Here is a 66,111-nt window from a genome sequence, read left to right on the forward strand (position 1 = left end):
ATTTTTTTTTTTTTTTTTTTTTGAGACAGAGTTCGTTCTTGTTGCCCCGGCTGGAGTGCAATGGCGCGGTCTGTGCTCACCGCAACCTCCACCTCCTGGGTTCTAGCGATTCTTCTGCCTCAGCCTCCTCAATAGCTGAGATTACAGGTGCTTGTCACCACGCCCGGCTAATTTTTATATTTTTAGTAGAGACGGGTTTCACCATGTTGGTCAGGCTGGTCTCGAACTCCCGCCCTCAGGTGATCTGCCTGCCTCGGCCTCCCAAACTGCTGGGATTACAGGCATGAGCCACTGGGCCTGGCCCCAAATATATAGTTCTTATTATGTCACAGTGCTTGTATTTGTTGAGTTATTTTTTTCTGTTTTCCCCATGAAAATGTAAGCTCCACCTTGGCTTACATTGTGCCAGGCTACTATTTGTAGGCAACTAATTGAGCACCTACTACATAGCAGGAGCTCAATTAGTATTTCTTGAATGAATTAAATCATGAGGGAATGAATGAGCCAAATAAGCAATGGAGGAGGAGACAGATGTTCCAAACAGAGAGGACTGCCTATGTAGCGGAGCTGTGGCCACCAGGGGTTTGAGAGCTGAAGGAAGGCCTATAGGGCCAGTGTACATAGTACATAGCAGGAGAGGTAGTGATAGATGAGGAAGAGAATTAAGCATGGCTAGATCCTAACGGACCTTGAAGGCTGTGTTTGTTTTAAGGGCAATGAGAAGGCATGAAAGGGTTTTTTTTTTTGAGACGGAGTCTCGCTCTGTCACCCATGCTGGAGTGCAGTGGCGTGATCTCGGCTCACTGCAAGCTCCACCTCCCGGGTTCACGCCATTCTCCTGCCTCAGCCTCCCGAGTAGCTGGGACTACAGGCGCCCGCCACCACACCCGGCTAATTTCTTTTTTGTATTTTTGGTAGAGACGGGGTTTCACCATGTTAGCCAGGATGGTCTCGATCTCCTGACCTCGTGATATGCCCGCCTCGGCCTCCCAAAGTGCTGGGATTACAGGCGTGAGCCACCACGCTCAGCCATTGGGTGTAAAATTAACAGGGACTACTTTCTATCACTATGTCGGAGGTGGATGACTATGCTAACTAGACTTGAAAAGCCACAGATTACGGATCTCTTCATTGGCACACAACTGAGCCACCTGAGTAAATCACTCTCCCTTCATCCCTTGTTGACATTCAGCAAATCCTGATGGTGCTTCTGCCGTGCACCAGGCCTCTACCAAGGGCTGCAGCAAATATAAACATGACTGTGGTTCAGGCTGCCCCCCAAAAAGGAGCCTCCTAATAGAAAGAGTGCCCCCTTCATCTTCCTGTGTCCCCTGCCCTGCCAGTGTTTGCCTCCCGTCTTCAGTCCTGTTTTCAGTCACCTGCTTCATATCGTGTCCATCTTTTTTATTTTTTATTTTTTTAGAGATGGAGTTTCGCTCTCGTTACCCAGGTTGAAGTGCAGTGATGGGATCTCGGCTCACTGCAGCCTCCACCACCCGGGTTCAAGCGATTCTCCTGCCTCAGCCTCCCAAGTAACTGGGATTACAGGCACCGCCACCATACCTGGCTAATTTTTTTTGTGTGTATATATATATATTTTTTTTTAATTAAAAAGTAAACTTTAATGTTGAAAATGCAAACTTGGAGAGGGCAGAAAGACATACAAGGCTGTCACTTCACACTTGGAAGGTTGCACAGCGGCTGGGCAGAGGCGCATTTTTTGTATTTTTAGTAAAGATGGGATTTCATCATGTTGGCCAGGCTGGTCTCGAACTCCTGACCTCAGGTGATCCACCCGCTTTGGCCTCCCAAACTGCTGGGAATACAGGCGTGAGCCACTGCACTCAGCCCTAGTGTCCTTTGTGCCCACCCCAAGGCCCAGGCAAAATTGGATGCTGTATGCTTCTCTGAATGAACATGAAGTTTTCCCCTTGAGGCTTATGCTAGTGGGCAGCCAGTTCCCCAACCTGGGGATTCTCTCAAGGCTTACAGAGCTTACTGTATCAGTCATTTCAACCATCCACGCCAAATAGGGAAGAATAACTCTTGTCTTTCTAACTCACGAGACTATTATGAGGAGAAAAATATTAGAGGCTTGACTGGGCACGGTGGCTCACGCCTGTAATCCCAGCACTTTGGGAGGCCGAGGCAGGCTGATCACCTGAGGTCAAGAGTTTCAGACCAGCCTAGCTGACATGGTAAAACCCCATCTCTGCTAAAAATACAAAAATTAGCTGGGTGTGATGGCCGGCGCCTGTAATCCCAGCTACTTGGGAGGCTGAAGCAAGAGAATCGCTTGAACCCAGGAGGCGGAGGTTGCAGTGAGCCGCGATTGTGCCACTGCGCTCCAGCCTGGGTGACAGAGCGAGAAACTGTCTCGGAAAAAAAAAAAAAAAAAAAAACCTGGGTGTGGTGGTGCACACCTGTAGTCCCAGCTTCTTGGGAGACTAAGGCAGGAGGATTGCAGGAGCTCAGGAGGTCAAGGCTGCAGTGAGCTCTGATTGTGCCGCTGCATGCACTCCAGCCTGGGCCACAGAATGAGACCCTGTCTCTAAAAAATAATAAAAATTAAAGGGGCTTTGCAAACGCGGAAGGTGTCTGGATGATTATCCCCTGCATGTGCAGTGCTTTGTTTACAATTAATTTGCTTTTTCCGTGTTTATTCAACAAATATTTGTTGAGCCCTCACTCTCTGCCAAGCCCTGTGCTAGATGCTGGATAAGCAAGGTAAGTCTTTGTCCTCAAGGAACTTACACTCCAGTGTGACTCAAGGGAAAAAGAATTTGAAAGTTGCTACTTACCCAGTCCCCTCATTGCACAGAAACTGAAGCCAGAGGTGTCCACACCTTTCTCCTTCCCATGCTCTGATAGCTCCTCACTGCTAAGCTCCCCATTGCCCGTGACCCCATGTGGCAGGTTTCCCGCCTGGGGTGCACTCCCAAAATGGTTTATGTAAATAATATTGAAAATTGGACCTTCTCTGCCAATAATGGGGCCGTTGCTTTTTGAAAAACTTCCCGTTGATAGTGTCTCCTATGACTACCCCTGTCTGGCTGTGTGGTTTACAGATCCAGTTGCCTCTGCTCTTGCATTGTGAGAGTCAGCAGAGGCCCAAGAAACCCCGATACTAGTTTGCTGCTGTTGGTGGGTTTTTTGAGACAAGGTCTCTGTCGCTCAAGCTGGAGTTCAGTGGCGCGATAACTCACTGCAGCCTCGAACTCCCGGACTCAAGCGATCCTCCTGCCTCTGGTGGGTTTTTTGAGACAAGGTCTCTGTCGCTCAAGCTGGAGTGCAGTGACGCGATAACTCACTGCAGCCTCGAACTCCCGGACTCAAGCGATCCTCCTGCCTCTGGTGGGTTTTTTGAGACAAGGTCTCTGTCGCTCAAGCTGGAGTGCAGTGACGCGATAACTCACTGCAGCCTCGAACTCCCGGACTCAAGCGATCCTCCTGCCTCAGCCGCCCCAGTAGCTGGCAGTACAGGTGCACGCCACCACGCCGGTTAATTTTTTAAAAACTTTTGCAGAGATAGGGTCTCGCTATGTTGCTCAGGCTGGTCTTGAACTCCTGGCCTCCAGCGATCTTCCCGCCGCGGCCTCCCAAGTTGTTGGGCTTACAGGCGTGAGCTACGCGCCGGGCTCCCCGTTCTAGTTAAGATTTTGTTGCAGGCGATGAAAAGTCACGTGGCCTCCAAGGTCCTAGATTTCTGAGGGGCGTCAGCTTGGCACCCTAATGTACTGTGATCTCTGGTCAGCTACCCACCCTCTTTTTGCTGTTTTCATCCTGGGGGCTAACCGCCAAGACATGGCCTCCAGTTTCCCTAGGGAAGCCTCCGCAGAGGAAGGCACCGGCTGAGGAACCTGGGAAGACCAACCTGGGGAAGGTCTCCCTGCGCGCAGTCTGCGGGATGGAGGGACCGGCCGAGCCTGCGCACTAGCGCCCCGCCGGCGCTGCTGAACTGAGAGGAAGGGGCGGGGCGTCGCCAGGTCGTGCCAGCATCCGCCGGACGCCGGAAGTGGTTCTCCGCCCCTGCCACTGGGCTATGGAGACTGTGGCACAGTAGACTGTAGTGTGAGGCTCGCAGGGGCAGTGGCCATGGAGGCCGTGCTGAACGAGCTGGTGTCTGTGGAGGACCTGCTGGTGAGGCCTGGCCCGGACAGAGGGAAAGGGAAGGTCGGAGGGCGGGTCCTGAGGAGAGTCAGGTAGGGGCCGAACCCTCCTCCCGGGATCGGCTTAGCCGAGGGAAGGCGAACTACGGCTCCCGGCAGCCTCCACAGCGCCTGGCTCCTGCCCGGAGGGCCTGCTATGCCGCAGAGGCTCCTGGGTGTTGTAGTGTCCTGAGCCCCCACACCTCAGACTACGGGCCTGGAGCCCGACCGTGGTTAGACTGACGGGCTCTGGGATCATGCAGGAGCTGTGAGCTGAGGGCGCTCCTCCAGCGGTGGAGGAATACAGTGACCATCATAAGGTGTCACCTATTACTGCGTCCGGCACGGTGCTAAGGCATCGCATGCCATATCTCAGTCTTTGTAGCTCTAGGAGGTAGGCACTACTTCTATTCCTGGACAATAAAAGGTCCAGGCCCGGCAGGGTGGGGCAGGATGGGGCCAGCAGCCTCAAATGAGGACCGCGTGGGCTGTTGTTGAGCAGTTCTGACAGCGTGTTTACTGTTCGGCCGCCGGGGTCAGCTGCTCCGGGAGCGGTGCCTGGAACTGCCACCAGGTGGCATCTCCGCTCGGTACCGCCGCGGGGAGGGGAGACCGGGGCCTCTGTCCCAAGAGCTGGCCCGCAGGCCCGGAGGAGCCGAAAGCCTGGGTCCCGGGCATGGAGATAGCAGAAGCTGGGGTGCCAGATACCGAGACCTGCGAGGGAAAGGGGGCAGAGCCAGGGAGATGGCATGTCCAGATAGAGAATGGTTGACGCCCTACATTTCTAAATGATTCCTTTCCTCCCCTGTGGCAGAAGTTTGAAAAGAAATTTCAGTCTGAGAAGGCAGCAGGCTCGGTGTCCAAGAGCACGCAGTTTGAGTACGCCTGGTGCCTGGTGCGGAGCAAGTACAATGATGACATCCGTAAAGGCATCGTGCTGCTCGAGGGTGAGGCGCTGTACTCTCCCTTTCCCGCTGCCATCTGGGCTGCTCTGCGATGTGGGCCCCGTAGTCCAGGCACCTCTGAGTTGTCTCCGGTAGATTTACTGCACCAAGGGCTATACTTAGCTTGACGTCTCCCAGTGAACTTTTGGCTGCTTACCGCCCACCATTGTTTTGCCAGACAGAGTGTAGCATGTCAGTTCCCCCAGGACTGTCTTGATCTGGGAAAGTGACTTGAGGTCACGCAACTAATCAGTTAATGGCTGAATTGGGACTAGAAGCTCCCGTTTTGTGAGACCTAGGCCCATGCCCTTCCCCCCAACACCACCACCGTGTTGCTTAGCAGCTATTGAGAACCTTTTGTGGCATGGAAGAGGTACAGAGGACTGTCCTACAAAATTGTGAGCAGATAGTGCTTTTTTTGTTTTTGTTTGAGACGGAGTCTTGCTCTGTCCCCCAGGCTGGAGTACAGTGGCGCTGTCGCAGCTCACTGCAACCGCCACCTCCCGGTTCAAGCAATTCTCCTGCATCAACATCCTGAGTAGCTGGGATTACAGGCGCCCACTACCACGCCCAGCTAATTTTTGTATTTTTTGTAGAGACAGGGTTTCACCATGTTGGTCAGGCTGGTCTCTAACTCCTGACCTCAGGTGATCTGCCCACCTCGGCCTCCCAAAGTGTTGGGATTACAGGTGTGAGCCACCGCGCCCAGCCAGATAGTGCTTTTTGGATGGGAACCCTATTTCCTATTGGTTTTAGGTGGGTCATCATTTGTCAGAGGCCACAATACTTAACCACTTAATTTCTCTGTAGCTCCTGTGTGTTATAAGCACACAGTCAGTGTACAGCCATCCCTCTGTAGCCATGGGGGATTGGTTCTAGGAACCCCAACCCCACAGATACCAATAGCCACCCAAGTCCCGTATATAAAATCGCATGGTATTTACATGTAACCTGTGCACCTTCTCCCATATACTTTAAATCATCTGTAGATTACTTATAATACCAAATACAATGTAAATGCTGTGTAAATAGTATACTGTATTGTTTAGGGAATAATGGCAAGAAAAAAAGGTCTGTTCATGTTCAATACAGATGCAACTGTCTTTTTTTTTTTTCTGAGTATTTTTGATCCATGGTTCATTGAATCTATGAATACAGAATGCTGACTGTGTTAGCAAAGGATGCCTATTGAAAATCTATAAAAATGGCCGGGCACAGTGGCTCACACCTGTAATCCCAGCACCTTGGGAGGCCAGGGCAGGCGGATCACGAGGTCAGGAGTTCGAGACCAGCCTGATCAACATGGTGAAACCCTGTCTCTACTAAAAATACAAAAATTAGCTGGGCGTGGTGGTGCACACCTTTAATCCCAGCTACGCAGTAGGCTGAGGCAGGAGAATCACTTGAACTCGGGAGACAGAGGTTGCGGTGAGCCAAGATCACGCCATTGCACTCCAGCCTGGGCAACACAGTGAGACTCCGTCTCAAAAAAAAAAAAAGATCTATAAAAATAAGACTCTTTCTTAAAAGATACAAATAATTTTACCCTATGTTTGTCTACTTCGGCAATTCAGATTTTCAGGTTTATTCTACAGCAGGGTGTAGGTGTAGAAGAAACAGCCTCTCTAAGTGTTGCCAGTCTAGTTGAGAAAACAGTACAGACAGGAAGATTTATAAACACCTGCAGAATTATTTAGCAACAAATTCTAGTGCATACAGTACAGTTATCCTCTGGGAAGTCTGTGAATTAAGCAAGTCAGGTGGGGCCAGGCACTGTGGCTCATGCCTGTAATCTCAGCACTTTGGGAGGCCAAGGCCAGAGGATGGCTTGAAGTCAGGAATTTGAGACCACCTGGCCTGTCTGTATAACAAAGATGTTTAAATTAGCCAGGCATGGTGGTGTGTGCTTATAGTCCCAGCTACTTGGGAGGCTGAGGCAGGAGGATCACTGACCCCAGGAGTTTGAGGCTGCAGTGAGCCATGGACATGCTACTGTGCTCCAGACTGGAGTGACAGAGCGAGACCCTGTCTCCGTTTTTTGTTTTTTTTTTCCCGAGACTGAGTGTGCAATGGTGCAATCTTGGCTCACCGCAACCTCTGCCTACCGCATTCAAGCAATTCTGCTGCCCCAGCCTCCCGAATAGCTGGGATTACAGGCATGTGCCAACACGCCCGGCTAATTTTGTATTTTTAGTAGAGACGGGGTTTCTCCATGTTGGTCAGGCTGGTCTCAAACTCCCGACCTCAGGTGATCCGCCCGGCTCAGCTTCCCAAAGTGCTGGGATTATAGTCATGAGCTACCGCTCACGGCCGACCCTGTCTCTTAAAAAAAAAAAAAAAAAAAAAAGGAAGGAAGACAAAGTCAGGTGGGGTCTTCAGGGAAGGCTGATTGAAGGTGAGTTTTGAGCTGATTTTTTTAAAGGGGGAGGGAGTCCTAACATTTTTTTTTTAAACAATAATTGTACAGCAGGCAGTTTAGTTAAAACCACAACGGCAGCACTTTGGGAGGCCGAGGCAGGCAGATCACTTGAGGTCAGGAGTTTGAGACCAGCCTGGCCAACATGGTGAAACTCCATCTCTACTGAAAATACAAAAATTAGCCAGGCATGGTGGCGGGCGCCTGTAATTCCAGCTGCTTGGGAAACTGAGGCAGGAGAATCGCTTGAACCCAGGAGGCGAAGGTTGCAGTGAGCTGAGATCACACCATTGCACTGCAGCCTGGGCGACGAGTGAAACTCCGTCTGAAAGAAAAAAACCACAGCAGATGCCAAAACTGAGTCACGCTGCCTTTGGCTTCTCCAGGGCCCCGATTTCCTCATTTCAGTTGGATGGACCAGTTGACTGTAATACTGATAAAAGGCATGTTCTGTCACTGGGGTGTTGGCACAGCTGGGGTTCACCCTGTCCCAGGGCTCTGGCTAGGGTGCTGGGAGTGACTGGAGCTGAAAGGGAGGCTTAGGACTGTGACCCTCCCAGGATCACAGAGGCATTCAGAGAGTGGAAGGGGCCTCTGGGACACCGTATTAGGAAGTATTAGGAAAGAAGAATTTCTCACCCTCTTCTCTGCCCCTTCCCAGAGCTGCTGCCCAAAGGGAGCAAGGAGGAACAGCGGGATTACGTCTTCTACCTGGCCGTGGGGAACTACCGGCTCAAGGTGAGGTGGGGACCCCGTTCCCTTCACCCTCCTCTGGGGCTGCAGGACCTTCTTACTGTGTCCTCCAGGGTGAAGCCCTGGACAGCGGGAAGGCTGAAGGGGTGCAGAGGTGCAGAGCGGTGTCAGATGAGGACTCTGAGGGAAGATCAGAGTGGCGAGGGGGTGGGGAGGAAGGTGACGTCAAGAGACTGGGTGCAGGCCCAAGCCTTGCGCTGTTATCTCCCGCAGAGTTGGGGTTGTTTGTGGACTCTACTCCGTGGGGTGGGGCTGGAGGGAGGGAGGGGGTGGAGGTCGAGGGAGGAGCCCCCAGGGCTGAAGAAGGGAAGGCCCTTCACGTGGGCAGGGGGAGTGGTGGATACTGAGGTGTAGCCGGCCCAGTGGCTCACACCTGTAATCCCGGCTACTCAGGAGGCTGAGGCGGGAGGACTGCTTGAGCCTGGGAGTTTGAGGTTGCAGTGGGCTGTGATTGCGACGCTGCCATCCAGCGTGGGCAACAGAGCAAGACCCCGTCTCTTATTAAAAAACAAACAAACAAACAAAAAACACTGTGGTGTGTATGATGCGTGTGCGTTTCCCCGAGCGCAGGAATACGAGAAGGCCTTAAAGTACGTCCGTGGGTTGCTGCAGACAGAGCCCCAGAACAACCAGGCCAAGGAACTGGAGCGGCTCATTGACAAGGCCATGAAGAAAGGTGACAGCCTCGGCCCCTTGTTCAGCCCCGCTCTTCCCCACGCCTGGGCACTTTGGTCTCTCTGTAAATGAACCCCTCCAGGCAGCCCCTCAGCCCCACCCCTTCCAGTTCTTAGAGCCCCTTGCCCTGCGACTCCAGGTAGGGGTGTGCCTCTGTTGAGGGGCAGGGCTGGCGGAAGGGGACGGTCAGGGTTCCCGCAGGGGCCGGGCTCCTGACACTGTCCCTTTCCTTCCCCAGATGGACTCGTGGGCATGGCCATCGTGGGAGGCATGGCCCTGGGTGTGGCGGGACTGGCCGGACTCATCGGACTTGCTGTGTCCAAGTCCAAATCCTGAAGGGGGCGTGGGAGCCCATGGAGAACGCTCCAGGAGGGCCTGTCCATCCTCGCTGTCCCTTCCCTGTTCTCCCCCTGCACCCCTGTCTCTGTCCTCTGTGGCCTTCAGCTAACTTCTGCTCCCCTGAGACTCGTCCTTCAGCCCCAAATCATGTGCTTTGGGATGAGTGTAAATAAAACGGGGCTGTGGCTTGGGAACCCCCGTGTCTGCGTTGAGGGGAGGGGTGGGTTCCGAACGCTGGGCACGGGGCGGAGACGTCACTCCTGGTCCTCTCCTGCCCCTGCCCTCCAGGTTGGCACGGGGTTCTTTGTCCACCCCGCAGCCCAGAGCCCACACCCTTCCTTCCTCCCTTTCCTGAAGCCACGTCCTTGAGAGTGCCGGGCAGCTCGGAGACATGGGGCTTTTCCATGGTCCCAGAGTCCTGGGAGAAGGCAGTGACCTGAGCATGGGCGGGCAGAACTTCGGGGCCAGGCCGGGCTTCAGGCCTGCATTCTCCTCTGACCCACTCAGCTACTTCTGTGGAGTTTTCCACAGCAGGCCCCCTTAGCTTCCTCCTCCCCACCCTCCCCTCCCTTTGTCTTCCTGTGGCCTCCCCTTCCTCCTACCTCCTCCTCTGGGGAGGGGGAGCCCAGTAGGGGAAGGAATCCTGCATCTGGCACGGAGTAGGCGGGGGTCCCGGGAGAGGTCAGAGCCCAGGGTGCCCCAGCTCTCGCCTGTGGGCTGGAAGATCAGGACTCAGCCCCACCTGGCCAGCTTCGCCCCCTCGTGCCATGGGCCTGTTTTGCTTCACCGCATACCTCTCGTTCCACAGCCCAGGCCAGCACAGGAATAGGGAGGAGACACCTGAGGGGAGGCCGGAGAAGCCCAGCAGGGCTGTGGGGCCAGGGAGGTGCGCAGCCAGCGCTGATGGCCCCCAGGGACAGAGCCCTAGGGAACCGGAGCAGGAGATGAGAGTGTCCACCCTGGGACAGGTGCTCTGCACTGGCTCGGATGGGGACCAGAGGCTGCTAATCCATCATCATTAACGAATAGAGTGGGTGACAGTCCCTGATAACTGGGAACAGGTTGCAGAGCTTAGCCACAGGATCACGCTCCAGGCTGTTGGCAGCAGGACCAGGCTCGATGCTGAGTCAAAGATCAACTTAGGAGGAAATTTGAGTTTTGGGTGAGAGCGACTCCCTGGTGGCCTCAGCCCTGTGACACTCACATCCAGGACAGTTCCCGGTGCCAAGCGCTGGTTATGTGCGGGGGACTTGACTCCCTGGTCCCAACGAGGTCTCAGTGTATTGCCCAGGCTGGTCTTGAACTCCTGAGTTCAAGCAATCGTCTCAGCCCAGCCTCCCAAAGTGCTAGGATTACAGGCGAGAGCCACTGCGCCCGGCCCCTGGTCCCAGTTCTCACCACAGCCCCTGCAGTAAGCAGTCAGGTGTGTCACCGACAGAGCAGAAGCTCAGGGGACTAAAACTCCCTGCCTGAGTTCCCTGGTGAATGGATGGTGGGGCCGAGTTCCAGTCCAGGCTGGATGGAGCCCAGAGCTGTGGGTCTCCCACCCTCCCATCCCCTCATTCCAGCTTGATCTTCCTTAAGAGACTCATATGCCCCAACCCCTCGGTCTGAGTATCTTAGATTGTTCTCGTGGTTCCTCCATCCTTCACCACTGAAGGCTGCTGTTCATTCTCTCTCTGTCTCTGTCCCTTATTGCTCTCACGTCTGTCTCTGTCATCTTTTCACTTCTTGTCCCTCTTACTCCGTTCTTTGGCCCCCAATGAAAGCTGAGTCAGAGACAGACGCTTCCCCTCAGTTCCCAGTGCCTCCCTTGGGGGCCCCTCCTTGGCTGTATCCGCCAGTGGCTCCAGGGTAAGTCTGCCCCCCCACCCTCGTGGGGCGGGGAGCCCAGGGCAGCCCAGAGGCTGGGGGGAGGGGGTGGACTTTTGGCCCGTTTCGGTTATTCCCTCCATCTCGTCAACAGCTGCCGCGCGCAGGCTTAGCTCATTCCTCTGACCTGCCAGGAAGCAGAGAGACCCACAGAGCAGGAGGGAGGCAGAAACCTGGAGGCAGAAAGTGGAGACGGACCTGAGCCCGAGGAAGAGGCAGGCAGAGACTGAGGCTGATTCCACCCCAGCCTGCCCGGACAACCCTCCTTAGCCGCAGCCCCTTCCAGTTCCCTAGGGGTTCTGCCCCTCCCCCTCTCTGGGGCACCAGCCCCCCAGGGTCCTGCATCCCACCATGTCGATGGCTGTGGAAACCTTTGGCTTCTTCATGGCAGCCGTGGGGCTGCTGATGCTGGGGGTGACTCTGCCAAACAGCTACTGGCGAGTGTCCACCGTGCACGGGAACGTCATCACCACCAACACCATCTTCGAGAACCTCTGGTTTAGCTGTGCCACCGACTCCCTGGGCGTCTACAACTGCTGGGAGTTCCCGTCCATGCTGGCCCTCTCTGGTATGGGGTGGGGAGCGCTCCAGGGAGAGAGGGCGGCGGGGAAGCTGCAGAGACCCCAGGGGAGGGCGGGTACTTCCGTGAGGATGCAGGGAGCCCTGAATTAAGCTCTGCGGGTCTGAGTTCCTGCAGCCAGGAGTGCTGGGGGCGGCCCCTGCCTAGAACTGGAGTGAAGACCTTGCCACACGTGGCCCCCTGCGCTAGTGTGGCACTTTTAGCTGTTACAGGTGCAGGCACCAGAATCAGACCCCCTTTCCCAGCCCTGTGCTGTGGGCAAATGATGAAACCAGCTTCATCTCCCACCTGTAGGGTTAGGGCGAGAGTCCCAGTTCACAGGTGACTGAGAAAGTGCAGAATGTTAGCGTGATGTTAACACACATAGGCACTCAGTACGGTTGAGCATGTTTTGGGGGTGGGATTGCTGGGGTGGGCAGGGGGAGGAGGCCCCATCTTGGATTCTTAGAGGTTGATCAACTTCCAGGCTCCACAGACTCCCCAGCCTCACTGTCGGGGGGCACTGGTCTCCTTGTCCGGCTGATGTCTATAAAGGGCCCCTGTGAAGGGAGGCGTCTTGCAAGTTGCAGGTTGAGCGTCCGCTGTAAGGAGGCGGTGTGTGTGCAGGTGTGTGGGGCTTCCAGGACAGTGTCTTTCTGGGGTCTTAGAGGGCTGGAGCCAACAGCTCTTTGGGCCCAGGGCAGTTCTTTCTGTGGCTGCGGCACCTTCCCGCTCCCTGCTCCCCGCTAAGATGAGGCCGCCCCATTGTTTCTCCGGGGCAGTCTCCCTTCCGTCTGCCCTATGCCAGAGACTGAGCGCTGGCGACCGTGAACTGTGTGTGGTGCCGCTGCACGCCTTCCTGGGTCCTTCAGGGCCAGTCCACTCACCAGGCACTGTGTGGCAGGGAAGGAGCCGAGGGCGACACTGGGTGTGAAGTGGGGCTTGAGAGCTCACCCCCGGGGATGTTGGAGCTGCTCTGAGCAGTTAGGGGGCCTGGGTGGGTCTCCTGTGCACCCACTACTCCCAGCCCCTCCTGAGGCAGCGGCAGAGGCTTCCTGTTTTCATCCATCTCTCTAGGACTGACTGTATGCAGGGCCGGCGGCCCCCCCCCCCAAAAAAAAAACACTATAAAAGCTGAGTACAACTTGGGCCAGAACCCCAGAGTTCTGAGTGTCCAGAAGGGACACTGGAGGCAGCCCCTACACCCATTTCCCAGACACATCATGCTGTGAGGAGGGGGCTCTGCTGTGAGCCTGCACACCTGAGAGGGGCATCCCTGGCAACTGCATGAAAGATGGTGCCAGAGTCCCCAGGGCACAGGGGTAGAGGGTGACCAGGTTCCGGGCCTTGGGCTAGGTGCTTCTGCCTACATTTTCCCACAGTGGGGAAGTAGGGGGAAACTTTTACAGAAGCAAGGTGCAGCACCCCACCCTGAGTCACACAGGCAGGAGAGGGGAGCCGGCATTCAGACTCCACGGCTGGGGTGGTCCTGGGAGAGGGACCTGACTGCGTCTCCCAACCGTGCACCCCAGCCCCTGGCCACGCAGCCCATGTGCCCCTGGGCTCTTCCATAATCTCTCCATTGACTGCCAGAGCCACCTGGGGACTCAGACTCGTGTCAGCCCCAGAGGGAGTGGCTGGGAGGAAGAAAGTGCTCCCAGAGAACTTTGCCCCTCCTGCCTACCCCCCGACTCTGCACCCTGCATCTCCTGGCAGGGACCCAGCCTTTCCCCTTCAGCACCAACGGTTATGCCCCACCCGGGAAAGGGGTGCAAGGTCCTTGGAATGCTTGGCAACTATCAAAGACAGAGAAGGGAGGAGAAGGGGGAAGCAAGAGGGAGCCCGCAGCCTCCAGCTCTGAGAAAAGGGAAACTGAGGCACTGAAAGACTGAGCTAGACTGACCTGGATCGGTCCTGGGCCCAGGATTCCACCTAGGTCAGAAACTCCACCGGGTGTGGTGGTCCACGCCTGTAATCTGAGCTACTCAGGAGGCTGAGGCAGGAGGATCGCCTGCATCCAGGAGTTCAATCAAGGCTACAGTGGTGAGCTGTAGTGGCGCCACTGTCCTCTGGCCTGGGCGACAAAGCAAGACCCTGTCTCTAAAACTGCCCTAGGCCCTCTGCTGTACAGCACCGCTGCCCCCTACCTGTTACTCCAGGAAGAAACCAAGGTCAAAATGTCCAGCACTGGGCTAGGACAGTGAAGGACTTGGAGTGGAATCAGACGTGGGGAAGGCGACAGCGATGCTTAGCTGTGGTTTCTGTATACCCAGCAACGTGAGAGCAACCTGATAGGGCAGTTGTTCTCAGCCGGGCGACTTTGCACAATGATTGTCACAGCTTGTGGGGAGGGGGTTGCTACTGGCACCCCATGGGTAGAGGTCAGGGAGGCTTCTGAACATCCCACAGTACACAGGACGGCCCCCAGAATAGAGTTGCCCAGCTCAAGTGTCAAGAGTGCCCAGGAGAAAGCCTATAATCCAGGCACAAGCAAAGCGTGCCAGGTGCATGGGAGGAGTGGGGAGCAGGGTGGGAGGGGCCCAGATGCCTAAGGAGGAAAGGGTGACTACAACTGGGTAGGCTGGAGGAGCCCAGGGGAAGGAGAGGATGTGGGGACTGTTAGGTACAAGAGAGCAAGAAGATGAGGGGGGCCTGGCACAGTGGCTCATGCCTGTAATCCCAGCACTTCAGGAGGCCGAGGCAAGCAGATCACTTGGGGTCAGGAGTTCGAGACCAGCCTGGACAACATGGTGAAACCCTGTCTCTACTAAAAACAGAAAAATTAGCCGGGCGTGGTGGTGCGTGTCTGTAATCCCAGCTACTGGGAGGCTGAGGCAGGAGAATCACTTGAACCCGGGATGGTGAGGGGCTGTCGGGCTGGCTCCGTCGCAGAGGGGAGATGGGGGGAAAGGCTGACAACTGTGCCCGCCCCCAGGGTATATTCAGGCCTGCCGGGCACTCATGATCACCGCCATCCTCCTGGGCTTCCTCGGCCTCTTGCTAGGCATAGCGGGCCTGCGCTGCACCAACATTGGGGGCCTGGAGCTCTCCAGGAAAGCCAAGCTGGCGGCCACCGCAGGGGCCCTCCACATTCTGGCCGGTAACTGGGGGAAGGTGATGGGGCGGGGGTCTGCATGGCGGTGGGGGCCGGGGGTCCCCCTCAACCGCAGACTTCAGGCTGCTTTGTCCTTATCTAATCTCCTCTCCAATTGCCACTCCTCATGCTCGCCTCCCCTACCCTGCTGCACGGACACCTGCTCACCCCTGTCTCATCTGTACTCCCCAGATCTGGCTGCAAATCAGCCCATCAGCAGTGTTTCTTGAGCTCCCAGTAGGGGCCGGCCATGGCCAGGTGTGGGAGGGACTTCGAAGATAAGAGTGAGCGGCTGCCTCCGGGAGCTTACATCCTGGCTGGGGAGCAGAGTTAGGGTGCACACTATGGCGCACACACATAGTGCATGACCACAGTGCCATACCACGGGGCATGGTGGCTCATGCCTGTAATCCCAGCACTTTGAAAGGCCAAGGCGAAGTGGGGTGCAGTGGCTCACGCCTGTAATCCCAGCACTTTGGGAGGCTGAGGTGGGTGGATTACCTGAGGTCAGGAGTTCAAAACCAGCCTGGCCAACATGGTGAAACTCTGTCTCTACTAAAAATACCAAAAAAAAAAAAAAAAAAAAAATTAGCCAGGCGTGGTGGCAGGCACCTGTAGTCCCACTGACTTGGAGGCTGAGGCAGGAGAATCACCTGAACCTGGGAGGCAGAGGTTGTAGTAAGCCAAGATTGTGCCACTGCATTCCAACCTGGGTGAAAGAGTGAGACTGTCAAAAAAAAAAATGGCCAAGGCAGGAGAACTGCCTTGAGCCCAGGAGTTCCAGACTAGCCTGGGCAGCATAGTGAGAACCCGTCTCAGCAAAAAACAAAAACAATGCCATCTGGCCATTGCTTTTCAATTTGCAGAACATTTCTGTACCCATTGCCTCACAATAAGCCTTTGAGGTAGGGTGGGTATTGCTTGTTTTCCAGAGGTAAAACAGGCCCAGAAAGGTCAGGTGGCTTGCAAGAGGACAAGCCCCCAGTGAGTAGGGTGGTGCTAGCCCGGGGGTCTGCCTGGCTTCAGGAAAGGACGACCCTGGACTCCCATGGCCCAGCTGGGTTTTCAAGGTTTCAAGGGTGGGCGGGATTTGGATGGTGCTCCATCTGGGTGAGGAGATGATGGGACGAAGGCCCTAGAGGTGAGCATGAACTAGGTAGATCTGGGACCAAAGAGAGAAGAGGCAGGAAGAGGTCGAGGTAGTGTGAGATGAGCTGGGTGGGCTGGACTTGGGGCCTAAGGGCCACCCTGAGAAGTTGACCCCAGGAAGGAGGAAAGCTTATAAACTGGGGTGGGGAGAAAGGAATTGAGTGAAATTGCTGCTCTGGGACTTGGTGCCCCCGTCCTACTCTGGGCAGCCCCTGCCTGCCTCTCCCTTAAGCCCCCTCCCCCACTATCCTTCCCCCTGGACTGGACTGGACTCGTCCTCCGGTCCCCAGGTATCTGCGGGATGGTGGCCATCTCCTGGTACGCCTTCAACATCACCCGGGACTTCTTCGACCCCTTGTACCCCGGAACCAAGTGAGTGAGGAAACCCGCCACCCCCCACCCTCGGGGCAGCGGGTGGGACTCAGCCCTGCCCCCCGGCTGGCGTCTCACTTGTCCCCCGCCCCCGCGCCGCCCTTGTGCGCAGGTACGAGCTGGGCCCCGCCCTCTACCTGGGCTGGAGCGCCTCTCTGATCTCCATCCTGGGTGGCCTCTGCCTCTGCTCCACCTGCTGCTGCGGCTCTGACGAGGACCCAGCCGCCAGGTGAGCAGGGCGAGGCGCAGGCTGGGGCCGGGCGGGATTGGAGAGAGGAGGGCCGCGCCCCCGCTCTGACCCCGGGCCCTCCCCGCAGCGCCCGGCGGCCCTACCAGGCTCCAGTGTCCGTGATGCCCGTCGCCACCTCGGACCAAGAAGGCGACAGCAGCTTTGGCAAATACGGCAGAAACGCCTACGTGTAGCAGCTCTGGCCCGTGGGCCCCGCTGTCTTCCCACTGCCCCAAAGAGACGGGTCCTGGCCGGGGCCCATTCCCCTATAGTAACCTCAGGGGCTGGCCACGCCCCGCTCCCGGAGCCCCGCCCCGGCCACGGCCCCGTGTCTTGCACTCCCATGGCCCCTCCAGGCCAAGAACTGCTCTTGGGAAGTCGCATATCTCCCCCCTGAGGCTGGATCCCTCATCTTCTGACCCTGGGTTCTGGGCTGTGAAGGGGACGGTGTCCCCGCACGTTTGTATTGTGTATAAATACATTCATTAATAAATGTATATTGTGACTGTTCAGGGCTTGAAGGTGTCAGAAGCGGCCGGCCAAGCAAGGGGTGAGGGGTGGTGCCAGGGGTCGGTTCAGGTCTGGGACCCCAGACTGCCACCCTGTCCACCACTTTGGGGCTGTGTTGTACAGCAAAATAGAAGAGGGGTTGCAAGTGATTTCGCCAGTGGCACATAATTGCTGGTAAGAGTCACCAAGGAGCAGATCCCGGAAGTCCCGGCTGCAGGAAACTGGAAATAGCAGAGATGGCCCCTGGCCAGCCTGAGACCCCAAGCTGCTCCTTTCACTCTCTGTGGCCAGTCTAGAGCAGAGCTGCATGCCCTGGGCCTGAGCATGGATGGTTATCAGGAGTGATAAGCCTTTTGAAATTCTGTTTAACATTAACTTGGGAATGGTGCAGAGACTTTCTCCGGGGAAGGTACAGTACCTTCCAGAAGAGCCTCTGGAGGTCTGTCGGTGGGTGTGTGTGCACCTCGGTGGTGTCGGGCTGAGACACGGTTCTGGGTTGTGGGTGGGTTTGCTGCAGGCCCAGTGGGTGCTAAGCACAGAGCTGCACCCGCTTAAGATGAGACAGTGAGGCCAGGTGTGGTGGCTCATGCCTGTAATCCCAGCACTTTGGGAGGCTGAGGTGGGGGAGGGGGGGTGGCGGGGGAGGATCACTTAAGGTCAGGAGTTTAAGACCACCCTGGCCAACATGGTGAAACCCCTTCTCTACTAAAAAAAAAAAAAAATAACAAAAATTAGCCGGGCATGGTGGTGCGTTACTGTAGTCCCAGCTACTCAGAAGGCCAAGGCGGGAGGGTCGCTTGACCCCAGGAGTTGGAGACTGCAGTGAGCTGTGATTGAACCACTGCACTCCAGCCTGGGCGACAGACGGAGATCCTGTCTCAAAAAAAAAAAGAAAAAGAGAAAACAAAAGGACAATGAGGCCGCTAGGAAGAAGCCTGGTATCCAGCAAAGTGGGCAATGGAGCCCTATCCCAGCACTATCCTCTGCAGTGCGAACAAGTGGCCAGTCCCTTGGGGAGCCCTGGATTCTGACCACAGCCCCCTCCCCTTTCTTCTTCATCTCATTTGCCCTCACCAACCCTCCCCTGGAATGGAGAGATCTGCATTGGCATTCCACCTGTGCCTCTCCCCTGCGCTTCAGAAGTACATGTATGTTCCTACCATGTGGGCTCCAGACACATCGAATTCATCACTTTCCACAGAGCTGCAGTCCCCATCACCCCTTCACCAGCATGGCTGACATCTCTGTCTGCAGATGGACAACCTCTGCCTCCCCTCTGCTCCACCACTTCCTCTCCTCCGTTCATTGCCAAATCCTCCAGACTCTCCCTCTATGGTGTTTTTCACACCCATCTACTTCTCTCTCTTCTCCACTGCCTGGTCCTGGGGCAGGCCCTCATCCTCTCCTGCGCCCCCCCCCCCCCACAACTACAGGGTTCCCCCAACTGGGCGTCTCAAGCACGGTCTTCCTAATGCACTCCTGGAGAACCACCGACCGCCCTGCCTTGGCAGCTCCTGGCCCCGCCAGAAGAAAGCCCCAGACAGTTATGAACTTGACACGCCGCCTGGGCCTGGCCCACCTCTCCATCCCCATTGCTCCCTTTCCTCTGGATAAACCATGCTCCACCATCACACCAGGCTGCTTCCTGGGCCCTGGACACACCTTCACATTGGGGCTGGGATCCTTGGGATCCTTTTGGCTGGGCTCCAGCCAGAAACATTGGTGCTTTTTTTTTTTTTTGAGACAGAGTCTTGCTCTGTCACCCAGGCTGGAGTGCAGTGGTGCGATGTTGGCTCACTGCAACCTCGGCCTCCCAGGTTCAAGCGATTCTCCTGCCTCGGCCTCCCGAGTAGCTTGGACTACAGGCGTGCGCCACCATGCCCAGCTAATTTTTTTGTATTTTTAGTAGAGACAGGGTTTCACCATGTTGGCCAGGCTGGTCTCAAACTCCTGACCTCAGGTAATCCGCCTGCCTCAGCCTCCCAAAGTGCTGGAATTACAAGTGTGAGCCGCTGCACCTGGCCAGAAGCCCTGGTGCCTTTTGAGCTGCTCCCTACATAAAGGGTCCTGTGGCCAACAAGTCTGTGAACAACTGCAATCCTCTCCTTCCACACCGTCTTCTGTCTTTTACAGGCCAGGCTCAGTAGAAGTGTCTTTTACAGGCCAGGCTCAGTAGAAGTGTCTTTTACAGGCCAGGCTCAGTGGATCATGGCCATAATCCCAGCACTTTGGGAGGCCAAGGTGGGAGAATCCCTTAAGCCCAGGAATTCAAGACCAACCTGGGCAACGTAGCGAGACCCCATCTCTATTAAAAAAATAAAAATTAGGGCTCTGGCCCACCAGGCCGGCTAATTTTTTGTATTTTTAGTAGAGACGGAGTTTCACCGTGTTAGCCAGGATGGTCTCGATCTCCTGACCTCGTGATCTGCCTGCCTCGGCCTCCCAAAGTGCTGAGATTACAGGCATGAGTCACCGTGCCCAGCCAATTTTTAAATTTTTTGTAGAGATGGGGTCTCCCTGTGTTGCCCAAGCTGGTCTCAAACTACTAGGATCAAGAGACCCTCCTGCCTCAGCCTCCCAAAGCATTGGGATTACAGGCCTGAGCCACGGCACCCAGCCTCATTGAAGTTTTTAGGAGTAACCACCCGTGTCCGCACTTCCAAACCCTGGCACCAACCTCTTCCTCCTCTGTGCTCCCAGGAAAGGGGGGTGCTGCCCTTATCACATGACACTAGGTTTACCTTCTAGAACCTTAGAGCAGAGTATACATTTCCCAAAGACCAGGTGTCTCCCAAGGTAGGAAAAAATCTCCCTAGCATGAAGGAAGCTGGCAAAATTGTTTCAGGCTGTCCTTGGGGAATTATGGTTTTCTTTCTTTTTTCTTTTTTTTTTTGAGACTGAGTCTTGCTCTGTCACCCAGGCTGGAGTGCAATGGCGTGATCTCGGCTCACTGCAACCTCTGCCTCCTGGGTTCCAGCAATTCTCCTGCCTCAGCCTCCCAAATAGCTGGGATTACAGGCGTGTGCCACCACACCTGGCTGATTTTTGTAATTTTAGTATAGACTGGGTTTCACCATGTTGGCCAGGCTGGTCTCGAACTCCTGACCTCAAGTGATCCGCCTGCTTCGGGCTCCCAAAGTGTTGGGATTACAGGTGTGAGCCACCTGCCCGGCCGAACTATGGTTTTTCAATGGGGGTCCAAAGACCCTGGACTCAGCTTCCTAGAGAATGTCATGGATGGCATCAGAGAGCAACCAGAGGCCCTCGGGGTCCAGCCCTGTCCTCTTAAGGTCATTTTGGAAGGCAGAGTACGTCACTGGGGAGAGAAATCTTACATTGAACAGAACCAGTGTGCCTCTTTTTATAACCACAAAATATGAAACAGTCAGCTAAGTTAGGAAAGAATCCAAAGAGATTGTGCTGACAGTGCAAGCTGGACGGGAATCCCGGCCTAGGATGCCACGGAGAAGCACAGATGGTGTTGTTCAGCCCCGAAATAGTCTTTTCTTTTCTTTTTGGAGACGGAGTCTCACTCTGTTGCCCAGGCTGGAATGCAATGGCGCGATCTCAGCTCACTGCAACCTCTGCCTCCCGGGTTCAAGTGATTCTCCTGCCTCAGCCTCCTGAGTAGCTGGGATTACAGGCACATGCCACCATGCCTGGCTAATTTTTTGTTGTTGTTGTTGTTGTTGTTGTTTGAGATGGAGTCTTACTCTGTTGCCCAGGCTAGAGTGCAATGGTGAGATCTCAGCTCACTGCAACCTCCACCTCCCGGGTTCAAGCGATTCTCTTGCCTCAGCCTCCCAGGTAGCTGGGATTACAGGTGCCCACCACCACGCCCGGCTAATTTTTGTACTTTCAATAGAGATGGGGTTTCACCATGTTGGCCAGGCTGGTCTCAAACTCCCGACCTCAGGTGATCCACCTGCCTTGGCCTCCCAAAGTGTTAGGATTACAGGCGTGAGCCACTGCGCCCGGCCTTTTTTTTTTTCTTAGCTGGGGTCTCATTCTGTTGCCCAAGCTGGAGTGCAATGATGTGATCTCGGCTCACTGCAACCTCCGCCTCCCAGGTTCAAGGGATTCTGCTGCCTCAGCCTCCAGAGTAGCTGGGATTACACGTACACACCATCATGCCCAGCTAATTTTTGTATTTTTAGTAGAGACAGGGTTTCACCATGTTGGCCAGGCTGGTCTCAAACTCCTGACCTCAAGTGATCTGCCCACCTCAGCCTCCCAAAGTGCTGGGATTACAGGCGTGAGCCACCTTGCCTGGCCGTAACACTCCACTTTTTAATGGGAGGACAAAGATTTTTGAGCCATCTTGAAAAACCACCTCACCTGGATTGTCTCTGAATCCTGACATCAGCCCCCCAACATGAAGCTGCCACCAAAACCAGTACTGCCTGCCCAGCTGCAAGTCTTCAGAGAAAGGGAGGCAGTTCCTCAAGAAAACCCTGGGGAATACTTGAGCCAACCCCCAGGAAAGTACCCAAAAGTGAAGGCCTAAGATGGTGACTGGCCAGGCACGGTGGCTCTCACCTGTAATCCCACCACTTTGGAGGCCGAGGCGGGTGGATCATCTGAGGTCAGAAGTTCGAAACCAGCCTGGCCAACAAGGTGAAACCCCATCTCTACAAAAAATACAAAAATTAGCTGGGCATAGTGGTGGGCGCCTGTAATCCCAGCTACTCAGAAGGCTGAGGCATGAGGGTCACTTGAACCTGGGAGGTGGAGGTTGCAGTGAGCTGAGATGGCGCCACTGCACTCCAGCCTGGGCAACAGAGCGAGACTCCATCTCAGAAAAAAAAGAAAATGGTGCCTAACGTTGACTTTGCTGGATCTCTCTAATATCTTAATGAGGCCATCTGTTCAACGGATACTTACTAAGCACTTGCTTTGCTATGAGGTTAACAGGGTTCTGGGCCTTAATACAGCAACCAAAAGGACCTTACGAGATTATAGCTTGCAATTCATTTAGACAAGGTATGGGTATAAGAAGTTCACATGAGTCACAGCACCCAGGGCCACCCAGACCAGGGGCCTCTAATCCAGGGGTGTCCACTCTTTTGGCTTCTCTGGGCCACATTGGAAGAAGAAGAATTGTCTTAGGAGACACATAAAATTCACTAACATTAACGATAGCTGATGAGCTAAAAGAAAAAAAAATCACAAAAGAATCTCATAATGTTTTAAGAAAGTTTATGAATTTGTGTTGGGCTGCATTCAAAGTCATCCTGGGCCACATGCAGGCTGCAGGTTGGACAAATTTGCTCTATACCATGAATTCCCCCATGTTTCCCAGAAACTTCTGGGTTTTCCGTACTGCTAATAACTTCACACACTGCAGCCCCTGGTAACAGGGGCTTCCTAAGGACAACTGCTCCCTCAGTCTGGCAGCACCAAGGACAAGGACCACTCCCCTTTGCCTAAGTACCTTGAGAGGAAGACAGGCCCAGCTCCCTCCGCGGTACCATTCTGCACATGTTCCACAGTCCTCCCGCCACCTCCCTGTCACCCATCCCTGGAACCTAGCTGTACTTTGAAAATATAGCAACTGGAGAAGTAAAAAGGAAAAACATGGCCGAGCGCAGTGGCCCACGCCTATAATCCCAGCACTTTGGTAGGCCGAGGCGGGTGGATTACCTGAGGTTGGGAGCTCGAGACCAGCCTGGCCAACACATCAAAACCCCAACTCTACTAAAAATATAAAAAAATTAGTTGGGCGTGGTGGTGGCCACCTGTAATCCCACTTACTTGGGAGGCTGAGGCAGGAGAATCCCTTGAACCTGGGAGGCGGAGGTTGCAGTGAGCCGAGACCGCACCACTGCACTCCAGCCTGGGTTACAGTGCGAGACCCTGTCTCTAATAAATAAATAAAATAGTTTAAACAACTAAATCAATAACCAAAAAGACTTAAAGAAGCAGCCAAGGAGGGCAGGGGCTAGGGGGTGGCAGGAAAATGGGACAGAATCTCTCGCGATCAGGGACACAGAGGGGCGGACAGTGGCAGGGGTGAGTGGGAGGCAGGAGGAAGAGAGACAGAGCCGTGAGCAGGAGAGACGGGTGACCCATTACCATCACCTCAAACACACCACGACCAAACAGGCAGGCTTCCGGCACGAGGCTTTTTATTCTAACAGCACTGGGGGGCCCAGCCTACCTACCAGACAGTTCCCAGGAGTGAGGCTGGTCTTTCCTGGCAGATAAGACACAGTTTTGTTGGGTGAATGAGCGGCTCCTCCCTTGGTCCAGGAAGAGCTCCCCCTGCATTGGGTGATGAAACTCTGTCTTTCTGAAGGCTGGGCAGTGCACAGCGGCCCTTCCTCTCTGGGAATGCCCAGGCTCACACAGTCCACTTCAGACACCTGCAGACAGAGGGGAAGCTAGGATGAGGGGAGAGAGGTCTGGGGAGGCTGCGGGAAGGAGGGAGTGGGAGTGGACAGCAGGTCTCATGCTCACCTGGTCTCCTGGTGGGTCCCCAGACAGCGCACAGTGCAGTACCGGGCACCGCAGCTGACACAGGTGTAGGGGGATGGGAAGCCACAGACAGCACAGAAGGGGCGCTGGGGCCGCGATGGGGGTCCCGCACAGGCCGTCAGGTAGTTAGGGCCCTCGGCCACACTCAAGTTCTGCAGAGACAAGGGGCCGGCTCTAGAACTCCTCCGCCCACCCACGCAGCGAACACCTGCCCGGGCCAGGCTCACCCCTTCCCTGTGGGGTCCTCCCAGGCCGACCCTCCTCTCACCTGCTCCTCCAACAGGGCCTGAAAGTTTTTTCGGAAGCGAAGTTTAAAATGATCACCTCGGGTTTTCTTCTTTTTCTTTCCTAGGGGTCAAGGGTGATCCGTTGCTTGGCACTTGCCCAGAAAGACAGCAGCTTTCTCTGGTTCATCACTCCCCATGCCCATGTGCCCTCCTGGTTCTTTTTGAGACAGAGTCTCACTCTGTCACCCAGGCTGGAGTGCAGTGGTGCGATCTTGACTCACTGCAACCTCCATCTCCTGGGTTCAAGTGATTTTCTTGCCTTGGCCTCCTGAGTAGCTGGGATTACAGGTGTCCACCACCATGCCTGGCTAATTTTGTTTTTGTATTTTTAGTAGAGATGGGGTTTCACCATGTTGGCCAGGCTGGTCTTGAACTCCTGACCTCAAGTGATCCGCCCACCTCAGCCTCCCAAATGCTGGGATTACAGGCGTGAGCCACCACACCTGGCCCTGCCCTCCTGGCTCTAAGTCAGCCCCTCGCTACCAGCCTCTGCCCTCCACCCCAATTCTCCAATCCCAGCTGACAGTCACCTCCATGCCCCCAAGCCTAAGGCTTCGTGTCAGAGCTTATCCAGTCTCTCTTGTTTATTTCACATACACGAGAGGAAACTGAGGCACAGAAAGGGGGTGTGGTTGCTCACAGCCATGGGAGCCAGTCACTGGCAGAGGCACCAGGAGCTCCTGGGTCCTCCCACAGCCTGAGTTGGGCGGACTCTCCCGCCCTCCTCTCAGTCCCATCCCCCGCTTCCTCCTCCATCCGCCTCACCAGTGTCCGCATCGTCATCAAACTGAGGCAGTCTCTTGCCGAGCTGAGGGAGTCCCGCGTGGGGGTCATCCTGGAAGTTGTCATTCTCCAGGGCCTCCAGCTGCCGGTTGATGCGACGCTGCCGGGCAGCCCGGTCCAGCACCCGCCGCTGCCCGGGGTCCTGGGAGCGAACTGGATGGAGCAGGGCACACAAAGTTACAGGGCTTCTGAGAAAGAGCAGTGTGGCCGCCGCTCTGGGCAGGGCGAGGAAGGCACTCGGGGTGGAAGCTGCAGCTCTCTGATCTCATCCCCATCGCCAAGCCTTTGGTCCCCTTGTCTCCTCCCAGGCCAAGCCCCTGGGCCCACACTTCCTGTCCCACCAGCTGAGACCCTTTCAGTTTCTCCTGCCTGTTTTCTCCGCCTTCCTCTCAATCCCAGTCCCAGCCAGTGAGCCCCGGCCTGGAGACAGCTCACTGCTCACTGGGGAGGTCACGGCGCCCTGGGGCTTCCAGGCTGTCCTGGGCCCTCAATACACATGGCCCTCACACTCAGCATCTCACCTCCTACCTCAAAGGAACCAGGGGCCACCCACTCTTGGATACGCTCATCTTCCAGGCCACCTGCCCACAAACGTGATGCCAAGTGGGCACACCCCTGCCCTGGAGCCCCCCAAGTCCCACCACCGACCCCGAGCCTTCACCTCCAGCCCATTCCCTCCCTCTCCCATCTTCAACCCCTCCTCCTCAACCGGCACTTTCCATCAAAGAGCTGGCAACGCTCATGCGTCTACTCGGCTTCACGGCTCCTTCTCCTTCACAGCAACTCACGTGATGTGTCACTTTTTCACCTCCCATCCTCTCCTCAAACCCCAAAATCTGACACCTGCCTGGTCATCCCAGGGGACCACCCACCCACGCTCTGGGCCCCAGCGCGGCTCCAGTGTGCCTTCCTCCTCCTCCTTGGACCTGAGCCCTGTCCACCCTGTGGCGGTGCTGACTACCTTCATCGAGTAGAAAGAGACCCTTTGCTTGCTTCCTTGACAAAACTGCAGGCCTTCTCCATGTCCAGGAATCCTCCGGCTCCAGCTCGGCTGCTCTCCCTGCCTCTATGGAGGTGGCTGGCCCTCTTCTCTGCTCAGTCTATGCACTCTTCCTGGGATTTTGAATCCAAACAAAGGGCTCTGATGATCACCCACAAGCAAATGACTCCCAGAGTGACTCCCTCAACCCAGAACCTGCTCCCGGGCTCCAGAACTGGCCATGCAGCTAGCACCTGGTGAGGCCGGGTGTGGTGGCACATGCCTGTAATCTCAGCACTTTGGGAGGCCAAAGGATCGCTTGATGCCAGGAGTTAGAAACCAGCCTGGGCAGCATAGCCAAACCCCATCTCTACAAAAAATTAAAAAATAAGCCAGGCGTGGTTGCACATGCCTGTAGTCCCAGTTACTTGGGAGGCTGTGGTGGGAGGACTACATGGGCCCGGGAGGTTGAGGCTGCAGTGTGCAGCAAGCCGTGATCGCGCCACCACTCCAGCCTGAGTGACAGAGCAAGACTGTCTCCAGAAAAAAAAAAAGAAAGAAGGAAAAAAGAAATCACCCACTGGCCCCGTGGACACTGCAACTCAAAATAAAAAAAAATTCCCATCCAAGTCTGCTTCTCCTGCAGATTCTCTCTATGCAAATGGAACCGTCTATGCAGACATCCAAACCAGAAACCTAGAAGTTATTTTAAACCTCTTTCCTCGGCTGGACATAGTGGCTCACCCCTGCAATCCCAGCACTTTGGGAGGCTGAGGTGGGCTCATCACTTCAGGTCAGGAGTTCGAGACCAGCCTGGCCAACGTGGTGAAACCATGTCTCTACTAAAAATACAAAAATTAGCAGGGTGTGGTGGCACATGCCTGTAATCCCACCTACTCGGGAGGCTGAGGCACAAGAATCGCTTGAACCCGGGAGGTGGAGGTTGCTGTGAGCTGAGATCGCGCCACTGCATTCCAGCCTGGGCAACAGAGAGAGACCCTGTCTCAAAAACAAAAAACAAAAAACAAAAAACCTCTTTCCTCATTGCCTTATCAGCTGTTTGCCAGATTCTGATAATTTTGCATAATATATCTCTTTATTCATTAACCACCTGTTAACCATAATAATAACAGCAGCAGCCCCAGTAGCTATCACTTGTTGGACACTTACTATGAGCCAGGCACGTGCTCAGCTCTTTGCAACACTTGAACCATTTAACCCTTACAACAGCTGTATGGGACAGTATCATCATCCCCAATTTACCAACATTCAGAGATTAAGAAATGTGTCCAAAGTTCACATAGCTAACAAGTGGCCAGGTCAGGAGTCAAAGAACTACCCAGCATCAAAAAGCATGACCTTGCCAGGCGCAGTGGCTCATGCCTGTTATCTCAGCACTTTGGGAGGCCAAGGTAGGTGGATCGTTTGAGCGCGGGAGTTCGAGGCCAGCCTGGGCAACATGGCAAAACCCTGTTTCTACAAAAAAATACAAAAATTAGCCAGGTGTAGTGGGACACACCTGTAGTCCCAGCTATTCAGGAGGCTGAGGCGCAAGGATTGCTTGAGCCCAGGAGCTCAAGGCTGCAGTGAGCTGTGTTTGTGCCACTGCACTCCAGCCTGGGTGACAGAGCAAGACCCTGTTTCAAAAAAAAGAAAAAAAAAAAAACCCAAAACCAACCAAACAAAAAAAACATGATTATGATCACTGTACTACTCTGTCTCCCCTCCAAATGCCAGGCAGTGCTCTAGGTTTTAGGGATGCCAAAGCTTACAGTCCAGTGGCAAACACAAATGATTAATGAAACAAAACACAGTAAGTACAGCATGGGGTAGGCTAGGATGTGGAAGTATAAAGTGCTGCAGAGCCCAGGATAGAAACACCCAACCTGGCCTTGGAGTAGTCAGGGAAGACTTCCCAGAAGAAGGTAAGTCTAGGTTAAGGCCTAACTGGTGAATGACCTGGCTAGGGGAGACAGCGGGGTATTTCAGACCTTGAGGCCAACATGAAAAAACTCATGGCTGGGAGACTGAGATGCCTTTTAAAAACTGAGAGGGCCAAGCGCAGTGGCTCATGCCTGTAATTCTAGCATTTTGGGGGGCCGAGGCGGGTGGATCACGAGGTCAGGAGATCAAGACCATCCTGGCTAACATGGCGAAACCCTGTCTCTACTAAAAATACAAAAGATAAGCTGGGTGTGGTGGCGGGCGCCTGTAGTCCCAGCTACTCCAGAAGCTGAGGCCGGAGAATGGTGTGAACCCAGGAGGCAGAGCTTGCAGTGAACCGAGATTGCGCCACTGCACTCCAGCCTAGGGGACAGAGCGAGACTCCGTCTCAAAAAGAAAAAAAAGAAAGAAAGAAAAACTAAAAGGGCCAAGCGCAGTGGCTCATGCCTGTAATCCTAGCATTTTGGAAGGCCGAGGCAGGAGGATCACATGAGCTCAGGAGTTCAAGACCAGCCTGGGCAACATAGTGAGACACCCATCTCAACAAAAAATATAAAAACTAGCCCAGCATGGTGGCCTGCACCCACCTGTAGTTCCACCTACTCAGGTGGCTGAGGCGGAAGGAATCACTTGAGCATGGGAGGTTGAGGCTGCAGTGAGTTATATAGAACCACTGCATTCCAGCCTGGGTGACAGAGCAAGACTCTGTCTAAAAAAAAAAAAAGCCTTTGCTGGGTCTCCAGTGTTTCCCTACAGAGTTCAAACTCCTGGGCAGTGTGTATAATGCCTTTCAAAATGTAACCTTCCCCCAGCCTTCCATCCTTTCTTATTACTCTGTAAGATCCAGACTGTGGACTTGGCTTCCTAAGCGACTTGCTTTTTCTTGCTTCACTGCCTTTGCACGTGAGGTTCCCACTGAGAGAAACCCTAACTAGACTTTCAAGACTCAATTCAAGCTTTTTCATTTTTCCTTCAAGCTTTCACAGTCCCCTGCCTCCCAGAACCTGGGCTAGATGCCACGTCTCCCTGTTCCCAGGCGCTGTGCTTCCCTCTGCCATAGCACAAATCACAAATCACAGTAAAATACAGTGTTAGGTCTGCGTTTCTGCCCCCCTTCCAGAAAAAGCCAATGCTTGGCTAACAGGGGTGTTTCTCCTCTTCATCCCCAGCGCCCGGCTTGGAGCAGGCACCAATAAAACGTGAATGAAGGGTCAACGCCAGGACCCGAGGGCTGAGGAAGGGATTTAAGAGGAATAGCTGGGGCCGGGCGCGGCAGCTCACGCCTGTAATCCCAGCACTTTGGAAGGCCCACGCAGGAGGATCGCTTTGAGGCCAAGAGTTGGAGACCAACCTGGGCAACATAGCGAGAGCCCGTCACCACATAACAAATTAAAAATTAGCCAGGCGTGGGGCCTCATGCCTGCAGTTCCAGCCACTCGGGAGGCTGAGGTGGGAGGATGGTTTGATCCCAGGAATTCGAGGCTGCAGTGAGCTATGACTATGCCACTGCACTCCAGCCTAGGAGAAAGAGCGAGACCAAAAAAGAGGAATGACTAGGTAAGAAAATTCTAGGACTGGACTTGGGAAGGGGAAGGGGGCGAACCGCGGGGGCTCACATACCCGAAGTTTTCTTCTCCACCATTGGCACAACACAACTGTCGGAAGAGACTGCTGCGCACGCGTACTAGCCCCAAGGCTTTAGTAGGGGCGCCATCACTTCCGGTAGCTTGTACTTCTGCGCGTGCGCCACAGCTTTGACTCATTACGTGGCGTTTCCTTGGAGACAAGAAAGCTTTTCGCCATGTTTTATAGGGGCAAAACCACTTCTGGCCTCAGTGTGGAGGTGTAAATCTTGTGGAAGCCACGAAATGGGTCATTTTAAAGATGTGGTAACGGTGTTCTTACGAGAAATCTTATTTTCCTTTGGTCCTTGTGAAGATGCTGTGATCACAAAGGCAGCCCCTGGAGCTTCTCCGGGCAGAAGAGGAGGTGGGCCGGACTGTCAAAGAAAGTGGCTGGCTTCCGTGGGCAATCCGAGGTTCCTAGTGGCCCTCTGCAGAAAGCTGAACTCCCAGTTCCCCCAGGCCTCCGTCCCGCGGCGGACTCCTAGGCTTCCTCCCTGTCGCCGCCAGCCCCTCGCTCTCCCCGTCTTCCGCCCGCACTCTCTGGGCAGGGCTGCGGCCAGGACCCGCCCCCGCGTCCCGCCCGACCCTCCGCCAGGGGTCACTTCCCCTGTCCAGGTTTCAGCTTCCACATGTGTCAAGCGGCTGGCTCAGCCCAGAGTCCCTGTCTCCCGCCCGCCGGCCCGAGCCGCCGCCCCTCCCCCGCCTCCCGTGCTCCCGGGACAATCCTCGCCTTGTCTGTGGCGCCGGCATCTGGAGCTTTCTGTAGCCTCCGGATACGCCTTTTTTTCAGGGCGTGGCCCCAGCCAAGCTGCTCCCCGCGGCGGCCGCACAGCAACCCGAGCGCCCCCTTTCCGGAGCTCCCCTCCGGAGCTGGGATCCAGGCGCGTAGCGGAGATCCCAGGATCCTGGGTGCTGTCTGGGCCCGCTCCCCACCATGACCTCCTCGGGGCCTGGACCCCGGTTCCTGCTGCTGCTGCCGCTGCTGCTGCCCCCTGCGGCCTCAGCCTCCGACCGGCCCCGGGGCCGAGACCCGGTCAACCCAGGTGAGATCCCGGGGAGGCCCGGCACGGCCGAGGGGGCAGAGGCTGACGTGCCTGCCAGCCTGGCCCGGAGAGGGTCGGAGGCTCGAGGAGGTGTCTGGCTCGTCCCCCGCCCAGCGTGCTCTTGAGGCTGAGTCGCGCCAAGCCCCTCGCCCATCGCTACCCAGAACTGGGGTTTCCAGCCTCCCTATGCAAAGGGACTCGGAATTCCTGGGCACCACTCCCACCCTGCCCTCCCTGGGGTCAGAGTGTTCCTGGGTGAGAAGAGTTTAAGAATGGGAAGGAAGAAAGGGAGGGAAGTCGAGTGAGAGGGAGGACAGCAAAGCACGTGAGGCCCGGAGCTGGGCGGTGGATCTCAAGTGCCATTTCCCTCTGGTAACAGAGAAGCTGCTGGTGATCACTGTGGCCACAGCTGAAACCGAGGGGTACCTGCGTTTCCTGCGCTCTGCGGAGTTCTTCAACTACACTGTGCGGGTGAGGAGAGGGAAAGGCCCCTGGGAGGGGGTCCCAGCAGGAGGGGTGGGCTGAAGTCTGGATGCCCAGGTCCCCACGGTGAGCCTGGTCAGGAGTTCCCCCGACAACTCCCCACCCCTTGCCTGGCATGGGGCGTCTTCTCCACAGACCCTGGGCCTGGGAGAGGAGTGGCGAGGGGGTGATGTGGCTCGAACAGTTGGTGGAGGACAGAAGGTCCGGTGGTTAAAGAAGGAAATGGAGAAATACACTGACCGGGAGGATATGATCATCATGTTTGTGGATAGGTAACGGGGCTGGGGATAAGGGAGCTAGGTAAGGATGCTGAGGTTCCCAGTGGACCCCTGCCCATCCTCCCCTTCCTCACCCAGCTACGACGTGATTCTGGCCGGCAGCCCCACAGAGCTGCTGAAGAAGTTCGTCCAGAGTGGCAGCCGCCTGCTCTTCTCTGCAGAGAGCTTCTGCTGGCCCGAGTGGGGGCTGGCGGAGCAGTACCCTGAGGTGGGCACGGGGAAGCGCTTCCTCAACTCTGGTGGTGAGTGGCAGAGTGCCCAAGGCAGAGGGGCCAAGAGCGGTGGGACACAGAGTGTTAAAGGTGCCTGAGGGCTGGAGACGGCCTGGGGGACAGGCCCTGGGACCCTGGGAGTCTCGAGGTCAACACTCCCCCTCCCCGCCAGGATTCATCGGTTTTGCCACCACCATCCACCAAATCGTGCGCCAGTGGAAGTACAAGGATGATGACGATGACCAGCTGTTCTACACACGACTCTACCTGGACCCAGGACTGAGGGTAGGGAAGGCAGAGGAGTGGGCGTATCCTGCAGCTCTGTGGGAGTGGAGGCCTCAGGCTGAATGGGATTGGGGGAGCAAAGGGGGTTGCAAAGAGAAAAATGTGTGCCTGGGCGTGGTGGCTCACACCTGTAATCCAAGACTTTTGGGAGGCTTAGGCAGGAGGATTGCTTGAGCCCAGGAATTTAAGACCAGCCTGGACAACATAGTTGAGACCTCATCTCTACAAAAAAAAGAAAGAAAAAATTAGCCAGGCTTCATGGTGTACGCCTGTAATCCCAGCTACTTGGGAGGCTGAGGTGGGACCATCACTTGAGCCCAGGAGTTTGAGGATGTTTTGCACCACTGCATTCCAGCCTGGGTGACAGAATGAGACTCTGTCTCTCACAAAAAAAGGAAAACCATGGTGGCTCATGCCTGTAATCCCAGCACTTTGGGAGGCTGAGGCAGGTGGATCACCTGAGGTTGGGAGTTTGAGACCAGCCTGGCCAACATGGTGAAACCCCGTCTCTACTAAAAATACAAAAATTAGCCAGGCATAGTGGCACTCTCCTGTAGTCCCAGTTACTTGGAAGGCTGAAGCAAGAGAATCAATTAAACCGGGAGGCAGAGGTTGCAGTGAGCTGAGATCATGCCATTGCACTCCAGCCTAAGCAACAGAAGCAAGAGAAGAAAAAAAGAGAGAAAAGTGAGAAATGATGTCTTTTCCACTCCTTCCATTTTAACCACTCCATCGCATCTCATTCTATTTAGGAGAAACTCAGCCTTAATCTGGATCATAAGTCTCGGATCTTTCAGAACCTCAACGGGGCTTTAGGTGAGGAGGAAGACAGCCGCAGGTGGGCGATGCGCAGCCTCTGCAGCTAGGGGTCTTGAGCTGGGAGAGGCTTCTGGAGGAGCTGGGCTGATCCAAGCCCACCTCTATGTGGTTTTGTCAGGCGTCTGAGTGGCTGGTTGTGTAAGTTGCACTGTGCTGATGGTACTACCAGAGGCAAGGGAAGCAAAAACATGTCTGGCATCTGTTGCACACATGCTGTGCCTGGGCACCGGGCCAGGGACTTTTTTTTTTGAGACAGAGTTTCACTCTGTTGCCCAGGCCGGAGTGCAGTGGTCCAATCTCGGCTCACCACAGCCTCCACCTCCCGGGTTCAAGTGATTCTTCTGCCTCAGCCTCCCGAGTAGCTGGGATTACAGGCATGCGCCACCACGCCCAGCTCATTTTGTATTTTTAGTAGAGACAGGGTTTCACCATGTTGGCCAGGCTAGTCTCGAACTCCCAACCTCAGGTGATCCGCCTGCCTCGACCTCCCAAAGTGCTGGGATTACAGGCATGAGCCACTGTGCCCGGTCTACTTCTGTGATTCCATTTAACAAAGGGAAGGTCCCTGGTTATCCTTCTTGTACAGATGAGGAAATCAGCTTGTGGAGGGGTTGGTGACTTGCCTCAGGGGATGGGGAGAATGGGGAGAGAATGAGGCCAGGCACGGTGCCTCACGCCTGTAATCCCAACATTTTGGGAGGCCCAGGCAGGAGGATCACTTGAGGTCAGGAGTTTGAGACCAGCCTGGCCAACATGGCGAAAACCCGTCTCTACTAAAAAAAAGTACAAAAATGAGCTGGGCGTGGTGGCGGGTGCCTGTAATCCCAGCTATTCAGAAGGCTGAGATAGGAGAATAACTGGAACCCGGGAGGCAGAGCTTGCAGTGAGCCGAGATTGCGCCACTGCACTCCTGCCTGGGTGATGGAGTGAGATTCCTTCTCAAAAAAAAAAAAAGGCCAGGTGCGACAGCTCACATCTGTAATCCCAGCACTTTGGAAGGCTGAGGCGGGCAGATCATGAAGTCAGAAGTTTGAGACCAGCCTGGCCGACATAGTGAAACCCAGTCTCTACTAAATATACAAAAATTAGGCTGGGTGTGGTGGCTCATGCTTGTAATCCTAGCACTTTGGGAGGCCAAGGCAGGTGGATCACCTGAGGTCAGGAGTTCAAGGCCAGCCTGGTCGACATGGTGAAACCCTGTCTCTACTAAAAACACAAAAATTAGCCGGGCATGGTGGTGCATGCCTGTAATCCCGGCTACCCGGGAGGCTGAGGAAGGAGAATCGCTTGAACCCTGGAGGTGGAGGTTGCAATGAGCCAAGATCGTGCCACTGCACTCCAGCCTGCATGTTGGGAGTGAGACTCCATCTCAGCATAAAAAACAAAAAATACAAATACAAAAATTAGCCAGGTGTAGTGGCATGTGCCCATAGTCTCAGCTACCTGAAAGGCTGAGGCAAGAGAATCTTTTGAACCCAGGAGGCAGAGGTTGCAGTGAGCCGAGAGCACGCCATCGCACTCCAGCCTGGGTGACAGAGTGAGACTCCATCTCAAAAAATAAAAATAAAAAAAAAAACAAGGAGAGAGAGAATATGAGGAGGGGTAGGGATGCTGAGGCTCCTACTGGCCTCCCGCTCAGCTCACCCTCCCCTTCCTCGCCCAGCTGCGGTGTGATCATGCAGGTAGTAGGCAGTGGAGCTCTCTGGGCCAGCAGCCTGGTCAGAACCCAAAGGTTCCTGCCCACAACGAGCCACACTCCAGGATAGCCCTGGTGTCCCTTTATTCCCTGGAGAATTTGGGACCCCATATTTAGAAGAATGTGTTGCTTGGTAGCTCCCAGAGAAAGGGGGTCTGAAGCCTGGCCTTTTTCTTCCCCAGATGAAGTGGTTTTAAAGTTTGATCGGAACCGTGTGCGTATCCGGAATGTGGCCTACGACACGCTCCCCATTGTGATCCATGGAAACGGTCCCACTAAGGTGCCACCAGTGGTCTCAACCCCCGCCCCGCCCTGCCCCAACCCCCAGGCACCTCCAACCCTTCTGAGAAGCTGGCCCTTCCCAGCCCCCATAGCAGAGGTGCCTGACCCCCACCTCCACCCCTGGAGGCCTCAGCCACTCAGCCTCAGTCTGTCCCCAACAGCTGCAGCTCAACTACCTGGGAAACTACGTCCCCAATGGCTGGACTCCTGAGGGAGGCTGTGGCTTCTGCAACCAGGACCGGAGGACACTCCCGGGGGGGCAGGTGAGGTGGGGGTGCCGGGGAGGGGCACGAGAGGGCAGCGTGCTGAGCAAGAGGTGCAAGGACAGCGGACTGGGGGGCGGTGGGGGCATCGCTCCTGGGTCCCTGCACCTGTCAGGGTGGAGGTTGGGTGGGGGCAGCAGGGAAGTCCGGGCTTCTCTCTGAGTCCCTGCGTGTTGCATCTTCCAGCCTCCCCCCCGGGTGTTTCTGGCCGTGTTTGTGGAACAGCCTACTCCGTTTCTGCCCCGCTTCCTGCAGCGGCTGCTACTCCTGGACTATCCCCCCGACAGGGTCACCCTTTTTCTGCACAACAATGTGAGACTCCCCCGTTGGAGCCTCTCCTGAGGGACCCTTTCCCTGCCCTGATCAGAACTCTCGTGCCCCCACCCCCATCTCCTTCCTGCACCCCCATCCCTCAGGTGCCGCCTCCCTGCCCTCTGAGCCCATCCCCCTATGTCTTCCCCTCCCAGGAGGTCTTCCATGAGCCCCACATCGCTGACTCCTGGCCGCAGCTCCAGGACCACTTCTCAGCTGTGAAGCTCGTGGGGCCGGAGGAGGCTCTGAGCCCAGGCGAGGCCAGGGACATGGCCATGTGAGCGGGTGCTTGGGGGGAGGAGAGGGTGGGATGAGGCTGTAGGGTCAGGGGTGCTGCCACCTGCTGCCTGGCCCTTGCCTCACCTGTCACCCATCCAGCCCCTCCTGGGCCTCCCCATTCGCGTCCTTGCAGCCCCCATGCTGTCACCCCTGCCCTTGCCAGCTCACCCAGACAGCAGAGAGCCTGGGGAAGGAAGGATAGACACTGCCTCCCTCCTCTTCTCCTGGGGTCATGGGCCAGTTACCCCATCCACACCGCCTCCCCACCCGCCGCCGTCTCAGCTCGCCTCTCACCTCCAGGGACCTGTGTCGGCAGGACCCCGAGTGTGAGTTCTACTTCAGCCTGGACGCTGACGCTGTCCTCACCAACCTGCAGACCCTGCGTATCCTCATTGAGGAGAACAGGTGGCTTACCCCCTCCCCCCGCAGCCGGAGGGCACCCCAACAGGCCCTGGGAACCCCACTCCTGCCCTGGGCACCGGGCTCCCCAGGCCTGCTCCCGTCTGCCCAGCCCTCACCCCCACCTGTCCGCAGGAAGGTGATCGCCCCCATGCTGTCCCGCCACGGCAAGCTGTGGTCCAACTTCTGGGGCGCCCTGAGCCCCGATGAGTACTACGCCCGCTCCGAGGACTACGTGGAGCTGGTGCAGCGGAAGCGAGTGTGAGTCCCGCCAGCCTGCAGCCCCCCGCCTCCTCTGACCCGGGGCCCAGGTAGACCCAAGCCCCCTACTCTCAGGGGTTTGAAGTGGTCACCAGTCAGAGGTGCCACGAGGCTGGGTGCAGTGGCTCACACTTTTGATGCCACCACTTTGGGAGGCCAAGGTAGGAGGACTGCTTGAGCCTGGGAGTTTAAGATCAGCCTGAGCAACGTAGCAAGAGCCTATCTCTACAAAAAACTTAAAATATTAGCTGGGCACGGTGGTGCGTGCCTGTGGTCCCAGCTACTACGGAGGCTGAGGTGGGAGGATCATTTGAACTTGGGAGGTTGAGGCTGCAGTGAGCCATGTTTCCACCACTGCACTCCAGCCTGGAAACAGAGGGAGACCCTGTCTCAAGAAAATAAAACACAAGGGCCGGCCGCGGTGGCTCACGCCTGTAATCCCAGCACTTTGGAAGGCAGAGGCAGGTGGATTACTTGAGGTCAGGAGTTCGAGACCAGCCTGGCCAACATGGTGAAACCCCATCTCTACCAAAAATACAAAAATCAGCCGGGCATGGTGGCTGGCACCTGTAATCCCAGCTATTTGGGAGGCTAAGGTGGGAGAATTGCTTGAACCTGGGAGGTGGAGGTTGCAGTGAGCCAAGATCACACCACTGCACTCCAGCCTGGGTGACAGAGCAAGACTCCGTCTCAAAAACCAAAAACAAGAAACAAAAAAGAAGTGCCACAGCTTGGGGTAGGAACTGACTGCATTTTGGGAGGTGGGGTGGTTGTGACCAGCAGTGCTTGACAAGGGACACTCAGGGGCCTTATGTTCAGGGACTGGGATACCCTGAGGGAAGAAGGACTTCCCGGGATGAGCTGGGCAGAATTTGGGGGGCTGCCCTCCCAGCTGACCGCGGTGTCGGTGCTTCCAGGGGTGTGTGGAATGTACCATACATCTCCCAGGCCTATGTGATCCGGGGTGATACCCTGCGGATGGAGCTGCCCCAGAGGGACGTGTTCTCGGGCAGTGACACAGACCCGGACATGGCCTTCTGTAAGAGCTTTCGAGACAAGGTGAGTGCGGGTGCACGGTCTGGCCTGGGGGCAGTCCCCCGGACTCCAGGCATCGCCTACATCACGGACACCCCCACCCCACTACAGGGCATCTTCCTCCATCTGAGCAATCAGTATGAATTTGGCCGGCTCCTGGCCACTTCCCGATACGACACGGAGCACCTGCACCCCGACCTCTGGCAGATCTTCGACAACCCCGTCGTGAGTGGGGCCCCCACGCCCAGAGCACACAGGTTCCCCGCCTTGTGCTAAGGAAGACACCAAACGTGATGGCTGCTGCCAGCGCAGGACACTGAGCGGGAGGGGGCGGTCCCCTGGGGGCTGGGAGCAAGGGGGGCACAGATCTGATGTGCCCCCCACCCTCCCACAGGACTGGAAGGAGCAGTACATCCACGAGAACTACAGCCGGGCCCTGGAAGGGGAAGGAATCGTGGAGCAGGTGAGCCCACACAGCCTCCCCACCCACCCCCTGCCCTCATGGCCATCGCCTCTTGGGGGCCCCCGCCTGGATTCAAAGTTTTCACACTGAGTTCCCCAGAGATCTGAGGGTTTTCTGTTCAGACAAGATGAAGGCAGAGGCCGAACAGAAAGGACTCTTGCCCCCAAAGCCAGCATTGATCAGACAGCCTCTCTTCTCCTGTGTATTGGGTATACTGGTGTTATGCTTGAAGTCACATCTTAAAAGAAGAATGGGGCTGGGCTCAGTGGCTCATGCCTGTAATCCCAGCACTTTGGGAGGCCAAGGTGGGTGGATCGGTTGAGGCCAGAAGTCCAAGACCAGCCTGGGCAACATAGCGAGAATCTGTCTATACAACAACAACAAAAAAATTAAATAAGAAATGAGGCCAGGAGTGGTGCTCATGCTTGTAATTCCAGTACATTGAGAGGCCGAGGCAGGCAGATCACTTGAGGTCAGGAGTTCGAGACCAGCCTGGCCAACATGGCAAAATCCTGTCTCTACCAAAAAAAAAAAAAACACAAAAATTAGTCAGGTGTGATGGCGTGCACCTGTAGTCCCAGCTACTTGGGAGGCTGAGGTGGGAGAATCGCTTGAACCTGGGAGGCAGAGGTTGCAGTGAGCCAAGATCACGCCACTGCACTCCACCGTGGGTGACACAGCGAGACCCTGTCTCAAAAAAACAGAAAAGAAAAAATTAGCTTGGCATGGTGGCATATGCCTGTAGTTCCAGCTACTTGGGAGTCTGAGGCGGGAGGATCGCTTGAGCCCAGAAGGTCGAGGCTGTAGTGAGCTATGATTGTGCCACTGCACTCCAGCCTGGGTGACAGAGCAATACCCTATCTCAAAAAAAAAAAAAAAAAGAGGTATGCACTGTTAACGGAAGTTTGGAAACCACTGTCCCAGCACGAGGGGCTCCAGGACCCTCTGCCACCTCTGCTGTGCCAGAAACCGGTCCTCAGCCTTGCCACTCCCTCAGCCCCTACCTGGCGGGTCCCCGGCTGCTCTCACAAAGCCTTCCCTGCTCCTCCCTGCCCCTTCCCATTCTGCCTGCTGCCTGTCCCCTTCCCCGTTCTGCGGCGTCAGCTAGCCCTGTTCTCCCTCGCCCCATCCTCAGCCATGCCCGGATGTGTACTGGTTCCCACTGCTGTCAGAACAAATGTGTGATGAGCTGGTGGCAGAGATGGAGCACTACGGCCAGTGGTCAGGCGGCCGGCATGAGGTAAGGGCCTGGGCGAGGAGGGCAGAGGGCTTCCCAGAGGAGGAGGTGCGGGATCCGGTAAACAAACAATGGAATCAGGAAAATGGGAGCAAAGAGGGGTTCCCAAGGGGGAGGCAGACCCTGGGGTCACAACTGCATTCATTCATGTATTCAAGAAATATTTACCGCTGGGCACAGTGGCTCATGCCTGTAATCCTAGCACTTTGGGAGGCTGAGGCGGGAGGATTGCTCGAGCAGGGGGACTTTGAGGCCAGCCTGGGCAACACAGCGAGACCCTGTCTCTACAAAAAATTTAAAAATTAGCCGAGTTTGGGCCAGGTGCGGTGGCTCACACCTGTAATCCCAGCACTTTGGGAGGCCGAGGCAGGTGGATCACCTGGGGTCAGGAGTTCGAGACCAGCCTGACCAACATGGAGAAACCCCATCTCTACTAAAAACACAAAATTAGCCGGGCATGGTGGCGGGCGCCTGTAGTCCCAGCTACTCGGGAGCTGAGGTAGAATTGCTTGAACCCGGGAGGCGGAGGTTGCAGTGAGCCAAGATTGCCCTCCAGGCTGGGCAACAAGAGCGAAACTCCATCTCAGAAAAACCAACAAATTAGCCGGGCATGGTGGCATGTCCCAGCTATTCAGGAGGCTGAGGCAGAAGGATCACTTGAGCCCCAGAGTTAGAGGCTGCAGTGAGCTATGATCATGCCGCAGTACTCCAGCCTGGGTGACAAAGCAAGACTCTGTCTCTAAAAAAAGAGAAAAGGAAATCATTCCTGGGCCACTGTCCTAGACTGCACTGCAGGAATGCCTCATGCTGGCCGAGCTCTGCCCTGCTGTGAGCAGCAGCCACCACACAGCTTCTAAGGCTGCGATGAGCAGCCTGGTTGCAATAGAAGCCACGGGGAAGCCTTGACCCAGACTTGGGAGGAGTAGGGAGCTTCACAGGACAGGTGACATCTTAGCTGAGACTTGAAGGGCCGGGAGCAGTGAGTCAGGCTGAGAAGTAGCAAAGAAGACTGTTCTGCACAGAGGAACACAGGTGTGAAGGCTGGAGGACAGGAGGAAGGAGGCTGGACTGCCCTGGGGTGGGGAGCGCCATGGCTGGAGGGGCGGGTGGCTCAGTGCCCGCCGCCCCCAGGATTCAAGGCTGGCTGGAGGCTACGAGAATGTGCCCACCGTGGACATCCACATGAAGCAGGTGGGGTACGAGGACCAGTGGCTGCAGCTGCTGCGGACGTATGTGGGCCCCATGACCGAGAGCCTGTTTCCCGGTTACCACACCAAGGTGCGCTGCCCACCTGCCAGCTGCCTCCCCACCTTCCCCACCCCAGTCCCGGGCAGGAAGTCTCCACGCAGACCCCTTTCGGCCCCAGCAGCGTTTGGGCTCCATGCACTTTAGTTCCCAGGGGAATGAGACGCTGCAGGAGGCACCCCAGGGGAGGGAGGGCGCCAGGCTGAGACCCTAGGTGAGGCTTCGCCCTAATCTAATGCCAGTGAGCAGCGAGAGCCTCCTATGCAGGGGTCCCGCCGCCCCTCCCCTCCCTGGACAGGGACTGTCATCTCCCTGAAGACACCCCGCGATGGCCGGGCGTGGTGGCTCACACATGTAATCCCAGCACTTTGCGAGGCCGAGGTGGGTGGATCACCTGAGGTCAGTAGTTCAAGACCAGCCTGGCCAAGATGGTGAAACCTCGTCTCTACTAAAAATACAAAAATTAGCCGGGTGTGGTGGCAGGTGCCTATAATCCCAGCTACTCGGGAGGCTGAGGCATGAGAATTGCTTGAAGCCGGGTGGCGGAGGTTGCAGTGAGCCAAGATCGAGCCAAGATCGCACCACTGCACTCCAGCCTGAGTGACAGAGCGAGACTATCTCAAAAGAATAATAATAATACAAAATAAAAGACCCCCTGCGCCCGCAGCTGTCCCTGCAGCCTCTTCCCTCCTCTCCCCCAGGCGCGGGCGGTGATGAACTTTGTGGTTCGCTACCGGCCAGACGAGCAGCCGTCTCTGCGGCCACACCACGACTCATCCACCTTCACCCTCAACGTTGCCCTCAACCACAAGGGCCTGGACTATGAGGTGCGCCCCAGCCACACTACCCACCCACGCTTCACCTCAGGACCCTCGGGTCCCCACCTAGAGCCCCTAGGTGCACCCCCAGCTCCCCTCCCTGCCCATTTCCCAGTGATTTTGTGGGTATCAGCTCCTGGATCGCTTCTGGGCAGGCGGCCTCTGCTTCCTCCTGGATCTTCCTGTCTGCAGGCACCCCAGCCTCCGGTGTCTGCCATATCTGCCATCCCCCTTGTCACCCCGGTCTGCTGCACCGTGTCCCCTGGTCTGGCCACCCTGCCCCCTGTATCTGCCTGCTCCCCAGGCCCCACGTCTGCTCACTCCATGTTTCCTCTCCCTTCTCTTTCCAGGGAGGTGGCTGCCGCTTCCTGCGCTACGACTGTGTGATCTCCTCCCCGAGGAAGGGCTGGGCACTCCTGCACCCCGGCCGCCTCACCCACTACCACGAGGGGCTGCCAACGACCTGGGGTACACGCTACATCATGGTGTCCTTTGTCGACCCCTGACACTCAACCACTCTGCCAAACCTGCCCTGCCATTGTGCCTTTTTAGGGGGCCTGGCCCCCATCCTGGGAGTTGGGGGATGGGTCTCTCTGTCTCCCCACTTCCTGAGTGCATGTTCTGCATGCCTGAACTGAATATGTCACCTTGCTCCCAAGACATGGCCCTCTCAGGAAGCTCCCGGAGTCCCCGCCTCTCTCCTCCGCCCACAGGGGTTCGTGGGCACAGGGCTTCTGGGGACTCCCCGCGTGATAAATTATTAATGTTCCGTAGCCTCACTCTGAATAAAGGACAGTTTGTAAGTCTTGAGTCCATTGGTCTGCCCATTAACCCCATCTCCCCTCCTGCCAGCAGCGTAGAGGGGAGAGACCCAGAAAAGGGAAGACAAGAGGAAAAGGGAGAGGCAGAATGTTAGACCCTCGTGGGAACCTGGGAGCTTCCCTGGCTCCCACTTTCCCCTTCCCCTGTATTGCCTGAGCTGGAGACAGTGTGTGAGAGGGGCCGGGCGTGATGGTTCACGCCTGTAATCCCAACACTTTGGGAGGCCAAGGGGGGCGGATCACGAGGTCAGGAGATCCAGACCATCCTGGCTAACATGGTGAAACCCCGTCTCTACTAAAAAATACAAAAAATTATCCAGGCGTGGTGGCGGGCATCTGTAGTCCCAGCTAATCAGGAGGCTAAGGCAGGAGAATGACATGAACCCGGGAGGCAGAGCTTGCAGTGAGCCGAGATTGCACCCCTGCACTCCAGCCTGGGCCACAGAGTGAGACTCCATCTCAAAAAAAAAAAAAAGTGCATGAGAGGGCACAGACCAAAAGAAGGACTTCCCAGGCCGGGCACAGTGGCTCACACCTACAATCCCAGTACTTTCAGAGGCCGAGGCAGGCGGAGGATCACTGGAGGCCAGGAGTTCAAGACCAGCCCGGACAACATAGCAAGACCCCCATCTCTACAAAAAATAAATTAGCTGGGCGCGATGGCTCACACCTGTAATTCCAGCACTTTGGGAGGCTGAGGTGGATGAATCACCTGAAGTTGGGAGTTTGAGACCACCCTGGCCAACATGGTGAAACTCTGTCTCTACTTAAAAAATACATAATTAAGCTGGGCACGGTGGCCCATGCCTGTAATCCCAGCACTTTGGGAGGCTGAGGCGGGCAGATCACGAGGTGAGGAGTTCAAGACCAGCCAGGCCAAAATGGTGAAACCGCATCTCTACTAAAAAATACAAAAATTAGCTGGGCATGGTGGCGGGTGCCTGTAATCCTGGCTACTTGGGAGGCTGAGGCAGGATAATTGCTTGAACTTGGGAGGGGGAGGTTGCAGTGAGCTGAGATCGTGCCATCGCACTCCAGCCTGGGCAGCAAGAATGAAACTCCAACTCAAAAAAATAAATAAGCCGGGCTCAGTGGCTCACGCCTGTAATCCTATCACTTTGGGAGGCAGAGGCAGGCAGGCAGATCACTTGAGGTCAGGAGTTTGAGACCAGCCTGGCCAACATGGTGAAACCCTGTCTCTACTAAAAATACAGAAATTAGCCAGGTGTGGTGGCACAGGCCTGTAATCCCAGCTACTCGGGAGGCTGAGGCAGGAAAATTGCTTGAACCTAGGAGACGGAGGCTGCAGTGAGCCAAGATCGTGCCACGGTACTCCAGCCTGGGTGACAGAGCAAGACTTCGTCTCAAAACAAAAAAAAAACAAAAAAAGCTTTCCACGCTACCCACAGAGGGCTCCATCCGGCGTTGTTCTGGATTCCCGTTGTAACTTAAAGAGAAACTTTCACAACATCCGGAGCCCTTGATGTCCTGCAAATGAAGGAGGAAGATGTCCTTAATTTCCTTGCAGCAGGAAACCAATTAGGTGGCACCAATCTTGACTTACAGATGGAACAGTACATGTATAAAAGGAAAAGTGATGGCATCTACATCCCAAATCTGAAGAGGACCTGGGAGAAGCTTCTGCTGGCAGCTCGTGGCATTGTTGCCATTGAAAACCCCGCTGATGTCAGTGTCATACCCTCCAGAAATACTGGCCAGAGGGCCGTGCTGAAGTTTGCTGCTGCCACTGGAGCCACTCCAATCGCTGGCCGCTTCACTCCTGGAACCTTCACTAACCAGATCCAGGCAGCCTTCCAGGAGCCACGGCTTCTTGTGTTTACTGACCCCAGGGCTGATCAGCAGCCTCTCACAGAGGCATCTTATGTTAACCTACCTACCTTGCTCTGTGTTTCACAGATTCTCCTCTGCGCCATGTGGACATTGCCATCCCAAGCAACAACAAGGGAGCTCACTCAGTGGGTCTGATGTGGTGGATGCTGGCTCGGGAAGTTCTGCGCATGCGTGGCACCATTTCCTGTGAACACCCGTGGGAGGTCATGCCTGATCTCTACTTCTACAGAGATCATGAAGACATTGAAAAAGAAGAGCAGGCTGCTGCTGAAAAGGCTGTGACAAGGAGGAATTTCAGGGTGAATGGACTGCTCCGGCTCCTGAGTTCACTGCTACTCAACCTGAGGTTGCAGACTGGTCTGAAGGTGTGCAGGTGCCCTCTGTGCTATCTAGCAGTTCCCTACTGAAGACTGGAGCATTCAGCCTGCCACAGAAGACTGGTCTGCAGCTGCCACCGCTCAGGCCACTGGACGGGTAGGAGCAACAACTGAATGGTCTTAAACACCTGTACTGTGAGCTCCCCCTGCCCCATCTTCCAGCCCAGGTGCACCTGGCAGCCTGACTCTTGCATTCCTCGGCTGGGCTTGGATGCTGGCGGTCCTCTACCTGGTCTGGCTCTATTGGGATAGAAACATACCCAGGGCTGGAGCCCGCAGATCTGCCTGGGTTTGCAACTGGGCAGTTTGAGACATTTCCGTGACTACTTCCCCCTCTCGGTGAGGACCTGGGCTGTGGGGTACTGGGTGCGGTTGGGGCTTCAGAATAGACTCTTGGGACCACCATCTCCCAAAGTGCAATCTCACTGTTGGGGTGGGGTGCGCCCGTCTGCTCCCCAGCTAGTTAAAACTGCAAAGTTGGGCCCCTCCTGGAACTACCTCTTTGACTTCCACCCTCACGGGGTCCTGGTCGTGGGAGCCTTCGCCAACTTCTGCACAGAGCCCACGGGCTGCTCCTGCCTCTTCCCCGAACTCCCGCCACACCTGCTCATGCTGCCTTGTTGGTTCCATCTCCTCTTCTTCCAGGACTACATCATGTCAGGAGGTGAGAAGAGGGGGACCTTGCTGCTGTCTCCCGCCCCACCATTCTCTTCCCAGGGGACACTGGGGCCCAGCTCTCCTTTCCCCATGTCCTCTCTACTCTTCTTTCCAAGTCCCAGGCTTTGGCTGGGTGCGGTGATTCACACCTGTAATCCCAGCACTTGGGAGGCGTAGGCGAGAGGATCGCTTAAGGCCAGGAGTTCAAGACCAGCCTGGGCAACACAGTGAAACCCCATCTCTACACAACAAAAAACAAAAACAAAAATTTAGCCAGGTGTGGTGGTACACACCTGTGGTCCCAGCTACTGGGAGGCTTCAGGTGGGAGGATCACTTGAGCCCTGAAGGTCAAGGATGCAGTGAACCAAGATCAGGCCACTGTACTCCAGCCTGGGCAACAGAGCAAGACTCCGTCCCTAAATAAATAAGTAAATAAGACCCAGGCGTTGGGTCCCCCAGCTTCTGCCCTCCCCCCAGGTTTGGTCTCCTTTGTCAAGGCCCCGCTGCCTCAGTGGTGGCCAGGTGGCTGTCCTGGTGTGGGAGGGCCCCTGCAGGCGCTGGAGGCAAAACCCGGACAACTGAGCTTGCCGATTCGGAATCAGAAGAGATTGGTTAAGTCAGCTCCGGAACTCGGGTAAGGACCCGAGCGTGACCCGGTGGGGACGCCCCAGGGCAGCGGAGGAGGAGAGTGGCGCCACCTGCGGACCCCGGGGCCAGGAGTCAGCCGCGCCCTGCTCTCCTGCGGCCTCCCTAGTGCCTGTCTTCTCCAGGGAGAATGAGCTCTTCCAGCAGTTCCCGAACCCGCCGAGCTCGTGGGTGCAGAGGGTGCAGGAGGCTCTGCGTCCGCTGCTAAGCGTGGCCCTGACGCTGTTCCTGGGCCGCCGGGGCCTCCCGCTGCCCTTCCGCGCGCCCATCCGCACCGTCGGTGAGCCCCGGCCTCCGCCCCGCGATCCTGGCCCAGGGCCCGCTCCCTCCCCGTCCCGGGTTGGGGCCTCGCCACCCAGACTGGCCTTTGGCCACCGCGCCAGCCCTGAACTCTGTTCCCGCCTATCCCTACGGGCTGAAGGGAGGGAAGGAGGAAAAGAGGAGGAGAACCGGGGATCCCAGCCCAGATCGCCTCCCTTCCCGCCCGCAGTGGGGGCGGCGATTCCCGTGCAGCAGAGCCCCCCGCCCAGTCCGGCCCAGGTGGACACGCTGCAAGCGCGCTACGTGGGGCGACTCACGCAGCTCTTCGAGGAGCACAAGGCGCGCTATGGTGTTCCCGCCGACAGACACCTGGTCCTCACCGAGGCGCGCCCCCCCCGCCTGGCCTCGCCTGTCCGCTGGGTGACTGCAGGTGGGGAAGTGAAATTAAAGACTGGCTGCCGGGCATGGTGGCTCACGCCTGTGATTCCAGCACTTTGGGAGGCCGAGGCGGGTGGATCACTTGAGGTCAGGAGTTCGAGAACAGCCTGGCCATCATGGTGAAAACCCATCTCTATTAAAAATCCAAAAAAAAAAAAAAAAAAAAAAAATTAGCCAGACTTGGTGGCGCGCCTGTAATCCTAGCTACTCGGGAGGCTGAGGCAGGAGAATCGTTTGAACCCAGGAGGCGGAGGTTGCAGTGAGCCGAGATCGTGCCACTGCACTCCAGCCTGGGTGACCGAGACAACGTGTGAAAAAAAATAAAAAAGAAAAAAAAGAAAAGAAAAGAAAAAGAAAAAAATTAAAGTGGGAAACAGACCTGCAGCCTGTGTGTGTTTGTGCATGGCGGGGGAGGTCCAGGCAGGGGTGGTGACCTTGACATTCCTGGAGATGCCCCGGGACCAGGCCCTGCCCCCACCCCGACTGGAAGTCAAATAGTCTCAGCAGGGCTCCTGGCCCCTTCCAGCGCCTGGGACCCAGTGGGTGGGGCTAGCCAGATCACTCTTGTCCACTCCAACATCAATTCCTGAGGCACTCGGGTGTCACCTCTCCCTTGCACCCCCTTACGCCTCCCAGCCCCACCCAGCAGCCAGCCCAGACTAGTGACTGACAGGAAGTTCAAAGATCAGGCTGAGAAAAAACCCAGAGACATCTGGGGCTCTGGATCCAAAGATCTCCCCACTCACACACCTACGGACACACGCTACTCTGGGAGGTGATTTGCGACTTAGCCAGGCCCCCAAAGCTGGGCTCCTGTAGGGAGAAAGTCTGCCCAGGTCCATATCCAAGCCTTCATCGTTTGTCCTCTGGGTTCTGGGATCCTGCTGGAAGAGGGGAGCTTCTGCAATGGGAGTTGCCACAACCCTGCCGCCCCCAACCACTTCCAAAACCCTGCAGAAGCAGCATCTAGAAGCAGTGGGCGCCTACCAATATGTGCTCACTTTCCTCTTCATGGGTGAGAGCTGGGGAGGCGTGGGTGCCTGGGGTCTGCCAGGGGAGTAGGGCTTGGAGGGAGAGTGGCTGGGCTGCTGGCTTGCATGCCTGAGGACAGTGACCAGGTGACTGGTCTGGGAGAGGGCCAGAGGAGATAGCTGGTTGTTCTGAAGGGGAGGAAGGGAAGGGAGCAGCTGGAGGGAATGATGGAGTTTCAGAAGTGAACTCTTTTCTTTCTCTCCCTTCCCCCAGGCCCTTTCTTCTCCCTTCTTGTCTTTGTCCTCCTCTTCACGTCACTCTGGCCCTTCTCTGTTTTTTACTTGGTGTGGCTCTGTGTGGACTGGGACACACCCAACCAAGGTGAGCTCCAGACAGGGACCCAGGTAGCCAGAGATGGTGGGGACATGGGGGATGAGGGGAGGTGACTCCGGGGGTTCGTCCACCAGTATCTCATTGTCCGCAGGTGGAAGGCGTTCGGAGTGGATAAGGAACCTGGCAATTTGGAGACAACTAAGGGATTATTATCCTGTCAAGGTGATGGGTCACCCTGCAGAAACACTGCTTCCTACCTCTCCCCATCTCCCTCCCACACCTAGGAGCCCTTCCTTGTGCTGGGGCCTGAGCTCCCCGCTGCCTAAGCTCAGGCAGTGGGACAGGGAATGGATTTTTTTTTTTTTTTTTTAGACTGAGTCTCCTGTCACCTAGGCTGGAGTGCAGTGGTGCAATCTCAGCTCATTGCAACCTCCGCCTCCTAGGTTCAAGCTATTCTTATGCCTCAGCCTCCCTAGTAGCTGGGATTATAGGTGCCCGCCACCATGCTCGGCTAATTTTTGTAGTTTAGTAGAGACAGGGTTTCAACATGTTGGCCAGGCTGGTCTCAAACTCCTGGCCTCAAGTGATCCAGCCACCTCAGCCTCCCAAAGTGCTGGGATTACAGCCTTGAGCCACCGCGCCCGGCCTGGGAGTGGATGATGTTCAAGAGCGGGGCCTTGGTGGGGCACCATGGCTCATGCCTGTAATCCAAGCACTTTGGGAGGCCGAGGTGGGAGGATTGCTTGAGCCCAGGAGTTGGAGGCTGCAGTGAGCCATGATTGCGCCACTGTACTCCAGCCTGAGCAACAGAGTGAGACCCTGTCTCTAAAAAAAAAAAAAAAAAAAAAAAAAAAAAAAAAAAGCGGTTGTGGTGGCTCAAGCCTTTAATCCTAGCACTTTGGGAGGCTGAGGTGGGTGGATCACCTAAGGTCAGGAGTTCGAGAACAGCCTGACCAACATGGAGAAACCCCATCTCTACTAAAAATACCAAACAAATTAGCCGGATATGGTGGCACATGCCTGTAATCCCAGCTACTCTGGAGGCTGAGGCAGGAGAATTGCTTGAACCAGGGAGGCGGAGGTTGTGGTGAGCTGAGATGATGCCATTGCACTCCAGCCTGGGCAACAGGAGCAAAACTCTGCCTCAAAAAAAAAAAAAAGAGAGAGAGAGTGGGTGAGGTGGCTCACTCCTGTAATCCCAGCACTGTGGGAGGCCAAGGCGGGCAGATCATGAGGTCAGGAGTTCAAGATCAACCTGGCCAATATGGTGAAACCGCGTCTCTACTAAAAATACAAAAATTAGCTGGGCATAGTTTCGCATGCCTGTAATCCCAGCTACTCGGGAGGCTGAGGCAGGAGGATAGCTTGAACCGGGACCAAGAGGCGGAGGTTGCAGTGAGCCGAGATCGTGCCACTGCACTTCAGCCTGGGCTACAGAGCAAGACTCCGTCTCAAAAAAAAAACCTGGGCCCTTAACCCTATCCTAAGAACCTTTAACTCGGAACTCTGTTGGGGTGGCCCGTGACCCTATCCTAAGAACCTTTAACTCGGAACTCTGTTGGGGTGGAGGGCCCCTCTTTTCAGCCGGTGTCTTGCCTTCCATCCTCCCTTCATCCTGCTCAACACCCCGAAGTTGGTGAAAACGGCAGAGCTGCCCCCGGATCGGAACTACGTGCTGGGCGCCCACCCTCATGGGATCATGTGTACAGGCTTCCTCTGTAATTTCTCCACCGAGAGCAATGGCTTCTCCCAGCTCTTCCCGGGGCTCCGGCCCTGGTTAGCCGTGCTGGCTGGCCTCTTCTACCTCCCGGTCTATCGCGACTACATCATGTCCTTTGGTGAGCCGAATGGGAGGAGGAGAACGGGAGGAGACTCCTGACCAGATGTTCCCCAGCCCCTCTTGGACCCCCCCCCCATAATAAGTCCCCCACCAAGGACAGGGGCCAGCCTGAGCACTGCCCAGACTTGCAGTGAGCATTTGGGTAGGTTCCCTGCCTTGGAGATGGGGGTAGGGGGCTTGGAACTAAAGGCTGGGTGAGGGGCGGAGATGCCGTGGAGGCAGATGGGAACTACTTTCCACCTCCTCCTGCCCACAGGACTCTGTCCCGTGAGCCGCCGGAGCCTGGACTTCATCCTGTCCCAGCCCCAGCTCGGGCAGGCCGTGGTCATCATGGTGGGGGGTGCGCACGAGGCCCTGTATTCAGTCCCCGGGGAGCACTGCCTTAAGCTCCAGAAGCGCAAAGGCTTCGTGCGCCTGGCGCTGAGGCACGGGTGAGTGCGCGTGCAGGCCCTACCTGTCAGTTCTCTGCTGGTTTATGCCCTCTCTCAGTCCCCAGACATCTAGGTCCCTGCAGGGGGGATCTGGGTGCCCAGAGACCAGCGCCCTGCCCTGCACCGAGGCCCACGTGGGCTCTCCAGGGCATGACTCGGTACCAAACATGGGGCCCGCTTACCCTAGGCTCCCTCCCACCTCCGTGGAGACAGGACCATAATGCAAATAGGGCCCTCGGTCTCAGAAGCCCTGGCTTCCCTCTCTGACTCCAACTCAAAGGCAAGACCTTGCACTTGTTTCTTTTTTTGTTATTGTTGTTGAGACAGAGTCTCGCTCTGTCGCCCAGGCTGGAGTGCAAAGGCGTGGTCTCGGCTCACTGCAACCTCTGCCTCCCGGGTTCAAATGATTCTCCTGCCTCAGCCTCCCGAGTAGTTGGGACTACAGGCGCCCACCACCACACCGGGCTAATTTTTGTATTTTTAGTAGAGACGGGATTTCACCATTTTGGCCAGGCTGGTCTCGAATTCCTGGCCTCAAGTGATCCGCCCACCTTGGCCTTCCAAAGTGCTGGGATTATAGGCGTGAGCCACCGTGCCCGGCCGGACTTGTTTCTTTACTTGCGAAGAGGGCTGATACCTACCTTGCCACGATGTTGTTATTGCAAAGACCGAATGAGAAAATGACTATGAGAAGGCCCACTACACAATTGTGTCTCAAGAAATGTGAGTCCCGGCTGGGCGTGGTGGTTCACACCTGCAATCCCAGTGCTTTGGGAGGCCAAGGCAGGAAGATCACTTGAAGCCAGGAGTTCAAGACCAGCCTGGGCAACATAGGGAGACATCATCTCTACAAAAATAAAATAAAATAAATTAGCCAAGTGTGGTAGTGCACGCCCGAAGTTTCAGCTATTCGGGAGGCTGAGGTGGGAGGATGGCTTGAGCGGAGAAGGTTGAGGCTGCAGTGAGCTATGATTGCACCACTGCCCTCCAGCCTGGGCAAGAGAGCAAGGCCTTGTCTCTTTTAAAATTTTTTTAATTATTATATTTTTTAATTTTCTAATTTTTAATTTTTGGAGATGGAGTCTTGCTCTGTCACCCAGGCTGGAGTGCAGTGATGCGATCTCAGCTCACTGCAACCTCCACCTCCCGAGTTCAAGCAGTTCTCCTGTCTCAGCCTCTGAAGTACTTGGGACTACAGGTGCACATCACCACGTCTGGCTAATTTTTGTATTTTTAGTAGAGATGGGGTTTCACCATATTGGTCAGGGTGGTCTCGAACTCCTGACCTCAGGTGATCCACCCACCTCAGCCTTCCAAGGTATTGGGATTACAGGCGTGAGCCACCGCACCCAGCCTATTTATTTTTTGAGACAGAGTCTCACTCTGTCACCCAGACTGAAGTGCAGTGGTGTCATCTTAGCTCACTGCAACCTCTGCCTCCCAGGTTCAAGCGATTCTGCCTCCCAGGTTCAAGCGATTCTTGTGCCTCAGCCTCTGTACTAGCTGGAATTACAGGTACCCACCTCCACACCTGGCTAATTTTTATGTTTTTGCAGAGATGGGGGTTTCACCATGTTGGCCAGGCTGGTCTCCAACTCCTGACCTCAAATGATCCTCCCGCCGTGGCCTCCCAAAGTGCTGGGATTACAGGTGTGGTTACAAGACCCTCTCTCTAAAACAAAGAAAAAGAAAGAGAAAGAAATGCGAGTCTTGTCTTCTAGATCTTTCTTTGTAGCCATAGTCATGTGCTTTGAATGACCCTGGGAGGTAGCATCTGGACGTAGTGGGAAGGACTTGTAGCCCCTGGGGGTGCCCATCTCGGAGCAGTCCAGCAGCCTGAGCCCCCTCTTCTCTCTTGCTCCTTCCCAGGGCGTCCCTGGTGCCCGTGTACTCCTTTGGGGAGAATGACATCTTCAAACTTAAGGCTTTTGCCACAGGCTCCTGGCAGCATTGGTGCCAGCTCACCTTCAAGAAGCTCATGGGCTTCTCTCCTTGCATCTTCTGGGGTCGCGGGCTCTTCTCAGCCACCTCCTGGGGCCTGCTGCCCTTTGCTGTGCCCATCACCACTGTGGGTGAGTGCCCACCTCCGGGGGGACGGCCACCAGCAGCTGCGTGGGCATCAGGGATCCCTCGCCCACCTGTCTCCCTCTCCCTGCAGTGGGCCGCCCCATCCCCGTCCCCCAGCGCCTCCACCCCACCGAGGAGGAAGTCAATCACTATCACGCCCTCTACATGACGGCCCTGGAGCAGCTCTTCGAGGAGCACAAGGAAAGCTGTGGAGTCCCCGCTTCCACCTGCCTCACCTTCATCTAGGCCTGGCCGCGGCCTTTCGCTGAGCCCCTGAGCCCAAGGCACTGAGACCTCCACCCACTGTGGACTCCATGCCACCTATAAAAGGTAGTTCTGGGCCCAGCGCAGTGCCTCATGCCTGTAATCCCAGCACTTTGGGAGGCCAAGGTGGGAGGATCGTTTGAGCCCAGGAGTTGAAGACCAGCCTGGGCAACATAGTGAGACTTCATTTCTACAAAAATTAAAAAATAATGTTGTTAATTAGCCGGGCATGGTGGCGGCATGTGCCTGTAATCCCAGCTACTTGGGAGGCTGAGGCAGGAGACTTGCTTGAACCCAGGAGGCGGAGGTTGCAGTGAGCTGAGATCACACCACAGTACTCCAGCCTGGGCAACACAGTGAGACTCAATCTCAAAAAAAAAAAAAAAAAAATGTTGTTAAAGCTATAATCGTTCTGAAGTGAACATGGCCAGGCATGACCTGCCCCCATCCTGATGTGCTACAAAGCTGCTGCCTTAGATTGGGTATCAGGACCCTGAACTGTCCTCCCAGTGAGAGTTCAGTCTGTGGCATGACCTTGGACAAGCCTCTTCCTTTTGCCTGTTTACTTCTTTGTCTGTAAATAAAGGCATCTGCTTAGCAAAGAGCTGTTGGGCATTGGGATGGAGTTAGGAGGGAGGATGCGTGGAGAGGCAGGCTTTGAAGAGTGAGCAGGATTTAGGTGGAGGTGAAGTTAGGGTAGATGGCGGAATTCCAAGAGCTAAAGGTAAGAGCAGTCAAGGGCACTTAACAGGACGGGGAAATGGTACCATCCCCAGTGAAGGAAAAATAGAGTTAAGAACACAGCTGAGGCCGGGCGCGGTGGCTCACGCCTGTAATCCCAGCACTTTGGGAGGCTGAGGCGGGCGGATCACAAGGTCAGGAGATAGAGACCATCCTGGCTAACACGGTGAAACCCCGTCTCTACTAAAAATACAAAAACTTAGCCAGGCGTGGTGGTGGGCGACTGTAGTCCCAGCTACTCGAGAGGCTGAGGCAGGAGAATGGCGTGAACCTGGGAGGCGGAGCTTGCAGTGAACCGAGATTGTGCCACTGCACTCCAACATGGGAGACAGAGCCAGACTCCGTCTCAAAAAAAAAGCTTATGGCCTATGGCCAGGTGCTGTGGCTGACACCTATAATCCCAGCACTTTGGGAGGCTGAGGCAGGTGGATCACGAGGTCAAGAGATCAAGACCATCCTGGCCAACATGGTGAAACCCCGTCTCTACTAAAAATACAAAAATTAGCTGGGCGTGGTGGTGCTCTCCTGTAGACCCAGCTACTCAGGAGGCTGAGGCAGGAGAATTGCTTGAACACGGGAGGCGGAGGTTGTGTTGAGCCAAGATCGCACCATTGCACTCCAGCCTGGGCAACAAGAGTGAAACTCCGGCTAAAAAGAAAAAAAAATGAAAAAAATGAAAAAAAAAAATTCTAGAAATTAGCCAGGTGTGGTGGCTTATGATTGTCATCCCAGCTACTTGGGAGGCAGAGGTGGGAGACTCTCTTAAGCCTAGGAGGTCAAGGGTGCAGTGAGCCAAGATCGTGCCACGGCACTCCAGCCTGGGTAACGAAGCGAGACCCGTCTCAAACAAACAGACAAACAAAAAGAGCCCTGGGGTGGTCACAGCATCCTCTGACTTTGGTCAATCCTATTTGCTGGCTGGCTTTGTGTATCCAGGACTTCATCAAGAATAACTCATTGAAATGTAATTGGAATGCCCTATATTTGCTTCTACCGTCCTATAAAATTTATTTGTGGGAAGAATTTTCCCTTTATTGCATGAAAATATGGGCAGTCCCATGACTTCCCTGGGTCATTATCAGATAATAAGTTCTACATTCATTTTAAGTTGGAGCATAGAAATGTTTCGTTCAGGCCAGGCACGGTGGCTCATGCCTGTAAGCCCAGCACTTTAGGAGGCCGAGGCAGGAGGATCACCTAAGACCAGGAGTTCAAGACCAGCCTGGCCAACATAGTGAACCCCGTCTCTACCAAAAATACAAAAATTAGCTGGGCGTAGTGGCAGGTGTCTGTAATCCCAACTACTCCAGAGACTGAGGCAGGAGAATCGCTTGAACCCGGAGGCGGAGGTTGCAGTGAGCCGAGATTGCCCCGCTGCACTCCAGCCTGGGCGACAGAGTGAGACTGTGTCAAAAAATAAAAACAAATAAAAATAAAAATAAATCAGCTCTGGGTTTGAGCAACCTCGGCCTGGATACCCTTGGAGTTCAGGCAGGCCTCGACGTGGCCACTTGTCCTTCCCTCTTTCCTGCCGTGGGAGCATCCAACCAGTCACAATCCGGCCAATAGATTTCTCCAGTGGGCACATTTTCCAGACACTGGGGATGGGCGGGGTATGGTAGTATGCATCTGTCATCCCAGAGTTTGAGAAGCCAAGGGTGGGAGGATCGCTTGAGGCCAGGAGTTACAGGCTGAGCCAAGATTGCACCACAGCACCAGCCTGGGCAACAGAGCAAAACCCGTCTTTTATTTATTTTATTTTATTTATTTTATTTATTTATTTATTTTTGAGACGGAGTCTCGCTCTGTCGCCCAGGCTGGAGTGCAGTGGCGCAATCTCCGCTGACTGCAAGCTCCGCCTCCCGGGTTCACGCCATTCTCCTGGCTCAGCCTCCCGAGTAGCTGGGACTACAGGCGTAGCTGGGACTACAGGCGTCTGCCACCACTCCTGACTAATTTTTTGTATTTTTTTTAAGTAGAGATGGGGTTTCACCGTGTTTGCCAGGATGGTCTCCATCTCCTGACCTCGTGATCCGCTCGCCTCGGCCTCCCAAAGTGCTGGGGTTACAGGCGTGAGCCACCAAGCCCGGCCCAAAATCCGTCTTTTGAAAAAGAGGAAGAAGGAACAGCATTCGCAGCTTTATGAGCTCAGCCTGCCGCTTTTCTTTCGGCGCTATTCTCTCCTGCCATCCTCCATGTGGCCACCAGAGGGCGGTCTCTACACAGAAGGCAAATCTGTCCCTCTCTTGCTTGAAGTCCTCGGGGGCTAGCCAGCCTCTGCCTACAGGCTGGGTCCAAGGTGCAGCCCCACCCAGGGCAGACGACCCAGAACTGCTTGTTCTTGCAAACCAGGCTGTGTTTCAGCCCTGGGCTTTACTCAGTCTGTCCCTTCCCACCTGAGGGACCCAGCCCCTCTTATCTGGAAGGGGAGTTTCAAGACTCAGTTTAGGTTCCATTTCCAAGACACCTTCCCAGACCTGCCAACCTGCCAGGCTGGTCCAGGGCCCTCCTCGCCATCCCCATAGCTCTGCTTAAAGATCTATCACGACCTTCTCCAGCCTGGCCAACATGGTGAAAACCCATCTTTACTAAAAATACAAAAATTAGCTGGGCATGGTGACAGGTGCCCCTGATCCCAGCTACTTGGGAGGCTGGGGCCCGAGAACCACTTGAACCCAGGAGGCAAAGGTTGCAGTGAGCAGAGATTGCGCCACTGCACTCCAGCCTGGATGACAGAGTGAGACTCCATCTCAAAAAAAAAAAACAAAAAAAAAGATCTGTCATGACCTTCTGTGTTTTTTTGTTTGTTTTGTTATTTTGTTTTTTTGACACAGGGTCTAGCTTTGTCACCTAGGCTGGAGTCCAGTGGTTCCACCATGTTGCCCAGGCTGGTCTTGAACTCCTGGGCTGGAGCGATCCTCCCACCTCGGCCTCCCAAAGTGCTGGGATTACAGGTGTGAGCCACCACACCTGGCCCTCTGTATTGCTTTAAAACAGCAATTTATCCAAAAATTAAATAACTTGAGCATCAGTAAGAAAGGCAACAGCAGGCTGGATGTGATGGCTCACACCTGTAATCCCAGCACTTTGGGAGGCCAAGGCAGGCGGATCACGAGGTCAAGAGATCGAGACCATCCTGGCCAACATGGTGAAACCCCGTCTCTACTAAAAATACAAAAATCAGCTGGGTGTGGTGGTGTGCGCCTGTAGTCTCAGCTACTCAGAAGGCTGAAGCAAGAGAATTGCTTGAACCCGGGAGGCGGAGGTTGCAGTGAGCCGAGATCATGCCACTGCACTCCAGCCTGGCGACAGAACGAGACTCCGTCTGAAAAAAAAAAAAAAAAAGGCAACTGCATTGGATTGAAACACATTAAACATGTTTCAATCCATGGGTTCTTTTTTTTTGAGACGGAGTCTGGCTCTGTTGCCCAGGCTGGAGTGCAGTGGCACAATCTCGGCTCACTGCAACCTCCACCTCCTGGGTTCAAGCAATTCTCCTGCCTCAGCCTCTCAGCCTCCCAAGTAGCTGGGACTACAGGGATGTGCCACCACACCCAGATAATTTTGGTATTTTTTTGTGGAGATGGGGTTTCACCATGTTGGCCAGGCTGGTATCTAATTCCTGGCCTCAAGCGATCCACCTGCCTTGGCCTCCCAAAGTGCTGGGATTACAAGAGTGAGCTACCGTGCCCAGCCAACAAGAGTGAAGAGGCTGACCAACATGGCAAAACCCTGTCTCTACTAAAAATACAAAATTAGCCGGGCATGGTGGTGCATGCCTGTAATCCGAGCTACTCAGGAGGCCGAGGCAGGAGAATCGCTTGAACCCGAGAGGCAGAAGTTGCGGTGAGCCGAGATTGTGCCATTGCACTCCAGCCTGGACAACAAGAGCGAAACTCCGTCTCAAAAAATATATATATATATAGCTCTCAAAGTTTGGAATCTGGGACGTCCGAGATCAAAGCACCAGCCGAAATGGCGTCTGAAGAGGGTTCACTTCATCACGTGTGTCATCTTCTCACCCTAACCTCACACGGAGAAGAGAGGAGGGTCTCTCTCAGGTCTCTTTTTTAAGGGCACTGTGCTATTATCTATATATCCATTTATAGATCCTATATATAGGTCCGAGGTTCTTGGCTCATAACTCCCAAAGCCCTTGTTATTTCCTAAGTAACTAAAACAATCGGCCCTTCTCTTGTTAGAGTAGTTGGCCTATGTCCTCAATTCCCGAAGCAACTTCGGAACAGCTTCAGAGCGATAAAAGTGAAAGATGGTCTTTTGTTAGAACGTGGGGGCACTTTTGGCCTCAGAAGCAGGCTTCAGAAAACACAATCTGTCTGTCTCTGACCTCCTCCTGGCCTCCTCTCTCCTGCTCCTTTTTCTCACCTAGGCAGGCCATAGAAACTAAAAATATACTGGAATCTTCTTCCCTCGCCGTGCTGTCTGAAGCTGGTTATTAAGAGATGCTCTGACCTACCTTGTCTGCTTGTGGGTCATGAGACCCTCATTTCAGAAAGGGTCCTGCCTCATCCCATGGAGGAAGGAACACTACACAGAGAGAGGCCGAGGAGAATCTGAACAGACAGGCCTGGCTGGGCTTCCCCACTCAGTCTGTTAGTATTAGGTGGTACCCTTTTTGTCCAACCACTTTTTTTTTTTTTTTTGAGACAGAGTTTTGCTCTTGTTGCCTAGGCTGGAGTGCAATGGCACGATCTCGGCTCACCGCAACCTCTGCCTCCCAGGTTCAAGCAATTCTCCTGCCTCGGCCTCCCGAGTAGCTGGGATTACAGGCATGTGCCACCACACCTGGCTAATTTTGTATTTTTAGTAGAGACAGGGTTTCTCCATGTTGGTCAGGCTGGTCTCGAACTCCCGACCTCTAGTGATCCGCCCACCTTGGCCTCCCAAAGTGCTGGGATTACAGGCGTGAGCCACCACGCCCCAGCTTCCAATCACACTTCTACACTGGTGTCAATCATGCCTATCCAAGGAAGCCCTTGGAAAAGGCCTGAGGACTGGGTTTGGAGAGCTTCTGGATAGGTGAGAATGTGGAGGTTCTTGGAGGGTGGTGCACTCTGGGAGGACATGGAGTTCCAAACCCCACTCCCCATGCCTCACCCTAGGCATGTCTTCATCTGTATAGTTTTGTTTTGTTTTCTTTTTTCTGAGACAGGGTCTCACTCTGTCACCCAGGCTGAAATGCAGCCTCCGCCTCCCAGGTTCAAGCAATCCTCCTGCCTCAGCCTCCCAAGTAGCTGGGATTACAGGCATGTGCCACCATGCCTGGTTAATTTTTGTATTTTTAATAGAGATGGGGTTTGGCCATGTTGGCCAGGCTGGTCTTGAACTCCTGGCCTCAAGTGATCTTCCTGCCTTGGTCTCCCAAAGGGCTGGGATTACAGGCATGAGCCCAGCCCTCTTTTTGTTTGTTTGTTTTTGTTTTTGAGACAGGCTGTCACTCTGTCTTTCAGGCTGGAGTGCAGTGGCACCATCACAGCTCACTGCAACCTCCGCCTCCCTGGCCTAAGTGATCCTCCTGCTTCAACCTGTCAAGTAGACGGGACTATAGGCGTGCACCACCATGCCTGGCTAATTTTTTGTATTTTTTGTACAGACAGGGTTTCACCATGTTGCACAAGCTGGTCTCGAACTCCTGAGCTCAAGTAATCCTTCCTCCTTGGCCTCCCAAAGTGCTAGGATTACAGACTTGAGCCACTGCCTCCGGCCGATCCGTATCCTTTGTTTTTGTTTGTTTGTTTGTTCATTTTATTTATTTATTTTTAGAGATGGAGTCTTGCTATGTTGCCCAGGCTGGTCTCAAACTCCTAGCCTCAAGCAGTCCTCCCACCTCAGCCTCCCAAAGTGCTGAGATTACAGGCATGAGTCACCACACCTGGCCCATCTGTATCCTTTGTAATATCCTTTATAATAAACAGGGGAATATAAGTGAGTGATTCTCTGAATTCTGTGAGCCGTGCTAGCAAATTAATTGAACCCAACAGGGGGTCATAGGACCCCCAGTATATAGCCGGTCAGTCAGACGTGCAGGTAGAATAACCTGAGGCTTTTGAGTGGCATTGGTAGTGGGGGACAGTCTTGTGGGACTGAGCCTCCACGTGGGATCTATCACTGCCTCCAGGTAGAGTCCAGATTGAACTGGGTTGAAAGACACCGGCTGCAGAATTGATTGCTTACTTGGTGTGTGGGGAAAAAAAAACCCACACATTTGGCCACAAGATTCTTTTTTTTTCTTTCTCTTCCTTCCTTTTTCCTTCGTTCCCTTCTTCCCCTCCCCTCCCTCTCTTTCTCTCTTTTCTTTTTTCCTTTCTTTCTGTCTTTTCACTGAATCTCGCTCTGTTACCCAGGTTGGAGTGCAATGGTGGGATCTCGGCTCACTGCAACCTCCTCCTGCCGAGTTCAAGCAATTCTCCTGTCTCAATTTCCCGAGTACCTGGGATTATAGGTGTATGCCACCACGCCCGGCTAATTTTTTTTTTTTTTTTTTTTTTTTTTTGAGATGGAGTCTCACTCTGTTGCCCAGGTTGGAGTGCAATGGCCCAAACTTGGTTCACCGCAACCTCCGCCTCCCGGATGCAAGCGATTCTCCTGCCTCAGCCTTCTGAGTAGCTGAGACTACAGGCGCACACCACCACACCCAGCTAATTTTTGTATTTTTAGTAGAGACGAGGTTTCACCATGTTGGCCAGGATAGTCTTGAACTCCTGATCTCGTGATCCACCCGCCTTGGCCTCCCAAAATGCTGGGATTACAGGCGTAAGCCACTGCGCCCAGCCGGGCTAATTTTTGTAATTTCAGTAGAGATGGGTTTTCACCATGTTGGCCAGGTTGGTCTCGAACTCCTGATCTCAAGCAATCTGCCTGCCTCAGCCTCCCAAAGTGCTGGGATTACAGGTGTGAGCCACCGTGCCCAGCCTTAATTTTCTTTTAATCTATAGATTTTCTCTCCATCTCTCTCTGTCTCTTCTTCTAACTTATTTGTGGAAGAAATGAGATTGTCCTGTAAATTTTCACTGCAACCTCCGCCCCCCAGGTTCAAGCTATTCTCCTGCCTCAGCCTCCCAAGTAGCTGGGATTACAGGTGTGCCCCACCACGCCTAGCTAATTTTTGTATTTTTAGTAGAGATGGAGTTTCACCATGTTGGCCAGGCTAGTCTCGAGTGATCCATCCGCCTCAGCCTCCCAAAGTGCTGGGATTACAGACATGAGCCACCGCACCTGGCTAAAACTATATGTATTTATCATATACGAAGTGATGCTTTGAAATATGTATTCTCTCTGGTTTTGTGTATGTTAAATATTCTCCAGATAAAAAAGTGTTGGGCTTTTTTTTTTTTTTTTTTTTTTTTTAGATAGGATCTTGCTCTGTCTCCCAGGCTGCAGTGTGCAGTGGCACGATCAGGGCTCACTGCAGCTTTGACTTGTTGGGCTCAAGCGATCCTCCCACATCATCCTCCTGAGTAGCTGGGACTGCAGGTGTGCACCACCACACCTGGCTAGTTTTTAAATTTTTTTGTAGAGACAAAGTCTTGCTATGTTGCCCAGGCTGGTCTAGCCTAGGCCAGGCATAGTGGCTCACACTTGTAATCCCAGCACTTTGGGAGGCTGAGGCAGGTGGATCACCTGAGGTCAGGAGTTCGAGACCAGCCTGACCAACATGGAGAAACCCTGTCTCTACTAAAAATTCAAAATTAGCTGGGCATGGTGGCACACGCCTGTAGTCCCAGCTACTCAGGAGGCTGAAGGAGGAGAATCGCTTGAACCCGGGAGGCGGAGGTTGTGGGGAGCCAAGATAGCGCCATTTGCACTCCAGCCTGGGCAACAAGAGTGAAACTCCATCTCAAAAATAAAATAAAATAAAATAAACAAATAAATAAATAAATAAAACAGTGGGTTTTTTTTTTTTAGACCGAGTCTCGCTCTGTCGCCCAGGCTGGAGTCCCATGGTGCAATTTCGGCTCACTGCAAGCTCTACCTCCCAGGTTCACGCCATTCTCCTGCCTCAGCCTCCCGAGTAGCTGGGACTACAGGCGCCTGCCACCATGCCCAGCTAATTTTTTGTATTTTTAGTAGAGACGGGGTTTCACCGTGTTAGCCAGGATGGTCTCGATCTCCTGACCTCATGATCCGCCCGCCTCGGCCTCCCAAAGTACTGGGATTACAGGCATGGGCCACCGCGCCTGGCCCAAAACAGTGTATTTTTAATAGCCAGCTAAAGTGAGCTACTTGTAAGAAGAAGTGGAATTAACCAGGCCCTGAGAAGATGACAATAATGCTTGCTGAATAAATGAACAGACCTTATAGCCAGTATTGGTTTATGTGCATGGGAAAGAGGAAGCTGACAATTGGAGGAGCACAGATGTGAAACTTCATGTACATCTAAGCACGCTAGTCACACTTCTAACCTTCAGAAGTATAGTGTGAGGCTGGGCTATGGATTGGTTTGGGATTAGGATACTAGGAATCAGGGTGCACAGTGGCTCATGCCTGTAATACCAGCATTTTGGGAGGCCCAGATAGGCGGATCACTTGAGATCAGGTGATGATCAACACGATGAAACCCTGTCTCTACTAAATGTGATGAAACATGTGAGATCAACATGATGAAACCCCATCTCTACTTAAAAAAAAAAAAAAAAAGCTGGGTGTGGTGGGGGGTGCCTGTAATCCCAGCTACTTGGGAAGCTAAGGCAGGAGAATTACTTGTACCCGGGAGGCAGAGGTTGCCATGAACTGAGATCCCACCACCATGGCACTCCAGCCTGGGGGACAGAGGGACAGAGGGAGACTCTGTCTCAAAAAAAAAAAAAAAAAAAAAAAAAAACAGACCGGGAAGCCAACGCGGGCAGATCACCTGAGGTCAGGAGTTCGAGACGAGCCTGGCCAACATGGTGAAACCCCATCTCTACTAAAAATACAAAAAAATTAGCTGGGTGCGATCTCAGCTACTCAGAAAGCTGAGGCAGGAGGATGGCTTGAACCTGGGAGGGAAAGGTTGCAGTGAGCCAAGATGGCACCACTGCACTCCAGCCCGGGCAACAGAGTGAGATTCCATCTCAGAACAAAAACAAAAACAAAACAAACAAACAAACAGAAAACAGGGATACCGGGAGTCAGGTTTTGTCTTTACCTCAGGTCAACTGGGTGACCTGAGATAAGTGATCGGTCTGGTCTCACTGTCCCCAACTGCAGACATAGGCTGGAGGCATTCATGCATTCATAAATACGAATTGAGCACCTACTATGTGCCAAGAACTGAACTAAGTACCTAAGTACCTAATTACCAGCGGCATAAAAATAACTGTGACATCATCCCTGTTCTAAAAGAGGTTTATATTAAGCCTGGCGTGGTGGCTCACACCTGTAATCCCAGTACTTTGGGAGGTCAAGGTGGATGGATGACCTGAGGTCAGGAGTTTGAGACCAGACTGACCAACATGGTGAAACCCCTTCTCTACTAAAAAATACAAAATTAGCCAGGTGTGGTGGTGTATGCCTATAATTTCAGCTACTTGGGAGGGTGAGACAGGAGAATCTCTTGAACCTAGGAGGCAGAGGTTGTAGTGAGTCAAGATCGTGCCTGGGCAACAAGAGCGAAACTCTGTTCAATAAATAAATAAATAAGTAAATAGCTTATAGCCAGGTGCGGTGGCTCACACCTGTAATCCCAGCACTTTGGGAGGCCGAGGCGGGAGGATCACTTGAGACCAGGAGTTCAAGACCAGTCTGGGCAACATGGTGAGACTCTGCATCTACAAAAAATTTTTTAAAAATTAGCAGGGCGTGGTGGTGCGTGTCGGTGCTGCCAACTACTTGGGAGGCTGAGACGGGAGGATCACTTGAGCCCAGGAGTTTGAGGTTGCAGTGAGCTGTGTTTGTGCCACTGCATTCCAGCCTGGGCAAAAGAGCAAGACCCTGTCTCCAAAAATCAAATAAAACAGTTCATGTTCACGCGTAATGATTTTTCCTCTTTTTCTTGCCTGATTCCTGAAGTTCCTGTGGGTGTTCCTCGAGCCCTGACAGTCCTGACTGCAGAATAAACAAGAGGCTTCTGTTATGCCTGAATTCCAAAGTACAGGCTGTGATACACCCCATGTGAGAATTGCTGCTCCAGTTGGCTGGATAATAATACCTACCATCAATTGAAATGTTGTGCCAGGAATGCTCTGCCAGGCACTTTACACACATTACTTTATTTCATCCTTACTGGAAGTTGGGTGCTACATCCTCTTTGAGGCTGAGAAAGCCGTGACTTCATGACTCACCAGGAGAGTGTGGCATCTCTGATATCTGCCTTGTGGGATGATCTAGATGATTCCTTTTAGTCTATCATTCTGAGCAAGCCTTTTAGGCACTCACTGGCTCTGTGACTTGGAGCCAATTACTTAACCCTTTCATCTCTGGTCTCCTTCTTCTGTCTGCAAGAGGAGCTGATTGTGAAGGCTGTAAAGCATGCAAGGTATTGGCCAGAGGTGGCGGCTCATGCCTGTAATCCCAGCACTTTGGGAGGCCAAGGTGGGCGGGTCACTTGAAGCCAGGAGTTTGAGACCAGCCTGGGCAACGTAGCAAGACACTGTGTCTACGAAAAATTTAAAAAATAAAATAAAAAGAGAAAAAGCTTATGAGGGATCCAGGTCATTTCCTGTAAATCATTCACATCTTTTATTTCACTGCTCTCATCACAACACAGATGTTCCACAGATAGTTGGAGACAGCCTGGAAGGTCGAGACTTGATTCGTAGATTGGGGAATTGTCCAGATAGGTCACCGAATGGGGTGTGATAAGGGGGATGGCAGAAGACTTCGCAATGATTTCACAGTGGGACAGGGAGAAGAGGGGTCTAAGAGGGAAACACTCAAAAGCAAAAATCCAGAGGAGGAAGTCTTGGTCACCAGAATCCTGAGATGCCAAGGCTTTCAGCTTGGCGAGTATGAAGATTCAAGATGGCTTATTATGGCCTGGCGAGGTGGCTCATGTCTGTAATCCCAGCACTTTGGGAGGCCAAGGCAGGAGGATGGCTTGAGACCAGGAGTTCAAGCCCAGCCTGGGCAACATAGCAAGACTCTGCCCCTACAAAAAATACAATAATTAGCTGGGTGTGGTGACATGTGCCTGTAGTCTCAGTTACTCAGGGGGCTGAGGTGGGAGATCTCTTGAGCCCAGGAGTTTGAGGTTGCAGTGAGCTATGATTATGCCACTGCACTCCAGTCTAGGCGAAAGAGCAAGATCCTGTCTCTAAAAAAACAAAATTTTTTTGAGACTGAGTCTTGCTCTGTTGCCCAGGCGGGAGTGCAGTGGCACTATCTCGGCTCACTGCAACCTCCACATCCTGGGTTCAAGTGATTCTGTTACCTCAGCCTCCAGAGTAGCTGGGATTACAGGCACGTGCCACCATGCCTGGCTAATTTTTGTATTTTTAGTAGAGAAGGGGTTTTGCTATGTTGGCCAGGCTGGTCTTGATCTCCTGACCTCAAGTGATCCATCCGCCTCGGCCTCTCAAAATGCTACGATTACAGGCGTAAGCCACAGCGCCTGGCCTATCTCCATTATTAATGGCACTAATACTGATTGGCGCTTTATTCTCTCTCTCTCTCTCTGTCTCTCTCTCTCTCTCTATATATATACACATATATACATATATATGTATGTATATATGTATGTGTATATATACACACACACACACACAGATACACATATATATATACATATATATGTGTGTGTGTGTGTGTGTGTGTGTGTAGAGAGAGACAAGGTCTTGCTCTGTCACCCAGGCTGGAGCACAGTGGCACCATCAGAACTCATTGCAACTTCAAACTCCTGGGCTCTAGCGATCCTCCTACCTCAGCCTCCTGAGTAGCTGGGACCGCAGGTGCACACCACTGTGCCCTGCTAATTCTTTTATTTTTGGTAGAGACAAGGTCTCACTATGTTGCCCAGACTGGTCTCAAGCTCCTGGCCTCAAGAGATCCTCCTGCCTCGGCCTCCCAAAGTGTTGGCATTACAGGCCTGAGCCAGGAGGATCACTTGAGGTCAGGAGTTCAAGACCAGCCTGGCCAATATGGTGAAACCCTGTCTCTACTAAAAATACAAAAATTAGCTGGGCATGGCCGGGTGCGGTGGTTCATGCCTATAATCCCAGCACTTTGGGAGGCCGAGGAGGGTAGATCACCTGAGGTTGGGAGTTCAAAACCAGCCTGAACAACATGGAGAAACTCCGTCTCTACTAAAAATACAAAAATTAGCTGGACGTGGTGACACATGCCTGTAATCCCAGCTACTTGGGAGGCTGAGGCAGGAGAATCTCTTGATCCCGGGAGGCAGAGGTTGCGGTGGGCCGAGATCACGCGACCGCACTCCAGCCTGGGCAACAAGAGCGAAACTCCATCTCAAAAAAAAAAAAAAAAAAAAAAATTTCGCTGGGCGTGGTGGTGCAGCTACTCAGGAGGCTGAGGCCGGAGAATCGCTGGAACCCGGGAGGCGGAGGCTGCAGTGTGCCAAGATCGCGCCACTGCACTCCAGCCTGGGCGACAGAGAGAGACTCTGTCTCAAAAAAAAAAAATTAATAAATTCCTATGGGATCTAGTCCATAGCCTTCTCAGAATCTACTTTGCTCTTCTGTAAAATGGCTAAACAATCCGCCCTCCCCTACAGCGTTATGGAGATTAAGCTACAGTGCTTAGTAAACATTGGGTGGTTCAGTGGTTCACACCACATCACCGCCAGTACTGGGTAGAGGGTAGTCCTGGAACCTAGGCCAGCCACGCCAGGGCTGTCTCCTGTCAGCCAGATCTCTCCTCCATCCCAGAATAGGCCGCCTCCCTGCAACCTCTGAGCACTCAGGCAGCTGAAAGCCACTTGTTCTCTAGCTGAGAGGAAAACCGGCTCTCCTATATGTGTGAGAATGAAGCCTGGAACAAGATGGCTTTCCATTGGCCCAGTGAGCTGTTTGGAGGCGGGACTTACAGTGACAACTTGCTTCTGAGTGGCTTCGACTTAAGGGGAGGGGCCGAAACGTTGGTAAACTTTTAATTCTGATTGGCTGATGGAACTGGAAGTGTGTGAGGGTTGGGCCAATCCAAGAGTTTCTGTTGGTGGAAGGTGTGGCTTCTGGCGAAAGGGGCGGGATTAGCATATGATGGTCTCTCCCTTTGGCCACTAGTGATTTTTTCCTTGAAACCTGTAACTTTTTGAAGTTCTTTCCCATCATGAAGCATATGGCACCTTAACTGCAATCTGCAGTTTGGTGAGACGCACAGTGTGTTAGCACTTTCAGAAATCAGAAATGGGGGGAAGTCCTATTAAAAAAATGTCGAGTAACTTGTCAGTTGCATTTTGCCCTGCCTCAGCCTAGAAGTCCTGATTCTCATCCCTTTAACCCTTGGTGTTATTCCTGTTTAGCCCTTTAACCCTCGGTGTTATTCCTGTTTAGCCCTTTAACCCTCGGTTGGAATTCCTGTATGTGGGATTCCAGGAACATGACCTTCCTTCTTATTGCATTGGCACATCCAATGGGATCAGTTTGCCTGATTATGAAGTTATCACCTCGGAAAGTAAAGAAAGAAAAAATGGAATAAGATGGGTGAACAATGAATTTTGGGGTGGGGGAGAGGGTAGGGGGAGCATGAGAGCTGGGCGGCCCCTGGAGAGAGGACTCCAGCAGACCTTGAAAGGCCTTAACATTATTCCCTGCATCGGCCGGGCGCGGTGGCCTACGCCTGTAATCCCAGCACTTTGGGAGGCCGAGGCGGGCAGATCACGAGGTCAGGAGATCGAGACCATCCTGGCTAACACGGTGAAACCCCGTCTCTACTAAAAATACAAAAAATTA

General features: G+C 54.4%; 6 protein-coding genes and 1 pseudogene across 10 annotated transcripts; 6 read left to right on the plus strand and 1 right to left on the minus strand.

The window, feature by feature from the left end:
* Positions 1–1,609: 1,609 nt before the first annotated feature.
* On the plus strand, positions 1,610–9,469 carry FIS1 (fission, mitochondrial 1). Its single transcript, XM_019031016.3, has 5 exons — positions 1,610–4,140; positions 4,963–5,095; positions 8,170–8,246; positions 8,832–8,937; positions 9,175–9,469. Exons 1-5 carry the CDS (start codon positions 4,096–4,098, stop codon positions 9,270–9,272), a joined length of 459 nt encoding a protein of 152 aa, XP_018886561.1. The 5' UTR covers positions 1,610–4,095; the 3' UTR covers positions 9,273–9,469.
* A 108-nt stretch (positions 9,470–9,577) lies between these two features.
* On the plus strand, positions 9,578–17,060 carry CLDN15 (claudin 15). The gene is made up of 6 exons (XM_063708607.1): positions 9,578–11,129; positions 11,242–11,715; positions 14,642–14,806; positions 16,240–16,321; positions 16,434–16,550; positions 16,639–17,060. Exons 2-6 carry the CDS (start codon positions 11,499–11,501, stop codon positions 16,742–16,744), a joined length of 687 nt encoding a protein of 228 aa, XP_063564677.1. The 5' UTR covers positions 9,578–11,129; positions 11,242–11,498; the 3' UTR covers positions 16,745–17,060.
* A 6,111-nt stretch (positions 17,061–23,171) lies between these two features.
* On the minus strand, positions 23,172–29,365 carry ZNHIT1 (zinc finger HIT-type containing 1). The gene is made up of 5 exons (XM_019031018.3): positions 29,151–29,365; positions 24,590–24,760; positions 23,806–23,885; positions 23,520–23,689; positions 23,172–23,425 (listed from the first exon to the last, which is right to left on the minus strand). Exons 1-5 carry the CDS (start codon positions 29,170–29,172, stop codon positions 23,404–23,406), a joined length of 465 nt encoding a protein of 154 aa, XP_018886563.1. The 5' UTR covers positions 29,173–29,365; the 3' UTR covers positions 23,172–23,403.
* A 103-nt stretch (positions 29,366–29,468) lies between these two features.
* Positions 29,469–41,368, plus strand: PLOD3 (procollagen-lysine,2-oxoglutarate 5-dioxygenase 3). Of its 2 annotated transcripts, XM_019031017.3 has the most exons (19): positions 29,469–30,198; positions 30,578–30,669; positions 30,817–30,953; positions 31,038–31,201; positions 31,344–31,456; positions 32,209–32,272; positions 34,154–34,251; positions 34,415–34,516; positions 34,703–34,828; positions 34,984–35,105; positions 35,408–35,512; positions 35,642–35,767; positions 36,685–36,826; positions 36,914–37,027; positions 37,197–37,265; positions 38,401–38,505; positions 39,634–39,780; positions 40,449–40,574; positions 40,916–41,368. In XM_019031017.3, the coding sequence occupies exons 1-19, from the start codon at positions 30,090–30,092 to the stop codon at positions 41,069–41,071; spliced, it is 2,217 nt and encodes a 738-aa protein (XP_018886562.1). In that variant the 5' UTR covers positions 29,469–30,089; the 3' UTR covers positions 41,072–41,368. The 2 variants fall into 2 exon arrangements, with proteins under 2 accessions (XP_018886562.1, XP_055248930.1); XM_055392955.2 differs by lacking the exon at positions 39,634–39,780 and having other exon boundaries at positions 29,727–30,198.
* LOC101124002 (small ribosomal subunit protein uS2-like) lies at positions 41,227–43,871 on the plus strand (annotated as a pseudogene).
* Positions 43,826–46,286, plus strand: LOC101154599 (putative diacylglycerol O-acyltransferase 2-like protein DGAT2L7P). Its single transcript, XM_063708063.1, has 5 exons — positions 43,826–43,834; positions 43,867–44,278; positions 44,732–44,906; positions 45,043–45,708; positions 46,253–46,286. Exons 1-5 carry the CDS (start codon positions 43,826–43,828, stop codon positions 46,284–46,286), a joined length of 1,296 nt encoding a protein of 431 aa, XP_063564133.1.
* A 42-nt stretch (positions 46,287–46,328) lies between these two features.
* MOGAT3 (monoacylglycerol O-acyltransferase 3) lies at positions 46,329–52,127 on the plus strand. 4 transcript variants are annotated; one of them, XM_019031110.3, is made up of 7 exons: positions 46,329–46,631; positions 46,862–46,969; positions 47,073–47,143; positions 48,555–48,759; positions 49,018–49,192; positions 51,062–51,264; positions 51,351–52,127. In XM_019031110.3, exons 1-7 carry the CDS (start codon positions 46,523–46,525, stop codon positions 51,503–51,505), a joined length of 1,026 nt encoding a protein of 341 aa, XP_018886655.3. In that variant the 5' UTR covers positions 46,329–46,522; the 3' UTR covers positions 51,506–52,127. The 4 variants fall into 4 exon arrangements, with proteins under 4 accessions (XP_018886655.3, XP_063564365.1, XP_018886656.3 ...); XM_063708295.1 differs by lacking the exon at positions 51,062–51,264; XM_019031111.3 differs by lacking the exon at positions 46,862–46,969.
* Positions 52,128–66,111: the final 13,984 nt, after the last annotated feature.

The sequence above is a fragment of the Gorilla gorilla genome, chromosome 6 (genome assembly GCF_029281585.2).
Source record: "Gorilla gorilla gorilla isolate KB3781 chromosome 6, NHGRI_mGorGor1-v2.1_pri, whole genome shotgun sequence".
NCBI classification, from domain to species: domain Eukaryota; kingdom Metazoa; phylum Chordata; class Mammalia; order Primates; family Hominidae; genus Gorilla; species Gorilla gorilla.

What these genes read in the sequence shown, in the direction of transcription:
- PLOD3 (XM_019031017.3), top strand. Translation starts at nt 30,090, where the DNA reads ATGACCTCCTCGGGGCCTGGACCCCGGTTCCTGCTGCTGCTGCCGCTG. An exon ending in CCGAGACCCGGTCAACCCAG is followed by an intron (nt 30,199 to 30,577) that starts GTGAGATCCCGG and finishes CTCTGGTAACAG; the next exon opens with AGAAGCTGCTGGTGATCACT. An exon ending in TCTTCAACTACACTGTGCGG is followed by an intron (nt 30,670 to 30,816) that starts GTGAGGAGAGGG and finishes TCTTCTCCACAG; the next exon opens with ACCCTGGGCCTGGGAGAGGA.
- FIS1 (XM_019031016.3), top strand. Translation starts at nt 4,096, where the DNA reads ATGGAGGCCGTGCTGAACGAGCTGGTGTCTGTGGAGGACCTGCTG. An exon ending in TGGGGAACTACCGGCTCAAG is followed by an intron (nt 8,247 to 8,831) that starts GTGAGGTGGGGA and finishes CCCCGAGCGCAG; the next exon opens with GAATACGAGAAGGCCTTAAA. An exon ending in TGACAAGGCCATGAAGAAAG is followed by an intron (nt 8,938 to 9,174) that starts GTGACAGCCTCG and finishes TTCCTTCCCCAG; the next exon opens with ATGGACTCGTGGGCATGGCC.
- CLDN15 (XM_063708607.1), top strand. Translation starts at nt 11,499, where the DNA reads ATGTCGATGGCTGTGGAAACCTTTGGCTTCTTCATGGCAGCCGTGGGG. An exon ending in GTCCATGCTGGCCCTCTCTG is followed by an intron (nt 11,716 to 14,641) that starts GTATGGGGTGGG and finishes GCCCGCCCCCAG; the next exon opens with GGTATATTCAGGCCTGCCGG. An exon ending in CCCTTGTACCCCGGAACCAA is followed by an intron (nt 16,322 to 16,433) that starts GTGAGTGAGGAA and finishes CCTTGTGCGCAG; the next exon opens with GTACGAGCTGGGCCCCGCCC.
- MOGAT3 (XM_019031109.4), top strand. Translation starts at nt 46,523, where the DNA reads ATGGGAGTTGCCACAACCCTGCCGCCCCCAACCACTTCCAAAACCCTG. An exon ending in GCTCACTTTCCTCTTCATGG is followed by an intron (nt 46,632 to 46,861) that starts GTGAGAGCTGGG and finishes CCCTTCCCCCAG; the next exon opens with GCCCTTTCTTCTCCCTTCTT. An exon ending in CGACTACATCATGTCCTTTG is followed by an intron (nt 48,760 to 49,017) that starts GTGAGCCGAATG and finishes TCCTGCCCACAG; the next exon opens with GACTCTGTCCCGTGAGCCGC.
- ZNHIT1 (XM_019031018.3), bottom strand. Translation starts at nt 29,172, where the DNA reads ATGGTGGAGAAGAAAACTTCGG. An exon ending in GGTGGAGAAGAAAACTTCGG is followed by an intron (nt 24,761 to 29,150) that starts GTATGTGAGCCC and finishes TGCTCCATCCAG; the next exon opens with TTCGCTCCCAGGACCCCGGG. An exon ending in AGGCCCTGTTGGAGGAGCAG is followed by an intron (nt 23,690 to 23,805) that starts GTGAGAGGAGGG and finishes TTGTCTCTGCAG; the next exon opens with AACTTGAGTGTGGCCGAGGG.
- LOC101154599 (XM_063708063.1), top strand. An exon ending in GGACTACATCATGTCAGGAG is followed by an intron (nt 44,279 to 44,731) that starts GTGAGAAGAGGG and finishes TGGGTCCCCCAG; the next exon opens with CTTCTGCCCTCCCCCCAGGT. An exon ending in AAGTCAGCTCCGGAACTCGG is followed by an intron (nt 44,907 to 45,042) that starts GTAAGGACCCGA and finishes TGTCTTCTCCAG; the next exon opens with GGAGAATGAGCTCTTCCAGC.